Below are 72089 nucleotides of genomic sequence, written 5' to 3' on the forward strand. Positions count from 1 at the left end.
TAGTTAGAATGGAACCAAATTTATTTATAATTACTTTTAATGTGTTCAAGCTATAGAATACAATAGTAACAATACGATAAAATGTATATTAAAAATTGGAAGGTTGAACACGATTTGGAAAATTTTCCACAATGTGATGTCATGTCAACTTATGATCAGAAACTATTCAATGTTTTGACACGTTGGCACTCACAAACAAACAAAATACTCGTGCATTGTATTCTATTATTGTTGTCTGTTTGGGTATAAGTTTTATTCATATTTCTTAAAGCACACCTATTTAAAAGGCATTTGTTTAATTCTACTTGAAAGAATACAGTCCAAAAAATATAAACTTATTGGAAACATTCATAGACCCAACACACTAAAAAACAAAGTGTAACACAATGTCTTCCGGAGAATTCGGTACACCAAAAAGTGCTTCTCCCATGGTTTTCGGGACTCCTGGTTCGTCAAGGAAAAAGGGTTCATCAATTTTGAGTCGACACAAGTTAGCTCATAAAGTTGTCAAGTGTAGGAGATGCCCCATTTTGGAAGATGAGTTGGAGGAGGAGATGCGACTAAGGAGAAAGGCTAACCGACAATGTGTTGAAGCTAGGGACCTTTTGTTTGAATTGAGTGAAATAATATTCAAACTATTGAAGACTTCCAGCTTGGCAAGAGAGCAGACGAGGAATGTTGATGAAGTTGTTGAGAAGATTGCAGACTTACTAAATAACCCATCATCCTTGGTGGAGAGTATTACTCCTGTAGACTGAATTCCTGCTTTGAAATCCTGCCACAAACCCGACAAGCCCTTTTGAGAGTACGGAAAATTTATTAGTAACCTCCTCTCCGTAACAATTCACCTGCAATATTTTGTATTGGTTCTCCTACCATGTGTTGTTATTAAGTTAGAACAATCTGTCAAGTTACATGTAAACTTCTCTTACTATAAGTTGGACCAGTTATTCTAACAAATTGGTTAAGTTTTAATTAATTAGCAGCTTGCTTCATCATGAACGTCACATGACTTGTATGGGTTTCGCAGTTAAAATTATAAGTTATTGAAAGTGAAGATAATTGGTGTATATTTTTAATTGTGCCTTTCATTGCTTGAGTTCTTAATTTGGGTCAAAAAAAAATTTCAACAACAAAAATATAATTTATATTAAAATACTAGTAAAAATAGACACAATCAATATTATTTTTTGTCCATACTATCAACATACCATAAATGTCCCAACTTAGGACAATTCTGGCTAAATAAGGGCTATAAGTTAGTTTTTACGCAACGAAAAGTAACGTAAAACCTACTTTTTGGCTAAATGTAGAACACCTACTTTTTGGTTTCATAAATGAAGTTGGTTATGAATAGTTATATATGTACTGATTCGACTAGTCTAGATTGGAGGAAAGCTTTGAATTGAATGGTAGGAAAAATGTTCAAAATTAAATATGCCAGTGACATAACTAGTTGGGAGATGTGACCACACGCGAACATGTTGCACATTTGTTAAATGTTACAAGACCTATAGTATTTTACAAATAGTCAATTTAGAATATATAAGTAAAATGTTATGTACTAAATTAAAAATAGAATTGTGGGTTTTTTTTTATATGTTTTAAGACCATGAAATAATTATTTATTAACTGATTTTTTTAGTGAAAATATAATGTTTTAGAGGAAATTAATTTGTATTATAAATTATAATATTATTAATAGTATACCTGAAGTTCAAATAGTAATGATATAGTTGAATGATAGAGTAGAGGACCCATTACCTCAATAATTGTGACATTGGGTCAAATTGTGAAAAGATTGACTTGTCCCATCAAATCAATCCAGAAGGGTTCGCATTACTATTTTATAAATACAATATTATAATATGATAAAAATGTGTTGTATTATCTTTTTATTTTTTTAAATAAAACAATATTTCATCATCTGTCATTTACGCGCACCACGAAATCCCACTGCCCAAAAAAATTTATTTATTATTTATAACATCAACGGTCACATTTTCCCAAGAAGAAAACGTGTTTTACCTTGTGGAGGGAATATTTGAGAGGTTTAGAATTTTTTTTGGGAAATTTCAAAGACTATATAAAAAAACAATACCGTCCTCATACTGTCTCAATTTGTTTGAAATTGTTAGCCAAGAAAATTGAAAAATGAGGAGCCCAAATAACCCCTTTACTAATGATGAAATGTCTGTCTTCATAGGTGGAAGGGGTTCAGAGAGTTATTCTGGGTCCGACAATGGCGAGGATGAGTTTGATGATCCAATACTCTCGAATCCTTGTGAAAAATGCGACCCGTCAATTGAGGGGATCAACGAATCCAACAACATTCGGCACAAAATCATCAAATTGGGAAAACAAGTGGTAGAAAAATATAATGCTGCAGCAAACAAGATGACCACCTTATCAGCCGCCATTTAGGAGATGGAGAGGAAGCTCGACGCACTTGCTCGTATTGTAGAGGCTATCAATAATACATTGGAAGGGTGATACCTGTACTCAGGTAGTTCCACTTATGTTCCTTCAATTAGATGTCTTTCTACTTTAGTTTTTAATGTTCAAGCACCTTCGATGTTATGTTTGTAATTTTATTTTTAATTGTTGTATTGTAAACTGCTGTTATGTTTTTTTTAATTTAACGTGTGACATTCAAAATGCATAATGGTTTTTATTGATGTCTGATATTTATGTTATTTTGTTGAACATTTAATTGAAGGGAAATTAATCGATAAATGGGGCAGAATAAGTTTTTCTGTTCTAAACGTAGAAAGGAAATTAATACCCATGTCTGAGGGTAGTGTGTTAATCATTGTCTAGATAGTTGTTTCAAACCTAAAACAAATATTAAACATAACCATAACCGCCTGAAGAATTTGACTATTAAACATAACCAAGACGAAAGTGGGTAGCAAAATGTTACATTTGAAGTGACCTTTCAGAAAAAATAAAATCATTGAATTTTTTAATAGATTTCTTATACTCGAAGTGACAATTCAAGGAGGGTAGTTATATAATTATTTGTCCTTTATAGGGTGGGGTTCGGCGTGGCGTCTTATAGTGTGCATTTTGACCTTTTTTTAATATATTTTTTTGTTGTGGGAGGGTACACGTGAATGAGTTGGGAAGGGAACCTGATGACTTTTATAACTTGATATTATATGTGTTTACTTAGAAATAAACTTGTTTGTAAATATGGACGAATTAAGATATTTTTAAATTCACACACTTTAAATTCACCTCTCTAAGAGCACTCCCAATGAGTGCTCTACTCTATCCTTTAAAATACCTCCTCAAAACACATTTTTTTCTATTTTACCTCTAAGTTTTACATTACACCATACATCAGATTCTCTATTTTTTTCTCTATATTATTTATATATTATTAATTTTAAGATTTGATTAATTTTAATTATTTTCTATCACTTTCAATAATATCTCTATTTCTTACAATAATATTTATATATTTTTTAATACTTGCAATATTTATTTATGCATAATGTCAAATATAATAATATTTTATTTTCAATTAATCCAAATTTATAAAATAACCTAAAATATATTTTTTTACAACATTTAAATATTTTATTTTTTATTGATTTCAAATATTTATCTAATTATTAATAATATTATTATATATCTTCATATTTACATTAATATTTATTTCAAATATTTATATAACTAAAGGAAAGATTTGTTATACAAAAATATATGGTAGAGGGAAAATATATATATTAGAGTATATATATAAAAAAAGAAAAAAAATTACAATTTAAATAAATTAATCATAACTACTTTTTGGCTGTGTTGCTAGTTTCAATTAATAAAAAATAACTAAAGAAAGACATTTAAATAAAAAAAAATGGAAGTAGAGCTTGAAGGAGACAAGGAGAGAGAGAAAGTATGAGAAATTAATAAAAGAATAATTTAGAGTATGAACAGTATGTTATAAATGTAGTGTAGTACTGTAGCAAGGTCAAAACATTTATGTGATGGAGCTCTTGTTTTGACCGGTTCTCTATTGGGACTGCTCTAAATCGGTGTTGTATTATAAAGATGCTTTGGAGGGGTACACTACTTGTCAAAATATAAAATGTGATTATTTACAAGTATGAGTGGTCAAGTTTCAATGTATGCATGCCGTGTAATCAAAATGAGTTCACATGTGTTGGTAATAATTACAATGAGTTGACATGTGTTTTGATTTATTTTAATTTTCTGGAAAAGCATACCTACTCCAAAACTTTTGTAATCTGCAATGTCACATTTCCTTCCCAAATGAGGTCAGGCCTATAAATGGAGTATTCATTAGCCATTTTCAACTCATATTTTTCAAGAGTCTAGAGAAATCTCTCAAACAAACGAAGAAGACAATTGTTTTAATATTCAACCAATGGACCATAATTGCACTGAAAATTGTCCAAACCAGCCACACTACCATGCCCTACCCGCCCCTTCCCATAACTGCCCTCTATGTGGAGTATCCCAGCAAGTGGCCAAGCAATATGAGGAAGTTGTCATGGTCAATGATATAGTATCCGTCTTAGCAAGCACAGTCTCGGGCTGCGATTTAGATATGGAGGCCCAATACAAAGATGTTAAGTTAATTGTGAAGAAGCTAGAGAAAAGGCTCCGTGACATGGAGACAAATATCCACACTTTTGTGGAATTATTGTCACAACTATTTAGGGGATGAACTAGACAATCATTCCTTCATTATGTTTAGTTGTGTTTTATAATATGTTTTAGACTTTTAAATTGTAGATGTTTCAAGCTTTATTTATATTTTCTGAACTTTGTTTTTTTTTTTTTGGGTTATTTTTATGTTTTGTTTAGTGGAATTTGAAGATTGTGGGAAAAATAAAAGTTTTTCTATATGAACTTATTTCTTATATAGTTAAAAAGTTACAGTGTTACAAAAATATTTGAATATATTAAATAACTACCACAATTAATGTTCACTTAACAAATAAGAAAATCGTTCTTTCTAGGAGGGTAGAAAGGTAATAATTTTGTTTATTATATTTTTATAATCCAATGATGTAGATTGTTGGAACAATGCAAGGGTAATTCACAATTATTTTAAAATATAATTGTGAGTTGGAACTTCAAAATTACTTCATGCCTTTTGGGTGATCTCACTAATTATACATGTGTAGAAAAATAGTCCCATTAAAAAAGTGCACATACAGACAATATAGCACTATATCTGGCCAACTTTTGCATGAAAGACATGATATTTTAATATTTTTTCCTACCTATTTATAGAAATTATTCCAGCCGAAATGGTTTAGACCATCATTGCCAAAATAATACTTCATAAGTGCTAGTGGGAAGTGTGTTAGAAGTAGTACCTCTCAAAACTCATAAACTTATTACCTTCATTCAACATGACCTATAAAACAAAATTGAATGAATTTTGTCAAAAAAATCACTTACCATCTCCCTTGTACGTATGCACAAATCATGGGTCCACTGACAAAGCCATGTTTGCTGCCTCCGTCACAGTCAATGATGAAGCATTTCGTGTTCCCGCAACATTTAACACGAAGAAGGAAGCTATGAATGATGTAGCAAGGATTGCATATGGATTCCTCTCTGTTGAGAAAGCCAACTTTCAGCCTTCAGGATTTAATGGAGATACTCACTTTTAAATATATAAAGGGTCAAATATATTTTTTCTTTAAACAATTATTACGTTTTTCATATTATTTACTTCTCAACCCTAATGTTTAAATCCCACTTTATTAAACTAAGGGTCATCATCAAGTTCCCATGGTAGTAGGTCTCCTTACACATCTTTTGAAAAAGACGTGTCGTGGAAAAATATCTTGCAAGAGCGTCTCCAAAAAATGAATTGGAGCTTGCCAAGATATTATACAAAAAAATCTGGCACGGATCATTGTCCTACATTTATCTCACGTGTGGAGGTAGAAGGTAGAATATTTGAAGGAGTGGAAGAGTGCTCCAAAAAACTGGCTGAGAGGAGTGCCGCCAAGGCAGTGTGCAATGCCTTGACTTGATTTTTTACTATTCCATATATAATTAGTTTTTAAGTACACAAAACTTTATTAATGTTATTCGAACAAGTACAATTTTAAGTTGGTGCTACACCACTTTTAATAGTATGGTTATTATTAACTATATTTCAATATGTTTATAATGTTTGTACTATCCAGGTGGGTGACATTCTCTATTGTAACTATTAGATAATTTTTAAAATATTAAATGCTATTTCTAACAGTACTGTAGTAGTTACTATTTACATATTTTGTTTCTTAATGATATTTACTTCTTAACCTCATTTGTTGGTTATCCGTGTGATCCTACTATTTCACCTTTTTAGAATGTATGATAGTTCCATGAAGCAATCATATTAATGGACCTAAAAAAATTAAAATAATATTAAGAATTTTGTATTGAATTTTTTTTTTTTTGTGAAAAATTTCCACGTGTACATTGGACACTTCTTAAAATACCTAAACGATGATTAAACAAAAAAAAAATTGGGTTGTACCAGACACGATATGTGTACTTTTAAGGTGTACCAGTTGTGGGAAAGACACATAAATTGTAACATTCCATAAAAGTATGACTTCTCCCATTTACATTGGTAGTGGCCCATTTATGTCTGTCGCCTACCCTAAAGTTGGGTGACGAGGTGGGGCCAACAACCCAAGACCACTGCGTATGCGTATGGTGGGATCCACTGCCCCAGCACCTTCTCTTCTTCCTCTTCTGACTGCTTCTTGCTCTGCCTCCGGTCTCACTCACAATCACAATCCCAATCCCACTATAGAAAAATAAAATCATGGCCCCACCAAATCGGCTTAGCTCATTCAAGGGGCAACACCTCCTTCCTTCTCATTGGGCCTTGCAATAGGTTACAAATAAGATTGCATAAACTTCTAAATTATAGTTAAACATTTATATAATTGTTAATTTCAACCATAATACCATCATAGGAAAAAAATAATTAGTGATTGAATATATAATTAAGCATAAATATTTAATAACTCTTTGGCAATAAATATATTGTTTAATTTATTGAAAATGTGACTAAAAATTATTTTTTATAAATTAGAATATATCAAAATTTTAGCCGTTATAAAATAATTTTTAATTATTAGTAGTGAACAATAAGGACCACAATAGAAAATAATTATTTTTATTAAAACTAGTTATGAATGTATCTAAAAATAAAATGTTAATTCAGATTGTCATGTCAATGAATGAGGACAAAATCTTTTAGTTTGGTGGTTCTTATATTTGGTGGGTCCACAGAATTCAATGTACAATGGACTGTCATGCCACCTAATTTACTATTGAAACTATTGGCAGAATAGTATGTGAACAGTACTTCCCATGCCGTGGCCTTACAAATTTAGGATCCACTTAATTTAATGTGGCATGGCATAGACACATTTTACTATTGAAAGTATGGGTCAAATAGTATGTGAATAATACTTGGTGACTAATAAAAATCAGACTACACGAAATGAACACCTATATAATGGATGGTTGGTATAATGCATTTATTGGTTAGAGATTTATGCATAAACCACCAAGAAGACAACTTTTCCCCCTGAAATTAATTATGTCGTCTGGAGAATGTGGTACTCCAAACAGTGCATGCCCGATGCATTGCGGGAGCCTGGGATCGTCAAGGATGAAGGCTTCATCAATCTCGACTAAATCCAAACGTGTTTCTATTAAGTGTGTTAATTGTTCTAATTGCACTACTCTTAAGGATAAGTTGTATGAAGATAGGAGGCTGAGGAATAAGGCCTATAGACTTTCTAAGGAAGCAAGAGACCTCCTGCTTGATTTGTCAGATTTGATCTAAAAATTAACAAAGAAAACCAATCTTGCAAATGAGCACATGAAAGGTATTGAAACGGTGGTCGATAATATGAACAATCAATTGAGTATGGCCGCATGTTTGAACTTGGACAATGTTGATTGATCCGACAACTATTACCAGAAAATGAAGCCCACATAAACCCATTTTCACTATGTTAAGTATTTTTAATTTGTATTTGCTGGAGTCTTAACTTAGATAACCTTACTTGGTCTCTTAGGTTATTTAGTGTTTCAATATGTTGTGGTTGAATTAAAAATACCATGTAGTATGGATATTAAATGATTGTGTGTACTTGTACGAAAATGTCATTATGACAAACTTTGTGGTGATGTGGTTAGTTTCTAGATTTTAGTAAATGTTGACTATTTTACATTATAAAATATGTTGAATGGATTTATTGTTTTAACTATTGTAAGTCACAAGAAACCACTATTCGACAACACAAAGTTTACAAATTAAATCAAGTAACAACCAAAATTAGAGGATAAACATACATGGCAAAATAAGGGTCAATTGTTTAATAAAATATTTTCATTAAAAACATATATTTCAGGTGGCCCAAAACATCAACTGGGCCTCGTGAAAAAAGGTGTACACTTTATTCAATATTAAATGTCCCAATAAATATGTCTACCTAATAACCTGCTTGGATAAAAACCTGTATCCCCCAACTTTAAAATTTAACCAACAGCACATTTTGTGTTCACAGTTGAATAGAATATAACAAAATCTTGAGGATATGCCAAGTTCACCTTCAAAAGTTTCAGTGCACGAATCTCCTTGAACAAGGTGAGCATAATCTTTATTTTATTCTCCTCAATCAAACTAAATTTATGTTGACACTATTTTAATTTGACTATGTCTCCTATTTTATGTGGGAACCAAATAGGGGCTATAATTAAAGTAATAGAAACTGACCATATTTTTAAACAGCAATTTCATGACTCAAAGTTTGTACACATGCACATATGTAACTTTCAAGGTTGTCATAAAGAATCACTTAGTTTAGATGTCAAATTTTAATTTAGTTAAAAAAATCATTTTATTATTAATTTAAATTCTTTTTTATTTTCAAAGGAAACTTGTCTTAAGTCTATTAATGCCCACATTCCCTCATCATTAGAAATTCTTCCAATATATTGACTAGCTCATTTTACTGGGCCTATTGTTTAATCTCCTCAATATCAATGGAAGGCCCAAATAAATCTTATGCTTGAAAATGCATTGGCCTTTATTATTTACGTTCACATTTCCTTTAATTTGGGTATGTCTCCCATTTTCTATGGGAACCAAATAAGGAAAAATTATAATAATAGGAATTTTCTTCTATTTTGAAAATCCAGTTTCACATTTGTGCCATGTTTTTACACACCTTTGCAATATCAAGCTTTTCACCAATATCGACTAAGTTTACAGGTCAAATTGTATGTATAATGGGCTATGTAAAACATACAATAACTCTATTCATAATATATTGCCTAAAACTTGGCTTTTCTTTCCTAGATTTAACTTAAATATGGACGAGGTAGGAAGTTTGCAAGAAACATCAAATTGGGAAAATATACTACAATCTTTGGGGATTGAGAAACTCGCAAATGATATTGAGATGGAGGATGTCCAGGGAAAGGTCTTGGAGTCCCTTGAAGAGTGGGAGGATTTTTATTACACATACTCTTTGTGGGTAGGCTTCAGTGTCCGCAAAGCAGATGTACGAAAAAAAATTGGAACATCACCATGAGAAAATGGGTATGTTAAAAAGAAGGTTTCCGCAAACACATGGAAATTGACAAGGCCGGTGGGAGCAAACGAAAAACATCTATTACTAGGACTGGTTTTAAGCTAGTTTTCGAGTCGTAATGATGGGCGATGAGGGTCCGTGGATTTGCAAGGAATTTCAACCTCTGCACAACCATGACAAGGCAGCATTAGATGAGTTGCGATTTCTGAGATCAAACCGTTCCGTGTCAGAAACCCTAGTTGCTCAAGTGAGGTCAATGAACCAAGTTGGGATAAGAACTTCACACATCATCTCCCACTTGGCAATGCAGTCTGGTGGGTACGAAAGGATGCCTTGCCAGCTACGAGACGTTTACAACAAGGTCACCCATGTCAAAAGAAAAGAGAAAAGATGTACAGATTCAGATGGTGCTTTGGGATATTTGGAATGTCTGTCAAAGAGGGATCCAAATTTCTTCATTCAATATCAATGTGACATGGACAACAGATTGGGGAACCTATTCTGGGTGGACAGATATTCTCGACGGGATTTCGTCGCATTCGGTGAGGTTATTGGATTTGACACAACATATATGACAAACAAATATAATAAACCCCTGACAATTATTTTGGACGTCAATCATCATTTCAAGACCTGCATATTTGGAATGGCGCTGCTTAACTCTGAGGATGAGCAAACTTACTTTTGGTTGCTTGACAAATTTATTGAATGCCACAATCATGTAACACCAAAGGTTGTGGTGACAGATGGAGATGGAGCTATCAAAAATGCTGTCTTGAAGTACTTCCCAAATGCAACTCATCGGTTGTGTGCGTGGCACCTGTGTACCAACGCTTTAAAAATTTCAAAAGACCCCCGATTCTTACAAGGATTTCAAGATGTCATGTACAACTATTACACAATAGAGGAATTCATGCAAAAATGGGGGGAATTAATACACAATTTTGACCTCCATTCTAGCCAATTGCACCAACACTTATCACAGTCGTCGTTCATGGGCAGAGACATACCTAAGAGGGAAATTTGTCGCCGGAATGCGGACCAACCAAAGATGTGAGTCCATGAATTCAAGTATTAAAAAATTCCTACATGCAAGTTATAGTCTCCGTGAATTCGTTACCTCGGTTGACGTTACTATGAAAAAGTTGAGGCACGTCGAGAGAGAAGATGATTACAATAGTCGACACAGTAGTCCTCCAATACCAGGTCCCAAAAATGCTCTTAAGACGTACCATGAGCAGTGTGCCAAATTATACACTAGAAATATGTACTATAAAGTGGCTGATCAAATCAAAGCGGAACATGCGTACTTTGTCAACAATTGTGAAGACAACGGTGAATCATTCTCCTACAGTTTTTCAAAGTTCCAACACGAGGATAGAGTGTACAACGTTCATTACCACCCACAAGAGGAGACATTCACCTGTCACTGCTTGCTTTTTGAGACAGACGGCTATCCGTGTAGACATATTTGGGCCGTAATGAAATACCGTCATATGAAGATAGTACCACAGTCTCTCCTGCTGAAACGGTGGAGTAAGAATGCAAAAGCAGACCTCCCCCTCGAACTAAAGCAACACTCCACAGAAAAGCAACAGTTATTTGAAATGGCTAGGCAGGCATCCCTCGCTTTGGATACAAACTTGTTGAGCTATTACGCTTCCAAGTCTGAGCAATCTTACACCAAAGCAAAACAAGAAGTGGCAACACTAACTGCAATGTTCAAGGATGCAGTTCCATTGGAATCAAACACCGGTGACAACGACTCGGGACGATATCAAACCTATCAAGAAAATGAAAACATTACCAGGGACCCAACACCTTGTAGAACTAAAGGATCCGCCTATGCAAGAAACAATAGGGACAATGTTACGATAGATATGTCGGATGGAGCCGTTAAAACTAAAAGGAAGTGTTCGAACTGTTATTCTGCAGACCACAATCGAAGAACATGCCCTCAGCTGGTCGGTCTACCGCTTCCTCACAGTCAACAACCCTCACCAAGTAAGAGAGCTTAGCATTCGGCTAAATTCGACGAATCTAGATGACCATCGAACTTTATGACAGAATGATAGTGCAAATTGACTAAGTGTCTATTTTCGTAGGCTTTCTGTCCTACTTAACAATTAAAGTGTTTTGTAATGGTTTAGGTGGCTGAATTAGTATAACAATTGCATTAATGTAAGTGAATTCAAATTGTAGCTAAATAGTAGATTTGTTTCAATGGTAAAAAATTATTGATTATGGCAGTTCAATCATATTTGTAATGTTTTAGAAAGGTAGATTAATGATAATCAAATGACCAATCCTAAATATACGTTCCTTTTTTAGTGATGCTTCACTCTAATTGATAAAATTAGATAACAAATTGACTGTAATCGTTTCTTTTCTTTCTCTTCATTATATACCATGCGTATCACTATTATTGAAATTTCATTAATTGTACATTAAAGAGTAAATTAGTAAAAATATTCATCTTCACAATTAAAATGAAGGATTGCAAAATATGACATAATTACACTTACTTAATCATATCGTGTAGATTCGAGCCTACTATCTATACTTACGAGATTTTAATAGTAAGTAACTTTGTTAGCTTTTTTAGTTGATTGCTTAAAGTATATATGCTTCTCACCAAATAGGCATAAAATCATTAAAACCATGTTTAAAGCATAATATTAATATGAATTAGGTAATTAATTAGGATAAAAAAAAACAAAAAATTTCATTGTTAATGCAACTCACCAAACTTGTTTATTACTATAACAAATTTACCAATATTATTCTATTAAGTAAACTAATAATATTGTTATCTTTATCGTTAATTAGGATAAAAAAAAGTGTTAATTAGTTTTGATTTTAGCAGTCCTCATTGTTTTACTAACTTTTCACTACAATATTCAATACTATGTCTTTTGATATACTAATTGATCACTACTTTGTGTGCTGGTAACATAACAAAAGGGGAAGATATATTAAATAAAACATCTTCATTACAAAAATTTATCTTACGTGCCCCATTCATAACTTTGGGCCTAATAAAAAAAAATATCAATTTTAAAGTTTATTTCACTGTAATAGATCCTTTTCGTTTGGGTCGTGCTCATGGACTCGGACTGACCCATCTACCTGTGTTAAATAGTATGTGTTGCGAAATCATAAACAATGTGCAAAATAGTAAAAACAATGTACTAAATGTACAGTCAATGTAAAAAAACAACAAATATGTTATGAAGCTACAAATTACCAAAAGATCAAAAGTTCAAGAAGTACAATTACCAGAAAACCACCCCCAATGTGTAACTATTCACATTAAATATTATAAAACCAGTTATCTCCGGTGGCTTGCATAGTTGCATTAACTGTGCGATGGGACAAACTACACTATTTAGCCTCACTTTTTATCAGAAATAGTGTTACAATGTCAGTCCAATAGTAGTACAAATTGGGGCCCCCTTTGACTATTTTCTGACTGAACCGTTACGTGAACGGAATATAATCCAAAACTATATATATATATAATGCAGCGCTTCATGCGCCCAGTTGTTTAAAAATATATATAAATGTATGCCTAAGGATATAAAAGAAATTAAAATAAATTGTTAACAATGTAAAGAAAATAGTATTAATAGTACTATAAAGTCAATAATTTTAATACTCAAAATTATTTAAGTAGCATTATATGATTCCCATTATATTATTATTCTCACGTGACCAGTTAATACTCACAACTACGTCTTTTATCTTTGGAGTTCTGAGATGTATTAATACATCAATTGATTTTGAAAGTAAGGTGAGCAACAATCAATTTGGGTAGTTTTTTAAATTTTCAAAATGGCTGTCAACCAAAGATAAAATTAAAATATTAAAATCAAAGAAATTAAAATATTAAGTTATATAACTTGTTAAGTATTCAAAATAGTGTTCTGAACCATAAAGCATAATACCAAATATTATTCCAAAAACATGATAAGATTACTTGTATTTTTTACTCCTACATGGTAAGCGAATATACACTTAAGATTAAAAAATTATATGCAAATCTTATATTATCCACAGCATAACATATATATATTTCATATACCTTTGCTTTGATAATATCACTTGGGTGCTAGAGGCCGATCGTCTTCTACTTCATCCAATTCTTCGTCAAGGTCCCGTTGCTAGAGGCGCCTCCTCTGTCGAAACATGAACACATGTATCACATATATTTTTTTGTTTCATTCAATACCCAAGTCTCTAAACCATAAATACATATATATATATATATATATATTACCCATGTATTTATATAAATATCGTTTGGTTAATTTTATTTATAGAATTTATTAATTATTTTTATTAAATTTATATTAATTTCTTATAAATTTTAAATAAATATCATATTTTAATTAAATAATTTATTTATTTTTGTTTAAGTTTATATTTGTTGTAGTTTTTAAATTTGAGAGTGACAACAAAAGATTATATATTATATATTTAATGTAACACTAAATATTATACGTGAATTTTAAATTTAAGTTTCTTGCTAGTTTTTTTTAAAAAAAAAATTGTTGCTAATTAATAGCAGATTATATTATATGTTTAATATAATATTATTCTAATAAGTGAGTTTAAGTTTAATTAAATTTTATTTAAGTTATAAAACTTATCATTTTATTATTTTTAAATAATTATTATTGTAAAATATCTCAAAAATATCATATTCTAATTTGTTTAATTATTTATTATTTTTAAATAATTATCATTGTAAAATATCTTAAAAATATCATATTTTAATTTGTCTAATTATTTATTATTTTTAAATCATTATTATTATAAAATATCTTGTTTTAATTTTTTTAATTATTTATTTTGTTTTATTTATGTTTAAGTGTTTACAAACTACTGTTAAGTATAAGAATATTCTGTTAAATATAATAATATTCCGTTAAAATTAACATTAAAATAATAAAAAAGAATAAAAAACCGTTAAAATCAAGAATTTCCGTTATCTACAAACTTATTATATAGAATATATATATATATATATATATATATTTATAAGGTATTTCTTAGGTGAGAGTACCTTTTTTGCCAACACCCTAAGGGCATTTCTTTTGGATATTGATTGGTTGAATGGCAAGGGTGCATGGGGTTAAAATGGAGTTGTTCCAATGTTATTTTATTTAACTTCAAGCCCTAAATTACCTTTGGTACTTTCTTTTTTTCCTAAACCTAGCGAGACCAACCAACCCTCATCATCTAAGAAGCCATGGCTTGCGACAGGCAGTGACTCATCAACTGATGTATTTGATTCATCGTCTGTAATTGTTCATCATCATCTGTGGTTGCTCATACTTTTTGCAATTGTTTCATTGCCTCGCACTCCCTTACACAATATTCAATAACAATAAAAGGAGAAGATGTATAGACAACGATGCCTATATAATGGAATTAAGAAATCCAAGTATACCATTATTGAAGTTCCATGGAATGACACCCACTAGTCTTTAGTTTGAAAAACAAGTACTATCATCATTGTGGCTTTGCTTTAAATTCCTTGCGTTCTTCAAGTACATATTTACTACAATAATAAATTGAGTTTAGAATATGGATAAATTAAGAAAACAATTAAAGTTAATGGGGTAAAGTAGTTAGCAAAGATACATACTTTTCATGAGTTATAGAATTAAATCTTAGGATATGAGTTCTCTATAAATGATAATGCAGTAACCCCAAGGGGTGGCTCAGTTGGTTAGGGCGAACTTGAGGAGGTAATCCCTCACAGGTTCAATTCCCACTGAGTCATTAAACCTCAGGGGGCCACTGGGGCGATCTCCGGTTGAAACGATGGTTAGGGCGGTCCAAGGAGGGTCATCCACTAATGGATGGACCTCTGGGCATGCTGATATGGCTCAAGTGGTAATTACCACTTGGCACCAGGGCTTCCAAGGATTAGTGGGGGTAGGGCCCCTGATACCCTGGGTTAGCAAAAACAAAAACAAAAAAATAAATAAATAAATGATAATGCAGTAGTTTTAAATGGCAGTGGTACCTTACAACCAAATTATAACACTAATGCTTGTTCGGAGTCTTTCGATATTAATAGTATATATAGAAACGTACTCTGCCTTTTATGACAAGGACCTAAGGATTTATTTTCAAAATATCTGAGAATTTAAAGCACAATGTGACTTTTGCAAAATTATTGTTTGAAATGAAAGGCAAATTTTTTTGCTTGCTAAATGACAGATTGAACAATGAAAGGAGCAGAAATATCATGGGAAGAATGCAATGTTTATTTGATTTTATTGATAATCAAAACAGAGGGATGACGAAGGCGTGTGTGCAATTAGTTTTTGTCACAATGAACATTATAAGAAGCATGTGTATAGAAGATCTTGAAGGAGGAAAAAGGTCTTCGCTGAGATAGTATAGACTGCCAAGCTTTTTAGCAATCCCAATCTTCAAAGTTATTGAATGTTCCTGTAGGTAACATGTATTTTCAATGAATGTAATGCTATGGGAAGAATCTCTTAGAAAAGAGCTCACAGATAGCAAATTAAATTGAAATTGTGGGATAAAAAGAACATTGTATAAGGTTAATCTACAATTTAATGTAACAGTGCCTATTTGTTCAATTTGAATAGCTGTTCCATTTTTGTAAAAACACATGTTTGGCACGAATATGATCATGAAAGGAAGAGAAACATTTATTGTCACAGCATACATGGTGTGTTGCTCCACTATCTATAATCCATTGATTAGAAGAGAAAGGTAAGATTTTACCAGTAAAATTTGTTGTGACAGGTGGTTCAGAAGATGAGGATGGAGCATCTTTGTGGAGTTGTTGGCTGTTGCCAATGTGTTGTGATGGAAGATGCAGCCGATTTTGCCGAGTCTTGGAGTGACTGAGAAGTGGCAGCAATTGGTTTGTCGGGGTGTTTCTTCCAAACATGTTGGCCAGGAGTTTCGACAGTGGGCTTCCTAGTACCATATCCGGGAGGGAACCTGTGTAAGAAATATCATTTGTCCTTGAGATGGCCTGGCTTGTGACAGTGGGAGCAAGTGGGTCGGATCATCTTGTTTCTTGAACTTTGGTTGTGGTTAAAAGTTGGTGCTTAATTTGAAGAAGCCATTGGAGTAGTGTTGTAGGAAGGACCAAGTTTTCGTTGCCTTTCTTCTTGAGAAACCATAGAGAAGACTTTCGGCAGGGATGGGAAGGGATCAATGAGCAGTATTTGTGCACGTATAACATGGAAAGACTCATCTAGACCAGTTATAAATTGTAGAACTTGATCTTGATTGTGAAAAGCAAGAGAATCAGCTGAAGCTGCACAGGTAGATGGGGTACGGGGTCGGAGTTCAGCAATTTCATCCCAAATGGCCTTCAGTTTTGTGAAATAGGCACTAACAGAGTCATGGCCTTGGTGAAGGGTGTTGAGAGTTTCATTCATTTCGAATATTCTTCGTCCATTTCCTTGATCAAATCTGTGATTGAGTTCATTCCACATTGCAGTAGCTGAGTCTAGATGCATGATGCTGCTTTTGATTTCTTGAAAAACAGAGTGGAGAATCCAGGACATTACCATCTAGTTGCAGCGGAGCCAAGAATTGAGTAGAGGATCGTCTGGTCCTAGTTGAGGAAGAGCTCCAATGAGGAAGGTTGTTTTGTTCTTGGCTCCAATAGAAATCGTGAAGTCTCGTCTCCATGCCTGAAAGTTGTCGGTCAAGCGAGGAGAAGCTAGGACGAGCCCTAGACGGTCACCATTGCCGAGGAAGTAGGGACTGGTGATATCTTCATGAACAGGGCGTTCAAATGTTTGTAGAGCAGCAAAACGATTTGAAGAGGAGGGGTTTTCACCATTGACAACTGAGTTTCAAGGTGGAGGAGCTTCTGCGTTTGTTGCTGCTATGTTTGGTATTTCAAAAAATGGAGCTTCTGCGTTTGGAGCTGATGTTCTTGTTCGTGGTCTTGCCATGGTTATCAATGGTGAGTGAGGGTGTTCTCTGATACCATGTTACTTTTGCTAAACCAAGAAAAAAAGGTTTTGATCTTTATTGATTGTGTAATTTCGGAATACAGAGAGCAATGACTTTTGAGAAAACATTTATAATGGAGTAGAGTTTTACACAGCTATCATGAGATGTAACAAACAGTCAAAGAAAACAAAATAGAAAAAACAACTAACTAATTGAATATTTAATACACATTCAGTAATATTTCGCATTTAATTCCAAATGACATTCTTTAGCATATGAAAATATTTGAATAAAATATTGAGTAAGTTCTTTACTCTATCTAAGCAGAAGGAAAGGTGCAGTGGAGTGTTGAACGAGGACCAATCACTCATGGCAGTCGATGATGTCGAGGGTGAACCAAAGAAGACGAGGGTGAGGGTGCGGGATGAAGAGAGAATAACAAAAGAAGGTTATGTCATTTAAAAAATAATGCTTGTTAAATGATACATGTTGATTTACAGTAAAATACAGAAAAATTAAATGAACCCAACTTTACTATAACCAAACAAATCACAACTCTAAGATACAAAATCAATGGCTAAAAAAATGCCCTCGTTATGGGAAAAATAAGTGCTCTTGCTTAAGCAGAATATATGGGGAGACTTTTAATAGTTACTACTCATACTCATAGATGGTTACTTTAATATTAATTATTAGATTAAGATCAATGATCACTAATCCATATTTATAATTATTTATTAATATTTCTAAAACTATAGGTTGACTACCTCACAGTCACATATATATTAATTAAAGAATTAGAAAATCTTATTTAATATTCTTTCTCCATTTTTTCCATTCTTGATTCATTCATTTTATTCATTCTATGAGAAAAAAAATCATTTTAGAATTATTGTAAATAATTAATATGACAATTATCTTTTCAACTAATATTTATTGCTTAATTAATCTAAACTTTTTGAAATTATTGATTTTATATATTTTTATCATCATTGTATTCACTAATCATGAAAATCTTGTTTAGTGATTTATGGTAATCATTCATAGGTAATAACTATTAAAAAATATTCCATATATATTTACAGAAAACTTTTTTTACAAAATAAATAAATAAATAAATAAAACTAAACGAAAATTATATAATATATATTTTTAATACAAATAAATTCATATATGCAAGAGGGGCAGACCTCGTTAATATCATTTTTTTTTAATGAAAATGTTATCTATTGATATAAAAAAAATCTCTTATTTATTTTTTCAATAATTTTTAAATGAATAATGGTGTAGTCATAATTAAATATGTTAGTTTAAAATAAATTTTTACAATAATTTATCTTTTTTATTAAAAGATGGTGAAATTTTAATTTATTTATTTCTTTGTCTTTCTATATTCTTTATCATTTTTTATCCAACAAATATATAAAAAGCAAAAAATTACAAACAATTCACGCTTAATTGATATTATATATTTAAAATAATGTACTGTGCATTTTAATACAGTTTATTTCCCACAAAAGCGTATATGACTACAATTCTTCTTTAAAAATAGTTTTTTAGTAAATTAATAATTTTTTTTCTTCAATTTTTATTTTTTGTTTGGACGTTAATATATACATTTTTATTTATTTATATGTTTCTTCAGTTATTTTCGTAGGCTAGATCTCTTTTGTTTTGTTTTACTAATCAAAATAAGGAAATTTTACATTAGCAATGTTTTTTCTAACTTAATTACAAAAATATTTTTGTTTATTTAAATTATACTTTTACATTTATAAATGCAAATTCTTTAGTCACTCTCAAGACTTAGTCCCACAAGTTTCGCCCATTAAATTTTCCAAGTGTCATGATGTAATCTAGTTTGATGTATTTATTTTTTTATATTGTTTTACCTATAGAACCTGTTATATAAACCGATTGTGAATAGTTTTATTAATGTAGCTATTAAAGGTAAGGACAATTGAGTAATTTTGCGTCTAGAAAAGTGTACAATTAAAGAGAATTTGGTCATTTTTGTATTGATTTGGAACTTATTTGCGATATTGGTAAAGTATCATTTTGCCTCGGGTATATAATTTTGAAGTAAGTGGTAAGTAATAATGTTATAGCAAAAGGTAAAAAATCATGAACTATTCTGTTATTATTATTGTTACTATTTTTGTGTGTGTGAATTGTGTTAGGAAAAGATTGAATTATCTTTTAATGATTGGATAAATGAATTAGCATTGATTAGGTAACTTAGTATTGTTTAGTTAATTTTGAATGAATTTTGGCAATTATATGGTATTAGGTACCTTAAGAGTTTCACTTTCCATAAGTATTTTTTTAATTATTTTTTTTAAAAGAATCATAGTAGATTGTAAGTGTACCAGAATATCAATACAAGTAAATGTAATGTAAATAATTATGATGATATAATAATTAGACTATTTGATTAGGCATCATTAGTTGCAACTAATATTTTTTGTGTAAATTAATGATTAAAAAAAATTAATGTCACCTTATTTAGAAGATTTTTTTTTTATGAATTATTTGTATTATACCTTTGTAACTTTACTTGGAATTTAGTGTAAAATACATAGGTTTAAAGTACAGACCACATTGGAGCCTTAGTTTATGAGGAAATTATTATTTCGTCATTGTTTGCATGGAAGATGATGTCAACCAACTGAGATTTAATGATTGTACGAATGTGTCGTATTGGTGGCAGTAGAACGTTGCCAATTATGCTTGTGTAATCTAAGTTGTAATGATCGAAAATGAAGACACCTCTCTGGTTTAGCGCTAATACTCTTTGAACATTTGACCATACTTGCTTGATTCTTGTATCTAATTGTAAATCTTGTGGGGATCCTAGAAGTATGTAGGTTGTCATTGACCTACCTCCCCTGATGTCTATGTCCACTATCTGGTCTTGGTGATGATAATATTTTGACATAGGCGAAGTACGTACGCCGAGAAGGACTAAATATTTGTTGAGGGCGATGTTGTAGACATCTATAATTTGTTGTGGTAAGTCAATAACTTTGATAGTTGGATTTATGGAGTCGAACAAGTACAATTATTCATTGGTACATGTTGTACCCTAAAAATTAGCACGAGTCTAGTCACTCAACTAGGGGTACAACTAGAAGATGAATATACGAAAAAGCAGGCAAGTAGAACCTCTTGTTAATGATGACCTGAGCAGCTCGAGTTGGGACTTGGCATTACGACATTCAGGTGATTATCAGGCCGCCTCTTAGAATAATGGTCCAGTTCGAAACATATAGTGGCCAGATCCCCCTTTGGGCGCTCTGAAGTTAATCTGAGCTAAGGTTCAAATAGTCTTTGATCAGTAGCTCGTGGAAACCTGGTCAGAATGCTTACTGAAGGATCCCGAGAGACTTGGAGGCTCTTTATACGCTCATTAATGCTCAGGTTGTATTGCATATTTATCATTTATTATCCAAGATAGCAAGAGTATATACTATTATGTTAAGCAATCGTATTCCAATGTAAATGGGCATAATATGTGTACCATATTTATTCACACGGTTACCTAAGTCTGTCTAGGAAATTCCACTATAAATATCAAGGATAATGGACAGGGAAGGGGACGACATTTTTGTATTACTGAAACTCTGCAGAAATTGTGAGAGAAAAGCAATAATATTGTCTCGTGGACTAGGTGGAAGTTAACCACTGAACCACATAAAATTGTGTGTGTATGAAAGATTTCTTATAAGTTCATTACAGTTTACAAATAAGCACTAATATCCTTATTAGATTTCTAAATCTACTGTTGGCAAAAAATTGCGTCAACAGATTGGTGCTTTTGTTGAGAGGAAATTAGTACTTTAAAAGTTTCATTTGATGTTCATCATGGTGGTCACTCGATCGATGTATGACAATGAAATGGAACAACCTGGTGGGCACGAGGCACACCATACAACTGTTCCCACTAAAAGGGGCCAAATGTTCAGCAACATAATGGGAAGCCACCGGTGGGCCAAGACGATGCTTGGAGTTCATCATCACTCCCACCAAATCCTAATCTAGGATCTTTAACTGTCGTCGAGATGGACAATGCCCAATTAAGGAGCCATCTCGCTAGGGCGAATAGACAGATCGAGGAGGTTCTGGCTCGGTTACCTCCTCTTGCAACTGAAGCTAATGTCAGAAAGAGGTAAAGTGTGTCTCATAAGTCCCACAGGAATAACCAGTCCAAACCTAGTCGCTCTGTCAGGACTGCCACTTAGAGCTCTATACCTTCAAAGAAAAATCACCAAAGTGCTTAACCCACTAGCCATCATAGGAACCATCATCTGCATGTCAATCGGTCGGTCAGAACTGCAACCCCCAACTCCGTGCCTTCTACACAGATTCCTAGGATTTCCCACAACAACTCGCTAGGGCGAGCTGGGACAAGTTCACGGAGACAAAATTCCCTAGCGAATCCTCCTATACTACGATCAAAACCCCAGGCACAGAGAACTCGGGACATTGGGGTAGAGCCGAGGTGGGTTAATTTAGCTAGTCCTAATGGAACAAGGATAGCCTCACCTATAAGGCATCTGCCATCCCCAGTTAGACATCCTACACCACCACGCCCACAAAGAGACGCTCCACCTCATGGAAATAGTAGGAGAAATCCTCTCTCGTCACTAGACACTTATGTCCCACGGGCACGTGTTGATACTCCAGGACCTCGATCTCAGCCACGGGCTGTAAGTTTTGCAAATGGAAGTTACTAGACGGGGAGCTAGTGTAACACCCCACTTCCTTAGAGTCCTTACTAAGTGAGTTTTAAACGTGCAATTAACTCACTAATTGAGGTTTTAGGTCAAATGTGTAGCTAAGCCGTAACAAAAGTCACATAATTTAAAAATGTAGTCATTCATTGAAAATTATAAAGGATTAAACATTTGGGATCTCAAAGTACTGTTTAGAAATATTTACAACTCAAAAATATAATTAAAGTCGACTAAACGACAAAATTAGGTTTAATACAAACATCTCCCAAAAATATTCCTGGTCGTGGTAGCCAGGCAGGCCAAACATGTTCGCGTCGTTTCACGCTCTCCGTACTCATGGTTGGTCGACTTTCCCCTTGCCCTTACCTGCACCATAGAGCACCCGTGAGCCGAAGCCCAGCAAGAAAACCTCACACAAGCAAATAACATATGCATAACCATCATTCAACACATAACAAACCGTCAACAGGCTAAACATGTAACGGCCATGTCGTCCCAGGCGCTTTACCAGGCCCTGGGTTCATGGTCTACACCGTGAGGATATCCCAGGTATCCAATAGGGTCTCACCCTGGCAACTCGCACTCCGCGTGCTTAACGCTGCTCCCATTCCCTTACCGTACTCGGCCTTCGCCGTTCCCGACCTTCGTCGTTCCCGACCTTCGCCATTCCCAGCCTTCGCCATTCTCGGATCTTGCCGTTCATTCACATATATGCACACATAGCATAATTAAACAAACACTTCAACACGTATAAACATAATCAATGGGGCTACGCCCTGCAACACAACCATATAGGGTCGTGCCCTGCAACACAAGCTATAGGGCCTTGCCCTGCTCTACGGGTACAGCAGTTTTCTTACCTGTGTCCCAAGTTACCAGAGCACCGCGATCACGAGCACAATCCTTTAACCTGAGCCTTAAAGAGAAATCCTAGTCACAACGCAGGAATAAAACCAACTATCAAGTTCTAACTCATTAAATTGTTTCGAGACTTAACTCTAACCTCTGGGACCTTGGTTTCTACCAAACTGGGTAGTAGAAAACTTTCCGAGCTTTAACGTTCAAGTTTCCGAGCTAAAAACCCTCAAAAAGCCAAAATCATGATTTTGGGCCGCGGCTTAGCCTCCCTTAAGCGTCGCGGCACGCCCCATAATAGAGGCAAAACGCCTCACATCAGACACCCTAGGGTCGTGGCGCCTGGGAAATTCCTCGAAGCCCCACTAGCTATGGACCCATGTTTTGGCCAACGACACGGAGTCAAAAATACGACAAAGAACTGAGATGATATTCAAGAATAGAATCAAATGGTAAAGAAATGACACAGATGGTTTATAGTGGTTCGACCCCAATGGATGGTAATGACCTACGTCCACTTAGTGCTATTATTAATATTGAATTCCAATGTCGTGATCAAAGAACTAGGATTCTTGTGTTTCACCAACCTTGGGAGAATTACAATTTTTTGAAGGATAATTGCACTGTATGTTTTTTCTCTCAGTATTCAGAAGAAAGATTCAAAAGTTCAGAAGTCCCCTCCTTGAGCCTTCTCATGCATATTTATAGGCTCTAGGGGGGTTACATAGGCCAATGGGCCTTAATTATCCTTAATATCGGTGTATCAAGGCAATAAAGAGGAAATAATCAGCTTAGTTATTATAAGATTACAATCTTTTAAGGAAATAAACCGAAACATATGACTAGCTTGGTCGCATCTAATCATGGACTTTGATGAAGCAGCAGTGGCTAGTCGATAAGTGAACATCATATCTTCATTTCGACTTTGGCACGTGTCAAACACGTGTGAGAAATTCTTGTCACGTCATTAGCAGCCATTTTGGGGTAAACATTTGCCCCCCAAGTTTATTTTACTACGACCAGCATAAAGTAAACTTAGGAAACCGACTCTTCGCGTACCCCACCAAATCTGTCAGATCCGCCCATGCCTTCTTGAAAAAAGTAACTAATCATGTTCAATTAAGTCTTTTCGGTTTCCCAAAAAATTGTCTAACGGCTATTGCACTTCCCCATGCTTTGAAAAAGTAATTTCATGATTGCCTTTTTTATGGTGTCACAACCACTATAAATAATACCCCAATATCACATTTTTACTTTTTAGTTTTTACTCGCCTTCTCTTCTGCAAGAACTTTGAAGAACTTTGACCATCAGAGCCAAGAAAATCCCAAAATCCATCGCTGATCTAAGGAACTTTCGCTCAGACGTTCAAAACGCTCGTGCTCGTACTCTTCCTTTCATCCAAGTAAGTTTCGCGAACCTTTCAATCGTTTGAGCAACCATGCTAAACCATTTTATATATGTTTCGTATCTGAGCTCTTGAGTGTTCTTGGCTAAGACTGTTTTGGGGTAAATGGGCATATTGATCGATGCCTAATAGGGTAGTGGAATAATGTTTTATAGGAGTTAAGAGTGAGTCTGGTAGTTTAAGATTATAGATTTAGGGCGTAAAACCGAAATAAAAATTTGATTTTTAAGCTAGCTGAAAAACTTGGTTTTTCCCGCCTTTTCAGAGTCGAAAAGTTTTTCCTGAAAAACTTTTCCCTTCTGCTTTTTAATCTGTTTCTCAAACTGCTCATACAAAACTTAGTGTTTTTGCTAGAATGCTGCTGGCCGTATAAAAGCTTAAATTCTATACGTGAGCAACGTTATTCCAACTCTCAACACAAGTTTTTAGGCTTTAAGTTCTCATCTCCCCTTTTTCTGTTCGCAGCTTTTCATGCAAGATCCGAGGGGAGGTGAGAGACCTATCGATGACGACTTGCTAGCCCAATTGCTTGAGGATGAGGAGCAACCGTCGCTGTTGATACCAGAGATCCCTTTTTCTCGTGCCACCCCAAACATTCCATTGTCCTCACTTCAAAATATGGGTCGAGTAAAGTCCAAAGCCCAGAAAAAGAAACCTTTCAATCCTTTAAATCAGTATGCTCCTCAGGCTGAAATTCACCATCCCTTCTGCAGAAAAACTAAATTTCAATCATTGCTTGCAATATATTTTCTTTTTTTCCTTCTTTTACGGAGAGAAGCTAAATTATATCCATTATTTCTCTCTCATGTCTTTCATTTCTGCATTTTTTTCACCTTTACTGACTATGTCTCTTAAATCGTTGATTTGTTATATATAGAAAGAGAGGAGGAAAAGAGGTCATAATCTGGGGTGGGGGTGGGGGTAGGGGTGGGGGATCTATGGAAGGATTGGATGGGTTGATTGAAAGATTATTGGAAGGAAGGAAGAATAGAGGGAAACAGATTCAGCTGATCGAGTCTGAAATCAGACAGCTTTGCATCAAAGCCAAAGTGGTCTTCCTCAGCCAGCCTGTACTTCTCCAATTAGAAGCTCCGATCAAGATTTGCAGTAGGTTCAAAATTTTATTTATTTTTATGTGCCATCTTTATATATATACATATATAAAAGGCCGACCGACATTGATCAGTCCATATATATATACTATATTTTTTAATTAGGATACATACACGGCCAATATCCAGATCTCCTACAGCTATTTAAGTACGGAGGGTTCCCACCAGACTCCAATTACGTGTTCCTAGGAGACTATGTGGATAGAGGGAAATAGAGCATAGAGACAATATGTCTCTTGCAAGCTTACACGGTCAAATTTCTGGACAAGTTGTTCTTGTTGAGAGGGAACCACGAGTGCGTCTCTATCAACAGAATCTACGGATTCTATGACGAGTGCAAGCGTCGGTTCAGCGTCCGCTTATGGAAAATGTACACCGATTGCTTCAACTGCTTACCTGTGGCCGTCATCGTGGATGACAAGATTCTTTGCATGCATGGCGGCCTCTCGCCGGATCTTGATAGTTTGGATCAAATCAGAGCCATTGAGAGGTTGGTAGATGTCCCAGATCAAGGGCTCCTTTGTGACCTTCTTTGGGTTGATCCTGATAGGGATAACAAAGGGTGGGGTGAGAATGATAGGGGTGTGTCCTACACCTTTGGGGCCGACAAAGTGGCCGATTTCTTGAAGAAGCAAGAGCTTGATCTCATTTGTCGGGCTCACCAGGTTAGTTAATTATATATAATTCTTTTTCTTTTCTCTTCTTTTCTTTTCTTTAATAGTATATAGAGTTAAATTCATCCATAATAATAATTATACTGATACCTAAGTTTAATTTAATTAGTATTTTGTAAGGGTGATATATGCAAGCAGGGTTTAAAGCTGGTGATTTTGAATGATGGAAAGCTTTAGCCACCTTGATCGATCGAAGCTTTAGCCACCAGTGGTTGAGAAAAAAATACCCCCGACCCTGGAATCCAAATTCAAGCCCAACTCTGAAATGTCGTTCAACCAGATGTTGAATGGTACGTTGCCCTTCCTAGCCGAGTAACAGTTAGGATGATTGCAAATTACATTAAGAAATACGGACTTCCGGGGGTGACCCTAGTCCAACCCACCAGAAACCAATGGGCGAATTTGCCTGGAGGCGCTGACATCAAGGCAGGAGAGATCCTGCCTCTCCATCCTTTCTTCCAAGGAGTGGCCAACTATTTCGGGGTCGCCCCTTTCCAAATAACCCCTAATGGGTATCGAATGCTTTCTGCACTCTATATCCTTTATAGCCATAAGAAATGGCATGTCCCCACACCACATGAGGTCAACTATCTGTTCGACCAAAAATCCAACCCCAATCAAGAAAACACGGGGTTCTTCCATTTTTCCCACCAGGAAACGACCCACACTTTCCTGAGTGATGCAACCTTCATTTCCAATGTGGGGAAGTATCACGTAGAGTACTTTCTGACCACTGACATGGTCGCCAATAACCTGGCCTTCACTCAAGGAGGTAATTATCTTTGCACTCCTTGTCGTATATTTGTCTTTAATTTTTTCTGCATTTCCCTTAGAGATTTAGTGCATTTCAGGCCCATGGCTGTAACCAGCTCCCACTCCAAACATGGAAATCCAAGTAGCACTCTTGGCCAGCATGACTAACGTAGAGAAGAGCGTTAAATAACTGGTCATGGAAGCTAACCTGAGGCTGCTCGGGCTTCTAGCACCTCACCAGGATGTGAGGGAGTAAACAGCGGGGAGTGCCACTGGCGAGGAAATTCCCGAGCCGCACCCAGATGTGTCACAACCTCAAAGGAGGAGGACGACTGGAGCGACAATCAGGGAACCCTCTCAACGAATCTTTGAATAAGAACGGTACTGATCTCTCGCTCTTAGATAGCTTGCCAATTCCCTGTCACTTATTTGACAGGGATGGCAACTTTAAGTACACTCCCAATTTAGATTCAGACTTCTTCATGCCAGAGAGTGAGTGTAACACTAGTAGAGTATATAATGTAGCGACCAGTAATGATAGCTCGGGTATTTTACTTACAATTTTCTTTGTTTCTTTTTCTGACATAGCACACTAAGTTATTTGCACTATCTCAATGTTCGTGTACTTTCTTCCTTGCAGACATGGCATCCGAAAACATATTCGATATGTATAGTGCACCGGAAGCTCCTGAAGCTCCTGCAAGCAAGAAGAAAGCGAGCAGGCGGCATCACGGGGAGTGCAGCAAAGCGCCTCCAGCCAAGAAAACCCGTACTGCAGACCCTCCGACAAACGGAACTTCAACAAATGCAACACCACCTTCTTCTCCCCTCGAGCAGCAAACTCCGCCTGCTCCAGTCGGATCAACCCCTTCCCCACCGGCTCCATTTGACCAGACACAGTAAGCTGCCCCTGCTTCCACAAGGGGTGACATATCAAGCCAAGCCCTAACATCGGCCAAGGACAGGATGGCAAAAATCCTAAGGCACGAGCGATGTCGAGAAGTGATGGCTGGGACAGAGTCGATGGACGTCGACCAGATCTTAACCTACACACTAAACGAGCTTGCAAGTGTAATTTGTCTGTTTCTATGGAGACTCAATCCTTTTATATATTACAGTCAATTTAATTTTCGTGCTGATCACAGGCAATGCTGACTGTTATTGCTGGCTGGCTCCACTCGGTAGTTATCACCAAGCATTCCAAGGCGTCCGAACAACGACATGTTGAGGAGCTCAAGAATGTCGAAGCAAAACATGCCGAGCAGCTTGAGGTGGCTCAGAAGACAAATGCAGCATTGCTCGAGGAGAAAAACAAGCTGGCTGAGGAGTTAAGGGAGAAGCAGACTGTTCTGGACAAGGCCATCGAGTCAAGGGACCAGTATAAGGAGTCTAACCACATCAAATACCATGAGACTAAAAAGCTTGAGGAGGACCTGATTGCGAGCAAACAAGAGGCTGCAACGCTAGAAGGCCGGATCGAGGAACTTGAAGAAGCCAACGCCAGTAATCTGGAGAGATACAAGAACGCCACGATTAAGTGTTTCTATGACTTCTGGAAACACAATCAGGAGGCCAACTTCAGCTGTCTTCCCGAGCGCATGAGGCATGTTGAGATAGCCCAATGCGTTGCTCGCTTGGCGGAAGAAGAGAGAGCAAAGATACTTGCCTCGCTAGAAATCTCCTTGGCCACTGGTGTTGAAGGGGTGGACAATGAAACTGCAACTATCGTCGACCAGGACACCCCTCAAGACCCTCTTGCCTTGTAGTCTGTTATTTTTCTTTTATTTTTTTATCTTTTAAATACACGACCTACGGGTCGTGATGTAAAGACAATTGCTTATTTACTTTTTTATTGCTGCATGGGCAGCTTTTACTTTTAATTGAACAATTACATTCGAGCAGTAACTTCTCGCAGTGTAAAAGGTTTCCTTTATATATTATAATACTTGCATTTTATTATAACATATGTTTGCATGACCAAACTTAGCATAGTACTTTGGTTTGATTTAACAAAATACAAAATTTTGAAAAATACTCTAAGTACCTTAGCATTCTTTCACTTATTTTGCTCGTGTGTTTACATACCTTTCGATATGCTTTGCTTACTAAATACCTTATATGCCCCCCAAGTGATTGAGGAGCTTTAGGTCCTTGATCACTTGCCTAGACCAAAACTTGTTCGAACATTACTGCTCGTAGCTAAGAATTTTAAATTATAATACAGCAAAACAACACACGTAATGAGCAAATACTTGTAATAAATACAATAATTGGCAAGAATGACTGGCTGCGCATAGTCCCTTATATTTCTTGTAATAGATGGAAAAAACATGTCTGTATGAGTGATCAATAAGATCTTACACTTATAAGCGATCGGTCACGTAAAATGACCAACCCTTTTTCATAACTTTCAAAAAGTAAAATTAATACAAGCCAATTCTTTAAGAAGAATTGTTTATTGGTAGAACTTGTGCAGGTGTTCTCCGTTCCAATAGCGAGGAATGAGACCTCCATTTAAGCGAGCAAGTTTGTAGGTGCCTGGATGGAGGACTTCTTCAATCTGATATGGTCCTTCCCAATTAGGTCCGAGTACTCCAGCAGCCTGGTCGCGAGTATTAAGGAAAACCCTTTGAAGTACTAGATCTCTGACATTGAATTTCCTTTCACGCACTTTAGAATTGAAATACCAGGTGAATTTTTGCTGGTAAGTTGCTACTCGAAGTTGGGCTTGCTCATGCTTTTCATCGATCAAATCCAGTGACTCCATCAATAGCTGGTTATTAGAACTTTGATCGTACGTTATTTTGCGATGCGGCGACGGATCTAACTCAACAGGCAACATAGCCTCATATCCATAAGCCAAGGAAAATGGACTATTGCCAGTTGTTGTTCGGTGGGAAGTTCTGTACGACCAAAGGACTTCAGGCAATTGCTCCGGCCATGCCCCCTTGGCTTCTTCAAGTATTTTCTTCAGAGTATTCTTTAGCGTTTTATTGACTGCTTCGACTTGTCCATTTCCTTGAGGATGAGCGACTGAAGAAAAGCTCTTGATAATTCCACGTCATTCATAAAAATCCATGAACATATCACTATCAAACTGTGTGCCATTGTCTGGGACAATTTTTCTTGGCAATCCACAGCGACACACAATGTTCTTAATCACAAAATCCATCACTTTCTTGGTCGTTATGATTGCGAGTGGCTCAGCTTCAGCCAATTTAGTGAAGTAATCAACAGCAACCACAGCGTACCTGACACCACCCTTTCCTGTAGGCAGAGATCTGATTAAATCTATACCCCAGACTGCAAACGGCCACAAACTTTGCATTTGCTTTAGTTCATTAGGGGCTGCTCGTGGAATTTTGGAGAACCTCTGGCACTTGTCGCACCTCCACACAAATTCCATCGAGTCTTCAGTCATTGTTGGGTAGAAGTATCCGTGCTTTAGGATCTTTTTCGATAAGCTCTGCCCCCCATCATGGTGCCCACAAAAGCCTTCATGGACTTCTTTCATCAATTCTTTGGCCTCCTCTTTTGAAATACATCGGAGGAGTGGCATTGAGTATCTCCTTCGGCTCAAAACTCCATCGACCAGGATATACCTAGCAGCCTGTCGTTGAAGGGTCCTGGCTTTGTTTCTGTCTGTTGGTAACACGCCTTGCGTCAGATACTCTATGTAAGGTGCCATCCATGTATCCGCCACCTGAATCACCAAAGTGGTCTCTTTTACTTGGATGCTTGCCACAGACAGTCGTTCAACTGGCACTATGTTCAGAGTGTCAGCATCCTTCTCACTTGCTAATTTGGCCAAAGCATCAGTGTTTGAATTATGGTCGCGAGGGACTTGCTAAAGGGTGTATTGTCAAACTGTGCTAATAGATCCTTCATTTTGTTTAAGTAAGCGACCATCTTTAAGCCACGGGCCTCGTACTCTCCCATAACCTGATTTACCACCAGCTGAGAGTCACTGTAGATGTCAAGTGCCTTTATGTTCATGTCCCTGGCCAATTGTAACCCAGTGAGCAATGCTTCATACTCAGCCTCGTTGTTAGAAGCAGTGAAGTCAAACCTGATTGCGCAGTGAAATCGATGCCCCTCAGGCATTATCAGAATCACACCTGCTCTTGTGTGATGTTCATTAGAGGAGCCGTCCGTGAACAACTTCCATGAGGGAGTCTGGTTTTAAGACTCAGGCTCTTCAGATGCTTCTGGCTGCTCGCTATCTGGAAGTCCAGTGAACTCTGCGATGAAGTAAGCCAAGGCTTGCCCTTTTATCGCTACTCATGGCAAGTAGGAGATATCGAACTGCCCAAGTTTGACCGCCCATTTCAATAATCTTCTTGTGACTTCTGGCTATTGTAGAACTTGCCGTAGAGGCTGCGTGAGCCTGAAAGTAAGGCCGCAGCTTCCTGGAGCCGGAAGGTAAGCAATAGGCTAACTTTTCAATAGGTGGATATCGCAGCTCCGCTCCAATTAGCCTCTTGCTTACATAATAAACAGCCTTCTGCACACCTTCTTCTTCTCTCACTAAGACAGCACTAGCAGCGTATTCTGTGATCGCCAAGTAGATGAACAAAGTTTCTCTATCAACCGGCTTTGATAGGACTGGTGGTTGCGACATGTGCATCTTCAATGCTTGAAAAGCCTGTTCACACTCCTCTGTCCATTCAAATATTTTGTTGCTTCTAAGTAGATTAAAGAATGGGACACATTTGTCCGTTGATTTGGAAATAAATCTACTCAGAGCAGCAATTCTTCCGGTCAAGCTTTGAACATCCTTGATTTTTGCTAGCGATTTCATATCGACCAGGGCTTTGATCTTTTCGGGATTAGCCTCAATTTCTCGGGAGTTTACTATAAATCCCAAGAATTTCCCTGATCCTACTCCGAAGGAGCAATTGGGGGGATTCAGCTTCACCTGTTATTTGTTCAAGATGTTGAAGCATTCTTGCAAATCCCCTATATGACCTTCTGCTTTCTTCGACTTAACCAGCATGTCATCGACATATACCTCCATGTTTGTCCCAATTAGCTCTTTAAACATGTGGTTGACCAGTCGTTGGTAAGTCGCACTAGCGTTTTTTAAACCGAAGGGCATTACTTTGTATTAGTAAAGCCCTGTGTCAGTCTGAAAGCTAGTTTGATCGTCATCAGGAGGATGCATACTAATCTGATTATACCCAGAATATGCATCCATGAATGAGAGAATCTCATGCCCTACAGTGGCATCGACCAGTTGGTCGATCCTAGGGAGTGGAAAAAAATCTTTTGGGCAGGCTTTATTAAGGTCTGTGAAATCCACGCATGTTCGCCATTTACCATTCGGCTTGGGAACTAGTACAGGATTAGAGACCCACGATGGATAAAACGCTACCCTGATGAATCCATTCTCCCTCATCTTCTCAACTTCCTCCTTTAGAGCCTTTGATCTATCTTTGTCGAGGAGCCTCCTTTTCTGTTGCACTGGTGGAAATTTTTTGTCTATGTTCAGGACATGGCTAATGACTGCAGGGTCTATTCCGACCATGTCTTTGTGCGACCAGGCAAAGACTTCCTGGTTTTCCTTTAAAAATTCCACCAATGCTTGTTTTGTTGTTGTCTCTAAGTTTTTACCGACTTTCACAGGGTCTATTTCGACCATGTCTTTGTGCGACCAGGCAAAGCTTCCTGGTTTTCCTTTAAAAATTCCACCAGTGCTTGTTTTTTTGTTGTCTCTAAGTTTTTACCAACTTTCACAACCCTGGTCGGATTTTCTTCATTGAGTTGGACCTCTTCAAGGTCCTCGATGGGTCCTGTCTCTTCATCATAACCCCCAAAGCGAGGATCTAAGTCTCTGTCCTTACTTTGGGCAATGCCCTATTTGGTGATATTATCACCTGATTGGGCTTGTAAATCAACTGCCATTTGCAACTCTTTTCCAGGAACTTCCCTCGATATACCTTTCTTCGCCTTAGTTATCGAGGCATTGTAGCACTCCCTTGCTTCCCGCTGATTTCCCAACACGCATCCTATCCCTACGTCGGTTGGGAATTTCATGGCCAAGTACCATATCGAGGTAACAGCTCGTAGGTTGACAAGGATTGGCCTTCCAATTACAACATTATATGCTGAAGGACAATCAACTACTATGAAAGTAGTGAGTAATGTCCTGTTTGCAGGTGCAGTACCTGCTGTAACTAGAAGCCTAATCGACCCAGTTGGGGCGAGCCCTTCGCCAGGAAAACCATAGATGGTTTGGTTGCATGGCTCCAAGTCCTTGAGGGACAACTTCATTCTTTCCAGTGAAGACTTGTATAGGACGTTGACTGAGCTTCCTGTGTCAACCAACACCCTTTTAACCATCATGTTGGCAATTTGAATGTCAATGACCAGCAGATCGGAGTGTGGGAATCGTACGTGTTGGGCATCATCTTCGGAGAAGGTTATTAATTCATCCTCTGTTCGAGCCTTCATTGGTGCTCGATGCTCCACACTCATCATCTCGATGTCCTGGTCATGGTGTAGGGTTCGAGCATATCGTTCCCTTGCCTTCCCACTATCCTTACAAGGTGTGGGCCAACACAGATGGTAAGTAACGTGACTGCCACAGGAGCTGGATGTAAAGGTGGCGAGCATTGGCGTGCAGGCGCCTGCTCATTGCCACCTTGAGCCTCTCGCTGAGACCCTCCTGCGGCTCGCACGTATCTCCTTAGATGTCTCGAGAACTCAATTTCATCCTTCAAATGGTTGCACTCATTGGTATCTTGTCCATAGTCATTGTGAAAATGACAGAACTTTGTGGTCAACACACCCCAACAACAGAATTGAGTCCCATAATCATCCTAATACACTTTTAGCAGCACATAATCTCAGAGAAACCAACCAAAATTCAACTATAACTCAAATTCCATCATCTAAGTTCTAACTCCCCAAATTCCAACAAAACCAGATAAATATTAAACAGCAAACTAGTTTTGATTCTTACCTTGCTGATGATTTCGATGATTTCGACTTGGCCAACTTCAAATCTCCTCCTAACTCTAATCCCTCAACCCACAAGCTTGCAAGTCACCAAATCTTCAACTTTCCTCAATATTCAACACTTCACAAAAAGCTAAGAGAGAGAGCGAGAGAGAAAGTTACACGTGGGAGAGCAAGAGAGTTCTTTCTGATTTATTCTAACCCTTCCTAAAAACACCATTGCCTAACATAAGCCTATCCTTTAACCAAAATGACAAAAATAGCCCTTTCTCTTATCCTTAATCCTTAAGTAACCCAAGGGCATTTCATTCATTTGCCATACCCCGTTAAGTCCCCGAGTAGTCTTATAAATCCATATTATTCCCGACATATCCCAACCATTACTAAATTACTACCCACTACTCAATAATTCCTGAACACATTATAATATTCCAAAAATACCCCTAAGCTCCTCCCGAGCCGGGTATTTGACCCCGTTGTGACTTTCTAACTAAATTGCTCCCTAGGACCGTCTCGGATCGTGCGTCTCAAATATATCACCACTCACACGTGGTAAAGATCACAATAATCACAAATATTAGACTTATGCCCTTAACAGGCTAAAATTACAAACATACCCCTAATAACCAGACAGGGCGCACATGCATATTTAATTCACCTAAACATGCATTTCTAATCACATACTCATCAAATTCACATATTTAATATAATAACCAATTATTGCCCACCATGCACGCTAATCAAGGCCCTAAGCCCTATTAGCGAATTCGGGATGCTACAGTTAGGATGGAGGCAGGTCTGAGAGCGACTTGGGGAATCACCTTATCTCAGCACAAAGTCCTCGGTATGTTCCATAGCCTGACCTAGGTGATCATCTGAATTCACAAAGGAGGCTGGAATTAAGCCTAGACTTCCCTTCCACACAACCTAGGCTCCATAACAAATCTCTGAAAAAATTTATATACTCAGCAACATCCAAAATCTTACTTAGAATCCATTTTCATGCCAACCTCTAATCCTAGCAGAATTCAACATAAAGATCAAGTCCAAGAGCTTACCTCTGAATTTTACTCGACCCTGAGCTGTTCCCAACAAAAACCAGCCTCCAATTCTTCAAAGAACTATGCCTAAAATCCTCCAATTGATTAAGGCCTTCAAACACCTAGGGAGAGAAAGAAAGAACCGAAGGAGACAGAGAGAGACTTATGTTTTCTTCCAAGTCTCTCTAGAGTCTCTATAGTCAAAGGGGTCCAAAATACCCCTTATGTCTTTCCAAATCCTCAAATGCTACCAAGGGAAATTTCCTCAATTGCCGAGTCCCGCTAATTCCTCGAGTATTCCTATAAATCCTCGTTTCATCTCAACATATCCAAATAATTGCTAAATTACTACCCGTTACTCGATAAATCCCTGTTGAACTGTGAAATTGGCCAACGGTCGTTTGTACAGTATACGACACCTTTTGAATGAAATAAATAGAAAAAACAACAGAGTATGATTATCTTAAGTAAACACATAGAAATTTTATAGTGGTTTAGTTCTGTTCTGATGAACAGTAAAAACCTAATCCATTTAGCTTTAAGTATTGAATAACTCGACAATTACACTGTTGAACCAAAGTATTCACTCGTTCTAACTTGCCAAGAATTTCTCCCCAAATGTTCTTTAGATCTCCAAAATTCCAGAAAAAGTGATCTAGAAAAGAGAGTTGGAAAGGTCCCCTTTATGAAGCCTTGGGTCCTTTATTTATAGTAGCCAGGGCCTGTTACATGATCAATAGTATTGGAGATCTTGGTTTGGTACACGATTAACATGTAGTGGAGATACGTGACCACCTCCCCATGATCATGAGATCATGGGTCTTCTCGTTGTTTCTCTAGATCGTGGTGGATAATGCACGATGGAGACCTCTGGGAAGATGTTAAGTCTCTGTTAGTATGTGAGACTTAGGTGCTAGGCCTGACGACCTGAGCTTGGGTGCTAGGCCTGTGACCTTCTGGGTGCCAGACCTGTTGATCCTTTGGGTGCTAGGCCTGTGACCTTCTGGGTGCTAGGCGTGATGATCTCAGTTTGAAGGAGAGTGAGTATTTCTCAGTAAAGTGTACTTAGGGGTTTGAGTCGACCACCCTATGAAGAATTGGGTGGGCCGACCACCCTAGGGGTTGGGGTCAGGCTGACCACTCCTAGGGATCCTTGGGCATACTGGGGCCGACCACCCCTGGGGTAGGGGTCAGGCCAACCACTCTCTTGGACACATTGGGGCCGACCACCCCTGGGGTAAAGCTCAGGCCGACCACCCCTACGGCTCTTGGGCCTACTTAGACTAACCACCCCTTGGGGTAGGGGTCATGTTGACCACCCCTAGGGGGTTTAGGCTTGGTAGACTTCCCCATAGGTCTGGGACCTATCTTTTTTGCCCGTTGTTCTTTTCTCAATACTTTGTCGTTTTTTCCCTGATTTGTGATGTCACGTGTCGCATTCTCATTTTCCACGTCATCCTCGTATTTTTGAGGGATAACATTTGCCCCCAAGTTTATTGTAATGTTTTCACTTGATCCTGGCTCGAGAAACATACTGTAACAGTACTTAAATAGTCAAGTCCCTCGGGACATTACATAGTACTTTTTTAACTATTGATAATTTACCCAGCACTAATTTTTCAGGGATAATTAGTAATTCCTAAAAATAATTAGGATTTTCAAGGAAAATTAATTTCCTAAAAATCTAATATATTTTTCAATGAAATTTGAAAGCCTAAAAATATAACATATTTTTCAAGGAGTTTTAAAGTCATAAATAAATAATATATTTTTCAAGGATATTAATTCCTAAAAATAAAAAATATTTTTCAAGGAATTTTAATTCCTAAAAATATAAGATAGTTTTTCAATGAATTTGATTTCCTAAAAATATAAATATTATTCAAGGAATTTAAATTTTAACCATATCAGATATTTTTCAAGGAAATTTTAATTCCTAAAAATATCTTCTCTGCCTAAGAGGTTATAAGTAGGTCTTCTCCTTTCATTCTTGCTCTATGTGCCACTTCCAAACAAGATCCAAGTCTGGTTTCTCCATTTCCTCATCAAACTCAGATCTTTGGTAAGTACTTTCTTCTAATCCTCACATCATTTAATTTAAATGTGCTTAGATTTATAAGAAACACTTTGAATTTTTGAGGAATTTTTGCCTGAATCTTCTCATTTTGGTGTATCTTGATAAAAAATAATTAACTTGCTTGAATAAAGATTTCTTGGAAAAATGGCGATTTCCAGGGTTATAAACCCTAGGATGGGCAATTTCCAGGGATGTAAGATCCTGGGCCGGCCACCTCATTAGTTTGGAGATTTCTGAGACTCCAAACCCTAGCACCTGCGACTTCCAGGGATAGGATCAGGGTTAGGGCCGAGTACCTTCGAGGCTTCTCCTTGTGTGATTTCCAGGTCTAGGAACTGGGTTTGAGCGAAGCACCTTCAGGGCTTCCCTTGTGCGATTTCCAGGTCTAGGAACCAGGCTAGGCCAACCACCCCTAGAGCTTCATGGGCTGAGTACTCCCTTTCCCTTCCCTTAGGCAATTTCCAGGCCTAGAGTTAGGGTTAAGCCGACCACCCCTAGAGCTTCATGGGTCGAGTACCTTCTTTCTCTTGCCTTAAGGCGATTTTCAGGGATCTAGGGTGGTCGGCTCAAGCATAGGCTGACCACCTGGGACCCTAAAAATAAAGGGTGGTGGCACTTTTCTGAGGCTTGCATCCCTGGGGTGGTCGGCCTAAGGTGGTAGGCCGACCACCTATGCCCCATTTTTCATGCTTCGTAATTTGATGGATTCATGGTGGTCGACCCAGGCTTAGGCTCACTAGGACGAACCCTTATATAGAATTTTACTCTTGATTTCTTCATTTTTACTCGATTTATGGATATGCCCCCAGCTATTGGCTTCATTATGCTCATTTACTAACTTTAATCTTCATTTTTTTTTCTGTTGCAGATGTCCAGCTCCTCTTCATCAGACAAGTCAGTAAGTGAGCGTACTCCCCATGAGTTCTTGGAAAGGGTGAAAAGGATTCTCCCTCGTTCTACTTTATATTTGTTTAACAAGGAAGATTTCTTTAGAAGGTACTGTCCAATGGCGAGAGTAAAACAGATGACTCGGCAACCCTCTGAAGGTGATCCTCATATTGCAAGGCACATCACTCAGGGCTCCTCGTCTGGCTCTTTTTAGGTTTCTTCTCAGCACAGTACGCCCCACGAATCCCAAGGCACATCTCAGCGGAGTCATTCTTCTTAGCGGGATAGGTTAGGTCAGCAAGACCCACTGTAATGCCCTTTGCACCAAGATACTAGTCGGGTTCCCCATCAATCTTCTTCTCAGTAAGAACATACTGAGGGTTCTCATTGCTATGCTACTCACTCTTAGGAGCGTTCTATTCATAGGTTTTGGCCTAAGGTGGTTCACCCTCCTTCCAAGAGCAAGACAGTCTCTCCAACTGCGCAGCAAAAGAAGAGACGACAAAAGGAATTCAATTCATCAGATTATGGGGCCACCTTCGCTAGTGAAATCATATGGAAACTGGTTGAGAAGCCTCGCCATGCTGATTATGAGGTTGTTCAGTTCAAGGGGGCGACCTTTGACATGACTGAATAAAAGATAAAGAACTTAAGGAAGACCTTTGACCTCTCCGGTGTGTCTATTACTATCCTTGGTCCAGATGACAGAGCCGAGGACCTCCCTCTGGCCATGTGTGCTTGGACACGCTCTGCCATTAAGTTTGGCGCCATACTTCCTCTTCATCCATACTTCTATAGTGTTGCAGACTATTTTGGTATTAGTCCTTCTCAACTAGCTCCAAATGCGATCTTTGCCTTATCTGCATTGTACATTATCTATCACCGCAGAAAATGGGCTGCTCCAGTGCCTCACGAGATCCACTACTTGTTTGACCTGAAGACAAACCCTTCTCAGCGCAACTCGGGGTATTTCCACTTCCACCACTATATGAGCGAGGGTACCAACACCTTCTTGGAAGAGATCTCTGAAAATAGCAAGGCATTTAGATACGTCGGCACCTATTTCTTTACTAAGGACGCAGAGGCCAACTACTCTAAGTTTAAGCAGGTTGGGCCATTTTATAGACCGCTCCCGACCCAAGCTAAGACAGTTAGGGCCAAGGAACTGATTTCCATGACCCTTGAGGAGAAGAATGTCAAGACCCTCGTTACTCCAGAGAACCTTAGGAAGGTGGGGCTGTTTCCTCCTACTATAGCCGATGTTCCAGATGACGATGGTCCTGAGCCTGTGACCGCCATAGACTCCACGGGACCCATTCATGTCGAGGAGGTACCCTCTTCGCCGGTCCCGGTCGGACATGAGGGTGATGAGGTGGGTGCATATGTTGCATGCTCTTCGATTGCTTTGGACGACTTTGATGAGACTACGTTCGAACTCGAATCTCATTAAGAAGGTTCGACACTTTATCACCTTTATTTTATGATTCACATGTGCTTATTATCCTTCTAACATTTGATCTTCTTTTAGAGGCTCAGACATGTTTGGTTTTGTTCATACCCAGCAGAGGTCGACTCCCACCGAGGCCAGCCCTTCTATTCGAGTGGCAAAAAGGGCTAGGGTTGAGGCTGAGTCGGTCATGGAAGTTCTTCCTGAGGTGTCTCCTCTGACTCCTTTGGTGTCTAGTCGAACTCTTTTGGCGTCTAGTCTTGTTGCAGAGGTAGAGCCATCTTTGTCTACACCAATTCCTCCCATTTTCATTGATGCAGGTGCTTCCTGTTCTGCGCCTGCTCCTTTATCCGAGCCACATCAATTTGCTATATGGAACATAAGTACCCTCATGGACTGAGCGTCTCATTAGGAGCAGACGACAAAACTTTTAATGGGATTAAGAATGAGAACTTGAACACCATTCTAACGAAGTCACTCCTAGACATTCAGAGTGTGAGTCCTTTACATTTCTCTTCTTGCCTTGTTAGCGTGTGTTCTGATGTTTATCTAACACTTGTATGTTTTTTGCAGGCACTGATGCTAGTTTCTCATGTCCGTGATAGGTCTGTGGAGTATAGCTCTACGCTCTCCAACCTTCGTTCTGAGCTTGAAGCTGTCTGCCAAGAGGTGTTGGACCTTAGGCGTGTTCTTGGCTCTAATGATGATGACATTGCCTCAATGGATAAAGAGATCAACACCCTCCGTAGTACCGTGGAGCTCAAACAGAAGGAAGTGACCGAGTTGACTCTCCGATAACCCAGATGGAGGGGAAACTTGTCGATCATCTCCAACAGTCTGAAGCCGAGAAAGAGAAGCTGATTGTTGACATGGACCAATTGCAAAAGGATTCTCTTTTTGAGAAGGAGCAAGAGGTCAAAGCTGCCCAGGACAAGGCTCGAGAGGAGTATTCAGACACAGATTTCTCTTGCTTTTAGTTGATCTGGAAGTCCAACAAAAATCTGAACTTGGATTTCCTTCCCGAGAAGACGCGAGCAAAGGAGCTTAGGAAGTGTCTGGCTCATGAGGCTGCTGAGGCTTAGGGTGGTCTTTCAGATGATACTCCTTGCCCTAGTTAGTCTTCTTTTGGTCTTTTACTCTGTCTTTCCTTCTATGCCATTGGCGGGGCACCTTGTAATTGACAATTTTTCATATGACATTTTATGCCTTTATGCTTTTTTGGTATGAGTACTCAGTGTATTGATTGAAAATTTTAATTTCCAATGCTTACTAAGTATATCAATTCACAACCCTAATTGGTTTAGGTATCAGTATACTTTGAACACATGTATTTTGTGTGCCATACTAACCTTACTCTTTTATGTTTTTCATGCTAACAACCATGGTAATGTGAGTAGTACGATACTTCACCAAGTACCATGAACAAAATGGTCAAGTTGACCACCCCATGGGTGATAGGCCAACCACCCATAAAGGACATAGCTAGGAATCACCCTTCCCATGCCTATTTTGTGTTTGTTTTTTTTTTTTTTTGCGCTTTCAGAACATATGTAGAATAAATGTGCTAGAAAAACATGAGCTTGCTTAGTACTTAAGGTCACGCCCTCATTGCTTGTGTATACCCCGATCGGTATGTACTATATCCCCCCCCCCCCCCCCCCCCCCAAAGTGATCATAGGTTTAAAAGCCTTGGTCACTTGCTACTTGAACATTCCTTGCTTCGAGCATTTAGACATATAGTACTATCCTTTTCACCCAATGATGCAAGTAGCAAATGCTTGTCCCTCATTGGTAGCCAGGTGATGGTTTCATACTTAGTAGTAATGATACCTATACACTGATGCATATTGTGTAGCAAGTATCGATTATAATCTACGTAATCTCTCGTGTACTCGTTATAATGATTGTTGACAGAAGTGTCTAACTTGGACAAACCGGGTCTAGATGGCCTAATCGAGCCTGTAACGAGTCTTAGATCAAATTATTGATAAATCCCTCAAGGACCAGATTTGATTATGATCCAATGATGGCGACTGGTCTTCGAACCAGTGTCTTGTTTTTTCATCGTATAGGTCGATAATTTCCTCATGAACCAGGATCGAACGTGATCAAATAATGGTGACTAGTCATTGGACTAGTCTCTTTTGTTGATCGTATGGGTCGATAGGTTCCTCAAGAACCAGGATCGAACGTGATCAATAAATTTAGCGACAAGGTCCTAGGACCTATCTCTCATTTAGATCGTATGGGTCGATAGGCTCCTCAAGAACCAAGATCGAACATGATCCATAATTTGGCGACAAGGTCCTAGGACCTGTCTCTCGTTTGGATCATATAGGTTGATAGGCTCCTCAAGAACAAAGACTAAACATGATCCATACTTTGGCAACAAGGTCCTAGGACCTATCTCTCATTTGGATCGTATGGGTCGATAGGCTCCTCAAGAACCAGGATCGAACATGATCTATATTGAGGACATGACTTATCACGGATGGAGAAATTCCAACCATGTCCTTATGTGACCAGGCAAAGACGTCCTGGTTTTTCTTCAAAAATTCCACCAACCGTGCTTTAATTTCCACCTTTTACTCCTTCCTGACTTTGATTACTCTAGTCAGGTCCTCCTCATCTAGTAGGACTTCATCAAGATCTTCGACTGGTCCCACCCCCATGATGTCATCCCCAAAGCGAAGATCAATGTTGTTTCTCTCGCTTTGGGAAAGTTGCTATAACAATAAATCTTCGTTAAAAGGAGCCCCTGACTCTAGTAGGGTGTTTCTTTCAATGTCAACTTCCATGTTGACAACTTCATTGGTTCCTTCATTCTCTTCGCAGCAGGTTACTATCATGTTGTTTACGCATGGTCCTTTCTTTGCCTTGACCACTGGCGCAATATAGCATTCTTGTGCCTCCCTTTGGTTACCCTGTACGCATCCTTGCCCTGCGTTGGTGGGGAACTTCAAAGATAGATGCCACATAGATACTACTGCATGTAATGCCTTCACAAGGGGTCTCCCGAGCACTACACTATAAGCTGAGGAGCAATCTACCACTAGGATCTCTGTCATCACAGTCTCGTGCCTGGGGGCATCCTCCACCGTGAGCGGTAGTCTGATTGTTCCAACTGGTGCTAGGCATTCTCCTGTGAACCCATTTATCACTTGGGAACATGGTGTCAGGTCCTTGACCGTGAGCTTCATCTTCTCGAGGGATGATTTGTAGATGATATCTACTAAGCTTCCCATATCCACCAATCATCTCTTCACTCGAGCATTGGCGATTTGAATGTTAAGGACCAGGGGGTCATTGTGGGGGTTCTTCATGTGCCTGGCATCATCCTCTGTAAAAGTGAGAGTTTCACTTTCATACTTTGGATTTGTTGGAGACCACTCCTTGACTGCCATACACTGGGAAGACTCCCCTACCTCATGTCTGAGGGTTCTTGCATATCGCTCACGGGCATTGTTACTATTGCCTACTATGTGGGGCCCTCCACATATGGTATCAAGTGTGAAGTCTACAGCTGCCGGCTCCAGTGGTGGACTCCTTTGCCTTCAGAATTCTGGATTCCTGCTTGGGATTTCAGTCTTGCCTCGGTACCTCAAGAGTTTTCCTGATCGTAGATGAAACTCTATCTAATCCTTCAATTGTTTGCGCTCGTTTGTGTCGTGACCATAATCATTATGGAAACAACAAAACCTATTCTTGTCCTTCTTTCCTTATGAATGCAAGGGTGGTGGCTTTCGGTATGGTACCTCCTGGTATGTTGCCAAGTAAATCTCAGCCCTTGATGTGGTCAGGATGGTATAATTGGCGAGCCTGGGCTGGTAGGTTGGATGCTTAGCTTGTTTGTTGGCGGGTGCTAACTTAGCTTTCTTTTCTCCACCCTGCTCGGCCCCTGAGGTATTCCTCTTCTTACCGTTGCCCTTACTGCCACCCGAGGGTTTGCGCAACTTTTATCCGCCTTGACAGTGTTCGGATGGTTTATGCCTTTTTCTTCCTTCATGATAACACCATCTAGCTTCATGTATTTGTCGGCTCAATTTAGGAACTCTTGCAAGGTGTTCATAAGGTTCTTATGTATACTATCCCACAAGGGACTATGATAAATTATTCCTACCGAGATGGCAACGAACTTCCCTTCATTTCCTACCGTGGACGTTCGATTTGCCTCTCTTATGAATCTTTGGATGTAGTCCTTCAGGGATTCATCTTTCCCTTATTTGATGTTAGCTAACTCATTGGCATAAACTGGTTGAATCCGCCCGGCACTAAACACCTTGCAGAATTCCTTCCTAAACAACTCCCAGGAAGTGATGGATCTAGGTTTGAATTTCCAATACCATTCCTGAATTGAGTAAGAAAGAGTGGTAGGGAATACCCTGCACATATAATCATGCTCCACACCGAGTAACTCCATCTGATCCTCCAACTTCCCAATGCGCCTTGCTCCTGTCAGTGCAACCCTGTCCCCGAGCCTCTCCTCCTACATGACTTTGAGACTTTTAGCGGCCATTTCCATTCCTGTCACGCCTCTCAGATGTTTGACCCTCATCTCCTGCGTTGTTTCGTCGGTCCCCCTGAGAGGGGGCCTTCGGGTTGATAATACTCCTACTCCGAGATGAAGTGTTATTCTTCTTAGTCATGTAGGAGGCAGTCTTAGACTGTGCCTCTTCATCCTGTCTTTGGAAAAGTGGTTCTGAGAGTGTCCTTGGGATCCTACTCCTCCCCTGGGACTCTCTGTTACTATTGTGTCTCATTCCTGCTACTTTGGCTCGAGCCTCCCTCACCGCCTGAGCAGCAGCTTCAACGTTAGCTCGGGCTAACTGAGTAGCCGCCTCCAAGGCCACAGTAGCCTCTTGGTGTCTTTGGTTGGCTTCCTGCTCCCTTTGGATCATTCTCTGGACCTGCTCATTTATCTCTCATCGTTGTCGTTCCATAGTCACCCTCTGAAGGGAAATTTCTGCAGCAAAGGCCTCCTACCTCACCAAAAATTGCGGTATCTCCTCCTGGTGAGCGTCCTATGGATCCTCCGCATCAGGTTGATCTCCAACCTCCACCTAAGGTTCGTTAACAGGATCTAGGGGATCCTGGGTGGTGGAATCCCTGGGAGCAGTCTTCTTTGTTTGACTGGGTATTGGAGGCATCGTAAACTGATGAAAGTGTGCTTCTTGATTTCCTACTCTCAATAAAAGCACCAAAATGTTGACCTGTGAAATTGGCCAATGGTCGTATGTATAGTATACAACACCTTTTGAATGAAATAGATAGAATAAACGACAGAGTATTCACTCGTTCTAACTTGCCTAGAATTTCTCCCCAAATGTTCTTTAGATCTCCAAAATTCCAGAAAAAGTGATCGAGAAGAGAGAGTCTAAAAAGTCCCATTTATGAAGCCTTGGGTCCTTTATTTATAGTACCCAGGGGCTGTTACATGATCAATAGTACTGGAGATTGTGGTTTGGTACATGATTAAAATGTAAAGTGTCTGTCATTTTACAACTTGCTTAGAGAAAACAAGAAGTTCGAATGGACCGAAGAATGCAAACAGGCATTTCCAGACCTGAAAGAGCATCTAGCTGAACCCCCATACTATCAAAACCAATGGTAGTGGAATGTCTGTTTCTATATCTGGCGGTGACGGAAAATGTGGTCAGTGTTGTGTTAGTTCGAGAAGAAAATTGGGCGCATAAACCCATGTATTATGTAAGTAAAAGACTTGTCGGAACCGAGTCCCGATATCCATTGATAGAAAAGCTCGCATTCTATCTTATTTTGGCTTCAAGGATTTGAAGCATCCAACAACAAAGATGAATATGAGGCCTTATTGGTAGGACTAAGGATGGTGAAAGATCTAAAGGCAAAAGCCATCTATTGTTATAGTGACTCTCAGCTCGTAGTTAATAAGATATTGGGAGAATACCAAGCTCACAGTATCAAGATTGCGGCCTACTTAGCCAAGGTTAAGGGCGAGTTGTTTGAATTCGATTTTAGCTCCGTTGAACAAGTACCCTGCGAGCAGAACTCCAATGCTAATGCTCTGGCCTGACTTGCAACAACCAAAGAGGCACATACATTGAACGTAGATCTGGTGGAATTCTTGGAAAGCTCGAGTATAATAGCATAAACAATTGAGGTTGGGAGGATTGACATAAAAACAACCTGGATGACCCCCATAGTGGAATATCTCACAACCGAAAAGTTGCCTAATGATCAAAAGGGCGCAAGAAATTTGTTGTATCAAGCTCTGCAATATGTTATGTTTGAAGGGATTCTATATTCACGAGGGCATTCACTACCCCTCTTACGGTGTGTCTTGCCCGAGGAAGTGTAGACTATCCTGCAAGAAATACACGAAGGCTTCTATGGACACCATGCTGGGGGGAAAAACCTATATTTGAAGCTACTGAGGCAGGGTTATTTTTGGCCCACGTGGACAAAAGACTCGATCTTGTACGTGCAGAAATGTGATAAATGCCAACGCTTCGCCATAGTAGCCCGAGGTGCTCTTGTCGAACTAACCATGATCTCATTCCCTTGGACGTTTGTAGTATGGGGAATTGACTTAATTGGTTCTTTGCCAACAGGAAAAGTTGGAGTTCGTTATGCTGTTGTCGCCATCGATGACTTCACAAAGTGGGTGGAGGTTAGAGGTCGAACCTCTAACAACCATAACCTTGAAGTGAGTCTTGGATTTTGTTGTAAAAAATAACATATGTCGATTTGGGCTCTCGAAACAAATTGTGTCTGACAATGGAATTCAGTTCGATCTCTTAACAAACTTTTGTGAAAAATATGGCATAACCAAGTGTTTTTCATTGGTAGCGTACCAACAGGTCAATGGCCAGGTCGAGGTCGTGAACAAGACCCTGAAGGCAATCTTGAAGAAATGATTAGATGAAGCCAGGGGATTATTGAATGAGCAGCTCCCGCTGATACTCTAGGCCTACCGGACCTTACATCAAACCTCCATGGGTTATACCCCTTTTTCTCTGACCTTTGGAAGTGAGGCTACTCTCCCAATTGAGGCGCTGGTGACAACCCACACACAAAAGACCTTTGATCAGGATCATACCACGAGCTACTAAGTGCATCCCTTGATTTAATCAAAGAAAAAAGAGAGGCATCACAATTACAACTCGCCCATTATCAACAAAAAATCACTCGTTATTTCAATTCGAAGGTGAAAGGATGCAGACTCAGATTAGGCGATCTGGTTCTCTGGGAGATCTTTTTAGCAAGTAAAGATCCCAAGGACTGAGTGTTAGGGCTGAACTGGGAAGGACCATAACAGATCATGGAGATCCTGCACGAAGGGACTTTAAAGCTATCCCAACTAAGTGGAGAAATAGTTCCATGGACCTGTAATGCCCTACACCTCAAAAAGTATTATCAATAATTTTGTCGTTTTTGAAATTACTGTTTATGTAAGTCTTATTTATGAAATCCATTTCATTATAATAACAGTTGTATTATTACGTAATCAACTTTATCGTTTTATTATCGCGGGCACACTTTGTAAAAGCAACCGAGAACATTTATAAGTTCTGGTTGCTTGGGGGGCACATAACCGAAGAGAGCTGTTGAAAGAGTTCAACCTATTCAGATGAAATCTGAAACATAGTGCTTTGAAAAATTAATTATTCACTGTCTTTTTAATGCTCGAATTTTCTAAATTTTGAACATGAACTAAGTTTGAGAAATTTCTAAAAATATAAAACCCCTGGACATAACTAGGTTTGAGGCCTGATTCCTAACAGCTACAAAGCTATTAAGCATATTAAAACCTCTGGATATAACTAGGTCTGAGGTCTAATTCCTAATAGGTATAAAGCTATGAAGTCTATTAAAACACCTAGATACAACCAGGTCTGAGGCCAGATTCCTAAGTGGTATGACGCAATTTAGGCGGGCAAAATCTTGGATGCAACTAAGATGTCAACTAAAATTAGTTAGTCAAGCCATCAAAAATCTATCCCGATCTAAAGACAACCCCTAAGATTTTGAATGTACAAGAATCTAAGAATTCACAAACATGAGAAAATAATAGACTAAAGGGAACACAAATAGATCACATGTTAAATATGTAATAAAAAATATATAGTTATCCCAAGGAGAGAAAACCTCGACCTGAGCCCGAAGACGATTGTTTTGGTCCTTAGGGACTTAGTTACAAAAGTGGTAAGTAAAAAAAAAAAAAAACACTAAGGTCCATCGACTCGCTTGGTGGAGGTAACCTCCTCACCATCCCCTTGGCAGCATCAGAAGCATCGGCGACCTCCGAGGGTTCCTGTGAGAACCTAATCTTGAACATGGCAAGATAAGGTTCCCAGAATCCTGGCTACATGATGGTGAAGTTCTCATCCTGGATGAAAGCCCAGCAATAGTAAAAAATCTCCTCCATCTGGTTCGAAGACTCCGCAATCTCTGACCTCGCCCTCTCTGCCTCCAAGGTGAGGCTCCCACCATTCAGATCCCAGTTAAGCCACTCGATTTGGGAAGGATCCCCGAAGCATTTTGGGGAACTGTATACGAGATGGCGAGCCATATGGTGGGCCATGCCTAAAGAGCCAACACCGAGGACCTGAGAGCTATGGAGGAGCGTACCCCTGATGACGTCCTCATGTCTGCTATGACGATGAACCTCACTTCTGTCCTGGCTCAACTCCATGGAATTGTTCGGGTTAAAGCTAGAGATGAGGAGCTCTGAGTCTCCCTGAGCGCCACCCAAGAGATCGAGCAGTCCCCAAAATTTGCCCTGGTTTTCCCCAAGGAGAGTGAGCGAGATGAAAAGGAAGTCGAGTGGATGGGTAAGAACCAGGTTGTGGAGGTGAGTAGTTTCCTGGATCATCTGCAGGTCGAGAATGAAGGGCTTAGAAAGAAACTTGACAAGGTCGAGGCCAAAGCCAAGGAGGAAATGAGCCATACTGTGGCAAAACGTTGACGGACAGTCATCACAATCCTTGAAACCCGAATGGACGCTAACACTCGAGTAGTAGGCAAGCACAATTTTACATGGCAGAAACCTAAAAGGCCCATGTCAGAAAGTGATGACATCAGGCATGAGCAGGAGCTTGGGGGGAAAATGTTGTACCCTAAAACTCAGCATGAGTCTTGTTACTCAGCTAGGGGTACAACTGGCAGATGAATGTATGAAAAAGTAGCCAAGTAGAACCTCTCATTAATGATGATGTGAGTAGCTCGAGCAGGGGCTGTGCATTACGACATTCAGGTGATTAGCAAGTTGCCTCTTAAAATAACGATCAAGTTCGAGACATTTAGTGGCCAGATCCCCCTTTGGGCGCTCTGAAGTTAATCCAAGCTAAGGTTTAGATAGTTTTTGATCACTAGCTCAATGAAGATAGTCAGCTCGTGGAAACCTTGTCAGAATGCATACTAAAGGATCCTGAAAGACCTGGAGGCTCTTTATATGCTCATTAATGCTTAGGCTGTATTGCATATTTATCATGTATTATCATAGACAGCAGGAGTATATTCTATTCTATTATGCAATCGTATCCCAATGTAAATTAGAATAATTTGTATTAAATATATACCATATATATACACGATTACCCAAACCTGTCCAAGAAATTCCACCATAAATATCAGGGATAATGGACAAGGAAGGGGATGGCTTTTTTTTATTACTGAAACTCTGTAGAAATTGTGAGAGAAAAGCAATAATATTGTCTCATGGACTAGGTGGATTTTAACCACTGAACCACATTAAATAATGTGTGTACGAAAGGGTTCTTCTAAGTTCATTACAGTTTACAAATAAGCATTAATATCCTTATTAGATTTCTAAATCTATCGTTGGTGAAAAATCGCGACAACAATACAATATACCGCATCTACAACATTCATGGTTACCCTATTCCCAATGTTTTACATGATACAATTAAAAGCAGTTTAGCTTTTTTTTTTTTAAGGGGGCGGGGGGGGGGGGGGGGGGGGGGCTATAAAATGAATTTTTGTACTTATTTTAACTTGGATCAATTTATGATTCATTAGAACTATCAGGTAAAGAATAAAGTTAGTAGGACCTATAAATCAATTCAAATGATCTCATAAGGAGGGGAACCACATATTGCAGTCTAACCAAAAAAAGTTGTGAGATTCAATTAACCAATATGATCTAGCACACCAAATTTGTTCAGAAAAGGCCTTATTTTTCTTAGCCCTGATGAGGAAGGCTACTTATTTTGCTTTTATTATGAACAACTTTGGGATATATATGGGCTACCAAAATAAGGCCTACTTTGAAATTAAAAGTAGAGTGATTAATCAATTCCATTTGTGAAAAGTTTTTCTTTCATAATTTTTTGATGACACTAAATCAAATTTTGACTTGGAAAAATAAAAGGAAATTTGAGATTTTGCAAATGGGAAATAAAATGAAATATAAGATTCCACAAATAAGAAATGAGGTGAGACGAAAGTGTACAATACTAACGAGGTTGAATGTAGTAGGTCTGTGTAGTTATTTTGAAATGACCTTTTGTATTTGGAGTGGTCACTTAACTTCCTTCAGAAATGAGCCCAATTGATTCAATTTCGATGGATGGTGTTGGGCCATCAACATAACCATATGCAGTTCAATCTACCCAAATGGAGAGGATTTTGTTTTCTTATTGCTTTGCAATTATTTTTGGAAGAAGTATGTTGTCTGCAACTTGTTCTTGAGAAATTGGGTGCTTTAAATAAGTTGGACTAGCAAAACCTCAACTACCACATAGCAATAAAAAAAAATTGGCTCAATTTTTGTTTTAGTGTCATGCCTCATTCATGAGTAATGTAGGAAAGATCCAACATACTAAGTTAAGTTATGCCCCAATAGAAATAGAAATCTATTTGTACACTTAAAAGTTGATTCTTAGCTGATATTAAAAGTCCGTACATGTATTTGGAATTAAGTTTGTCTTGCATCCTCCAAAGTTTAATCACATGGATGGTGTATGTCTTATGTCATCCTCCCTAGACTCTAGATGCATAATTTGATAAACTTCAATACCAATTTAATTCAAATTCATTTTCACTATCATATTTTATCAAAACAACTATTTTTTATCTTGTTTTATAACCATGTATGTTAGGGTTAAATTTAGGGTTGATTCAATAAAGGATATGTCCAGTTTATGATATTAATATGATTACATTTTGTTATTAAATAAGAAATTCATTTTGTATAAAGTGTTAATTGAAGCATGTAATCGAAATCATAACCAACACAAAATTAATTGACTTTTAGAATTTTAACTGATTTGAAGAGTTTCACAAGAGGATGTTGTCTCTAATACATGTTTAAAATACAACTTGATAAAAGACATAAACTAAACTTTTTTTCCCTTTTAAAAACCAAACATAAGATGTAAGGAGTTCACTTGATTAAACATCACTGGACAGTACACAAAAGGAGTCTTCTCCGAAGATGGCTGACTTGGTCTTAGAAGGGTGATGTGGTGGAGATGGAGAAAGAACTTCGCTATGAGTCTCCTTTGATTTTTCATTAGAACAATGGTAATGTTAGGAAAATATGTATTTTGCCTCAATGGAAATAATAATAAATTACAACTCTATGCAATATATTACAAATAAATAATGATTGAATAAAAAGAGTTATAACTCTATAACTGAAAATTACAAATAAACAAAGAAAATGAAGAAGATGATGAAGAAGAAGAGAATAGTAAAATACAACTCTAAGCAAAATGTTACTAATAAAGTAAAGTGTTTGAAATAAAAGAAAAGAAAAGATTACAACTCTTGAACAAGAAATACAAGTAAAAAGACAAGAACAATATAAAGATGAAAAGCAATAGAATGAAAGAAAGGAACAAGAAACAAAAGATAAACAACTCTCACTCACACTACCAAAGTGAAGAGTGTTGGGGATCACCAACTTGAACAAGGTTTGAAACCTTTGTCCAAAAGCTTATTTCCCCCTAACTCAAGCACTAAGGGATCTCTCACAGATTATAGGAAATGCTTTCTAAAATTATCAAGCCTCAAGGTGTTTCTAGCCAAGTGCTCTAATGGATAGAAATGTTGTGTCTTAAAAGTGAGCTATAGGCTCCTATTTATAGAGTTTAGAGACACCCTTTGAATTTCAAATTCCACCAACCCCCATGGCTGTTACCAATGTTTAATTGGATTAATATGAAATTAAAAATGAGATTTGGGAGTTATTTGGGTTTTTTGAGCCGTTCAACAAAGATTGAAAAAACTGAAAAATGGTCAGTTTTTAGCGTGTGGCCGTGGCCAGAGACATTAGTGGTCGCGGCCACTAGCCTCTGTCCCACAGACCGTGGCCACCAACATTCAGTGGCTGCGGCCACTGACCATTTTTAGCACTAAAAATGTGTTGTTTTTCCAAATGGTTCCAAACCCTCCCAAATGATTTTGTAACTCCCAAAACACATTATTGAGGTTAAAATCATATCTCTAACAACCATGTCACATATGGCTTTATGAAATTAATCTTAATATTGTGTAACCACAAATTTACACAATAAAGGGTAATATTTGGAAGTTACAAATTTGTAACACCAAAGATGTTACATTATTTGGATATATCTCATATATCTAAAAATTATAACTCTCTATTATATGTTACAATATGTGACACTCTTTGTCACATTTTTTTTTTTTTTATCAAGAAGAAATAAAACTTCATTGAACAAACAAGCATATACAAACAAGGCAAACTGCCCAATCAAAAGCCAACCAAGATCCCACCCTCACACTACATACATTGAAGCTTTCTTAAGAAAAGCTTGAGATGAGGGAAAACTTTCCTGCTATGGACAATATACAATCTGTATTTAACTAAAGTAATAACCTCTTTTCCTATACAATGAGCTGTCAAGGAAAACCCATAAAAAATGCATCTATTCCTATTCCTCCAAATATGATAAACCACTGCTGCAAGAACCATATTCAGAATTATACTAAAGCTGTCATTTTGCCCAGCACTTAGTCTAACAGTCCAATCCGAAAACTTGGTGGCCCAAGCTGGAAACCCAAGCCAGGAAAAAATACATGAAAGAACTCTCTTGGATAAACAGCACTCAAAAAACAAATGCTGATGGCTCTCTAACTGATCTTCACACACTGGACAGAGAGAGTTTGACAGCTGAATGTTAGCTTTAGCCAAGTTATCTCTGGTTAAAAGGAAAGAATTAACCACCATCCATAACAGGAACCGATGCTTAGGGAGGATTGATCGACTCCAGATTGCATTTTTATAGGCCACAAGTTGCTGATTTATAGAGCTGTTATACAACTTGGATGGCTTGAATTTCCCAGATGAACCAGCAACTATCACCTCTCCTTCACTGAATTTGTTCCTTAAATGGCAGAGTTTTCGCCAATACCAGATGGTGTCTTGCTTCAAATTATAGTTCCAAAAGTTAACCCCCTTCAGGTAGACATGTTGAATCCATTTGACCCAAAGAGAGTCCTGTTTAGTAGTGACTGCCCACATATATTTAGCAAGCAGAGCTCTATTCCAGCTAGCACCATCTCTGAGACCGAGCCCTCCAAAAGCCTTAGGAAGGCAAACCTGCTGCCATGAAGCTAAGTGAATTTTACTACGAGTCCCCGAGGCCCCCCAAAGGAACTGTCTACAAAGCTTCTCTACCTCCTTGATGATGCTTTGAGGTAAAATAAACACATTCATCCAATAGTTTCTCAAGCCAAAAAGGACAGTGTGAATGAGCAACAATCGGCCAGCATAGGAGAGATGCTTACTAGACCAGGAGAACAGCTTAGTTCTCATTTTGTGGACTATGATCTCACAGTCCACATGCTTCCATTTGGTTGGCCTTAAAGGGACCCCAAGATAATGAAGGGGAAAGTTCCCTTCGGACAGGTGAATGACCTGAAAAATCTCTCTTTTCTCCTTTGCACTAACTCCTCCAAAATAAATCTGAGATTTCGTGGCATTTATTGACAACCCAGAAGCCTCACTAAACTGCCCAAGAGCATTCTTAAGAACACTAATAGCCCCAAGAGATCCTTTGCAAAATAGAATTATGTCGTCTACATAACACAAGTTAACAAGCTTTAGGCTCTTACACATAGGATGAAACCGGAAGGAAGGAGACCTTGAAGCCAATTGTAAACTTCTAGTCATATATTCCATAATGAGCACAAAGAGAAGAGGGGACATAGGATCCCCTTGTCACATTTATTTAATCTAAAACATTATATTATAATATAATATAATATTACATTATATTATAAAATAATATAACATTCTCCCACTAGATTAAATAGTTATCTATTGTAACACTTATTTAATCAATCATTATATTTTAAAATATAACATATCCCCCACTTGATTAAATAAGAACTCTGTCTTATAGGAGTCATTGCATTAGTGCATAAAGCAAAGTGTTTTTCAACTTGAACTTTACTATAGTGTAATTATCACAAAATTTTTCGAAAATTTGGTTGCACTAGGCATTGAACCATCATTTCATGATAACAAATCGGTGATAACATACACACCTTTGCGATGTTCACTTGAGACCTCTATGTCTCGCTTTGCACCGTTAATGGCCATGTGCACTTTCCATTCATGGACGTTCTTGAGAATACTCCCAATTCTCATGAGAAGCGGCACCACCCCTAGGTCCATATAGGTAGAATTCTTATAGTATTTTGTTACAAAAAATACTTGTCTTTACAAGAATGAATTCTATTAAAAAACCTTTCGGCTTTAACCCTCCACTTGGTAACACACAATTACTCAATATCTCAAATGAGACTTGTTTTGAGTACAACTAATATTCACTTGATTGACTTATTATTACCTATTGAACCTAACACTGGTTGAATAACTAGTGTTAAGATAGGTTACCATCAATCGTGAATCTCTTTAGGGAGTTTAAGTCCCATCCCTCGAGATGATGCAGGCACTAAATCCCTCGTTAATGGCTTAATGAAAGGATCCGCCAGATTTTCACTTGTTCTCACATAGGATATTGAGATGACTCCTCTTTGAATCAATTCTCTTACATATCCATGTCTTAGACTAATGTGTCTAGACTTCCCATTATACACTCCGCTGTATGCTCTAGCCAATGTTGCTTGGCTATCACAATGTATCGATATAGTAGATACATTCTCTTTGATTAGGGGAATATCTATCAATAGATCCCTTAACCATTCGGCCTCTTTTCCGGTAGCAGCTAAAGCTATGAATTCTGCTTCCATAGTGGAATGAGATATATAGGTTTGTTTCTTGGAACCCCAAGAAATTGCACCTCCACCAGGTGTAAATACACAACCAGTTGTGGACAAGCTATCCCCAAGATTGGATATCCAACTTGCATCTGTATATCCTTCTAATATCGAAGGAAATTTGGAGTAGTGAAGGCTTAGTCCTTTGGTTTTCTTGAGATAACCTAGGACTCTTCCAATTGCCTTCCAGTGATCCACACTTGGATTACTTGTAAACCTACTAAGTTTACTTACCGCAAATGCTATATCAGGTCTAGTACACTAGGCAGCGTACATTAGACTCCCTATAGCACTAGCGTACTCCAATTGAGCCACCGCACTTCCTTCATTCTTCTCTAGTTTTACACTATGATCGAATGGAGTATTGGCATCTTTAACCTTGAGATGGTTAAATTTGTTCAATACTTTCTCAACATAGTGGGCTTTCCCTAACGCAAAACCCCACTATGTTTCTTTACTTTGATACCGAGTATTGTATCAACTTCTCCAAGATCTTTCATCTTGAATGTTGATGATAGAAACCTCTTCGTTTCTTCTATCCCTTTCATGCTATTACTTAGAATAAGCATGTCATCCACATATAAGCAAACAATGATCACATATCCCTTACAATTTTTGGAATACAAACACTTGTCTCCATTGTTATGTCTAAACCCATTAGACATGATGGCTTGATCAAATTTCTCATGCCATTGCTTAGGATCTTGTTTCAATCCATATAAGGATTTTACAAGTCTACAAACTTTATGTTCATATTTTGGTAGGAAAAACCCTTCGGGTTGTTCCATATAGACCTCCTCATTGAGGTCACCATTAAGGAATGTCGTTTTGACATCATTTGATGAACATACAAGTTGTGTATAGAAGCTAAAGCGAAGAAAATTCTTATAGAAGTTTTTCTTGCAACAGGTGCATAGGTATCGAAATAATCGATACCCTCTTTTTGCCTAAACCCTTTAGCTACTAATCTAGCTCTAAAGGTTTGGATAGTGCCGTCAGTGTGGTATTTTCTCCTAAATACCCACTTACACCCAATTGACTTAGACCCCGGTGGGAGGTCTACCAATTCCCAAGTGTTATTGGAAAGAATAGAATCCATCTCATCGTTGATGGCTTCTTTCCAAAATGCACTATCTCTCAATTGCATAGCTTCTCTATAAGTCTTAGGATCATCCTCAACGAGAAGTACAATAGGAATTTTCCTAATGACTTCATCTCTATTTCCTTCTACCATGTAGAATGAAATTCGTTGAGAATCTATCTCATCCAGTACTAGACTTTTATTATTTTTAAGCCTTTGACTTCTTCTAGGTTCAAAGGGTTGCTTTACATCCTTTTAAGAATTCTCCTCTTGAGAATCAACTTTGGATGTAGAAGCTTGAGAATTGTTCTCATATAACAAATTCTCCTTTAGAGATGTTGAAGCTTGAGAATTGTTGTCACATAACATATTCTCAAAAAATTCAACTTCTCGAGATTCAATCACAACATTAGACTCTAAGTCTAATAGCCTATAAGCTTTACTATTGTTGGCATAGCCAACAAAAGTACACTTTATGGCTCTTGAGCCTAACTTTGATCTATTAGGTTCGTTTTTCTTGCAATATGCAAGACACCCCCACACTTTGAAGTACCCTATGTTGGTTTTTCTTCATTTCCATAACTCATATGGACATATCTCATTTTTCTTCACCGGTATTCGATTAAGAATGTGACAAGCGGTTAAAAGTGCTTCACCCCATAAGTTGAAGTTCAACATAGAAAACACCAACATAGAATTTATCATCTCTAGATAAGTCCTATTTTTCCTTTCGGCAAAACCATTGTGTTGTGGTGTATAAGGTGCAGTGCACTCATGAATTATACCATTTTCTTCACAAAATGTATTGAATTCATTAGAGAAGTACTCTCCTCCTCTATCACTTCTTAGCACCTTAATCTTTTTATTTAGTTGATTTTCAACTTCTAATTTATACAATTTAAAAGCATCAAAAGTTTCATCTTTATGCTTTAAAAGAAACACATATGTATATCTACTAAAATCATAAAGTAAGAAAATACCTTTTACCACCTCTAGTTAAAACACCATTTAATTCACAAAGATCACTATGGATTAAATCTAGTAAATTAGATGATCTTTCTACACTAGGAAATGGTTTCTTAATCATTTTTGCCTTAACACATGTTTCACATTTACCATTGTTTTTAATATTGCATGCAATCATACCACATTTTACTACTTTTTTCATGGTTGAAAAATCTATATGCGATAGTCTAAGATGCCACAAAAATAAAGAATCATACTCAACAATATAGGCGGAATTAGCATTTTTATTGATAACATTGAAAGTTACATCATTGGTGCACAATTTAACCATTCCCTCACAAGAGTGCCCTTTTCCCAAGAATACATTTGATTTGGTAAGTATAAGTTTACCAGACTCAAAAACGGCTTTAATGCCGGGCTTTCCAAGTAAATCACCACTTACCAAGTTTCTACTCATTTCGGGAAAATAAAGTACATTCACTAATGTAATTTTCTTGCCGGAGGTGAAGTAGACTTCAATAGTACCTTTGCCAAGTACCTTGAATTTGCCCTCATTGCCCATTTGTATCTCATGGTTGCCCTTTGACTCTTCAAAGGTCTTGAACAATGATTTGTCATAGGTGACATGGACGGTAGCACATGTATCATACCACCACCCTTTCACCTTGCCTTGGGCCGCATTCACCTCACTAAGGGTAGCAACTATATTTTCCTCTTGAGTTGCGTTCACCTTAGGTCCTTGTTGGTCTTTTCTATGCCTACACTCTCTAGCATAATGACCCTTTTTCCCACACACAAAGCAAGGGCCTTTCTCGCCCTTAAACTTGTTTGGGTTGGATTTTGGACCCAAAGGTTTCTCATTACCCTTTTTCCCTTTGTTTTTGGGATGTTTTGGTTGTGACACCGCATTTGCTTTGGAAGTCTCTCCATTAGACCCCTCCACAAGTTTATCTCTACATATCGATTCCTCTTCGATTCGAATATGTTTTTGGATTTCCTGCAAAGAATAATCCTCATTTTTATGAAGGATTCTTTTCCTATAGCTCTTCCAAGTTGGTGGTAATTTAGCCACTATAGCACCAACTTGAAAGGCCTCGGGAAGCTCGATCTTTAAAACTTTCAGTTTGTTAACAATTATTTGCAATTCATGAATTTTAGGAAGAATAGGTTTATCACCAAAAAATTTGAAATCGAAGTATTGAGATATCAAAAATTTTTTGGTACCTTCCTCTTTCGCCTTAAACTTTTTCTCAAGTGCATCCCATATCTCCTTGGCCGATTTGGTCTTGATGTAGAGGTCATAGAGCCTATTGGAAAGGGCGTTGAGGATATGATCCCTACAAAGGAGATTGTCCTCCTCCCTCTTCCTTCTCTTCTCCACCTCCTCGGGAGTTTCTTTGTCGGATGGCTCGGCTAGAGGTGCCAAGGATAACTCAAGGATGTAGGCTATCTTGAGTGTTGTCAAAAGGAATTTCACCTTGTCTTGCCACCTAGTGAAATTGGATCCATCAAACTTATCCAACCTCACTAGGTCTTGGTTCATGATCTTGATAGTCTCACCTTCCATTGAAACAAACAAGGAATAAGCTTTTGAATGTTAGGAAAATATGTATTTTTCCTCAATGGAAATAATAATAAATTACAACTCTATGCAATATATTACAAATAAATAATGATTAATTAAAAGGAGTTACAACTCTATAACTGAAAATTACAAATAAACAAAGAAAATGAAGAAGATGATGAAGAAGAAGAGAATAGTAAAATACAACTCTAAGCAAAATGTTACAAACAAAGTAAAGTGTTTGAAACAAAAGAAAAGAAAAGATTACAACTCTTGAACAAGAAATACAAGTAAATTGAGAAGAACAATATAAATATGAAAAGCAATAGAATGAAAGAAAGGAACAAGAAACAAAAGATAAACAACTCTCACTCACACTACCAAAGTGAAGAGTGTTGGGGATCACCAACTTGAACAAGGTTTGAAACCTTTGTCCAAAAGCTTATTTCCCCCTAACTCAAGCACTAAGGGATCTCTCACAGATTATAGGAAATGCTTTATGGAATTATCAAGCCTCAAGGTATTTCTAGCCAAGTGCTCTAATGGATAGAAATATTGTGTCTTACAAGTGAGCTATATGATCCTATTTATAGAGTTTGGAGACACCCTTTGAATTTCAAATTCCACCAACCCCCATGGCTGTTACCAATGTTTAATTGGATTAATATGGAATTAAAAATGAGATTTGGGAGTTATTTGGGTTTTTTGAGCCGTTCAACAAAGATTGAAAAAACTGAAAAATGGTCAGTTTTTAGCGTGTGGCCGCGGCCACTAGCCTCTGTCCCACAGGCCGCAGCCACCAACATTCAGTGGCCGCGGCCACCGACCATTTTCAGCACTAAAAATGTGCTATTTTTCCAAACAGTTCCAAACCCTCCCAAATGATTTTGTAACTCCCAAAACACATTATTGGGGTTAAAATCATATCTCTAACAGCCATATCACATATGGCTTAATGAAATTCATCTCAATATTGTGTAACCACAAATTTACACAATAAAGGGTAATATTTGGAAGTTACAAATTTGTAACACCAAATATGTTACATTATTTGGATATATCTCATATTTCTAAAAATTGTAACTCTCTATTATATGTTACAATATGTGACACTTTTTGTCACATTTATTTAATCTAAAATATTATATTATAATATAATATAATATTACAAAATATTATAAAATAATATAACAGGTAACACCCATTGTTCTTAATTTCCTCCATATCACTACGCATATTAAACAACATGCTGAAAGTCAAATTTTGGAAAGTGGTTCAGCTCATAATCATCTCTGGATTTGAAACCTTCGAGTTGGAAGACGATATGGTCAACGGCGAGGCATTTTGTTTGGTTCTCAGAGCATTAAGTCCTTAAAACACAGCAAATTCATTTCTTCTTAGTTGTCTTTTATTACACTGAAAATAATAAAATAAAAAATGTTGTGAATAATTGAAGGGACTTGAATAGCATTGTCAAAAGGACATTTAAGCACCAAATTACTACTTATTACACCTATAACTACATTTTTTGGTTTTTATTTAAAAATAATAAACTTTTGACCTCGCTTTGGCTGTGGTTGTGTTATAGAGTGACCTTCCGATGGGTGGGTTTTCTGTAGTGGAGGAACCACTTCTTTTCCTGGCCTTCGATAGGGTTTCTTCTTTTCCATCGTTTCACAGACCACCACTCTAGGTAGATACGACTCACCTTCCTCCTCCAGTTTTTCACCAGCATTTCTTCGTTGGCGGGTAGCCAAGCTCTTGAATCTCATATTTTTGTTTTGTTGGGATAACTCTTTCTGAAGATGGAGAATAGGAAATGGGTTGACTTTAGAAATGGCTAGCTGAACTAAACATAATGAATGGTCTGAGGTGTTTACAAATCGAATAGTTGCTCTTAGTTGTTAGACCCTAGGGAATGATTGCCAATTTGTGGAGCTGTACAATCACATACCTCCTTATACTGTAACAGACAACATTGCCCTAACATAAGAAATGTATAGCTTACAGCACAAGTTTTTTGCATTAAATAATTTTTGAAAATTTATTTATTGAGAATGTTAAAGTCACATGGCAGACTGCCGATGCTTTTATTTTTGGAGTTTTGAGTCTTACTCGAGTTCGGGCTCTAATGGGCCTAATATGTTATACATATATATATATTTTGGGTAATGGACATGATATGGTAAACCAAAAAAATATTTTTGTATTTCAAAAATATCAATTCAAACAACATTTAAAATAAATTAGTATAAGTATTAATCTCCAAGTTAATTAAATTAAATATTTTGATTATGATTTAAATTATTATGATGTATAATTTTAATTTCTAAATGGAGGCAAGAAGAATTATTATAATTTATTACCAAGTGTAATTTTTTCTATATATAGTAAAATATCTGGAAAATTATACCCGATTAATTAATCGACTCACTTAAATTATATTGTTGTCCAGTCTCGAGTCGGGGACTATGTTGTAAATTAGTAATTTGCTAAATTTATAAGATGATTTTTTTTTGTTTTGAAAAACACATAGGGCCCATTGAATATATAAATAAATATTCTCCTCAAATGTTGAAAATATAAATTACTAAATGAGTCCCCCACAAAAATATTACTAAATGATTGATAAAATAAAATAAAATAACATATATTATACTGTTTCAGTCAAGATTTTACGCCCTAAATCTACAATCTCGACTACCAAACTGACTCCTAACTCCTATAAAACATTATTTCACTACCCTATCAAACATCGATCAATATGCCATTTACCCCAAAACAGTTTCAGTCAAGAACATTCAAGAGCTCAGACACGAAATAAATAAAAAAAATGGTTTTGCATGGCATCTCAAATGATTGAAACGTTCGGGAAACTTACTTGGATGAAACAGTATGAACACAAACGTTTTGAACGTCTGAGCGAAAGTTCCTTAGATCAGCAATGAAAGCTTCTGGGTTGTTTGGCTCGGTTCTTCAGAGTTCTTGAAGAAAAGAAGATAAGTGAAAATTAAAAAGTAAAAATTGAACTTGGGGGGATTATTTATATTGATCACGGCACTGTAAAAGAGGTAATCGTGGAATTACTTTATTCAAATCATGGGGAAACGCAATAGCCGGCAGACAAATTTTTTAGAAATCGAAAAGACTTGATTGGACATGATTAGTGACCTTTTTCGAGAAGGCATGGGCGGCTCTGACAAATTTGGTGGGGGTATGCGAAGGGTCAGTTTCCTAAGTTTACTTTATGCTGGTCGCAGTAAAATAAACTTGGGGGGCAAATGTTTACCCAAAAAATGGCTGCTGATGATGTGGCAAGAATTTCTCACACGTAGTTGACACATGGCAGAGTCGAAATGAAGAGTTGGTGTTCGCTTATCGACCAGCTCCCTGTTGCTTCGTAAAACCTCACGATTAGGTGCGACCAGACTGGTCGTATGCTTCGGTTTATTTCCTTAAAAGATTGTAATTTTATAATAACTATGTTGATTATTTCCTCTTTATTGCCTTGATACGCGGATATTAAGGATAATTAAGGCCCATTAGCCCATGTAACCCCCTTGAGCCTATAAATATGCATGAGAGAGCTCAAGGAAGGGACTTTTGACTTTTGAACCATTTTTGGGAATACTGAGAGAAAGAGCATATAGTGCAATTATCCTCCAAATAGTTGTAATTCTCCTAAGGCTTGTGAAACTCAAGAACCCTAGTTCTTTGATCACGGCATTAGGATTCAATATCAATAATAGTACTAAGTGGATGTAGGTCATTACAATTCATTGGGGCCGAACCACTATAAATTATCCATGTCATTTCTTTACCATTTGATTCCATTCTTGACTATCATCTCATTTCTTGTCGTATTTCTGACTCCGTGTCGTTGGCCAAATCGAGGGTCAACATTCTGGTACTTTCATTAAGAGTTTTGATCATAAAGCTGTAAGAAAATCAAATGGCAAAGACATCTAAGAAAGATGGATTGGCCGCTAGCGTTGCATCATCTCAAGCTCCTCCTTCTAATGTGGCGGAGAACGAACCACATTTAGAGTTTGAAGAGGAGGAGTTGGATACGGAAACATTGAGGGCAACACTGGGGGTGTTGCAAGATGAGTTGGCCAATCTGAGGGCCAATTAGGAGAACGCAGCGGAGACAATGGCGCTGCAGCAAAGAGAAATTGAACGTCAGCGCCAAGAGCTGAGTGGGCGGCAGGCGGACATGGACCTTCAACAGAGGGATGCCATGGACACTCTCGAAGTAGCCATTCAATTGGCTCGAGGACAGGCTATGCCAGCCTCTCAACCGGATTAGTCACCGAGTGCGCCACAACAGCGAGCTCCCAATCCAAGTCATCCACTCCAGCCAGCGAGCCCCCAAAGGTCGGAGCAGCCACATGTGGCTCAGGATGATGTCCCAATTCGGGATCTTGAGCAACAGCCTCCATCTTAAGCTAGTCGAGGCAATCCCCAGTGCCAGAGGCAGAATAGGTTCGGGCAACCGCCCCGCAGCCCCAGACGCCCAGGGGACGAAGAGCCGAATCTGCCGAGCAGGGGGTAGCGTGCTTCTGCTAACAGAAGGAACAACGAGTCAGGCTTTGTGATCATAGGCCCCCCACAGCATAATAATGCACGGGGACCCAACGACCAGCCCAGGCCTCCTCCTGACACTTGGGAGATGCCAGCTCGAGGAGGAAATAGCGTGAATAGCCGGTCACGCTGTAGTCGACCACAATTTAGAGACGGCCACGGCTATAATGAAGTCGATTCTGGCAGAGGGGATACTGGTCGGAGGAATGAGGAGAGAGGTGGAGGAAGGAGCCCCCCACCTAGAGAAGATAGGCCAACAAGCCATAACGCTGGGGGAAACCAAACAAAACAACGTCTTTGATCGGCTAGGAGTTAGCGAGCAGAGGTGCAGGGATGAAGATTTGAGGGACGTGCTCAACGACCATCGTGAGAGACACGATGAGTACGCTCCTCCGGCAACGGCCGCCCCAGCGATCCCAGAAGCAGTTCAGGCTCAGATTGATGCTCTGAACCAGGCAATACAACAACTCGTCGGGGGTCGAACATCCCTCATAGAGTACGATCAAAGGAGGGGCATTCTGTTTGTGCAAAGGATTGTTGTGGCAGAGACCCCTAGCAAATTCAAAATGCCTGTACTACTGAACTTTGATGGGTACGAAGACCCAGTATCTCATGTAAAAAAAATTGAGATACAAATGGATATACAAAAAGTGTCAGAAGATGCCCGCTGCAGGATCTTCCCCACAACAATATCTGACACCGCCCAAGAGTGGTTCTTTAAGTTCCCTCCTGCTAGTATAGTATCCTGGGAGATGTTCATGAAGGAATTCTACGGAAAATTCTATGTGGGTCGCGTACACCCCATAGAGGCCAACCAACTGGTCGAGATACGTCAGAAGGAGGGAGAGCCCTTGAAGGAGTATGTCCAGCACTTTATTCGAGCAGCGACTGGAGCCAAGATAGTGGGCGACGAAGGCACGATGATGGCCCTAACTGTTGGGGTTAGACGCCATTCTCCCCTATAGAGTAGCCTAATAAAGAATGGGGTAAAAAGTACCCAAGAGTTTTTGGATTGAGCATATCGATATATCAAGCTCGAGGACGCGATTGCCAACGAGGGGAAATTTCCCACGAAGGACAAGGGCCAAAGGAAGAACCCTCCATGGCCGCCAATGGGTCGGAGAAACCCAATGGCAATGATAAGGGCAACGGGAATGGAAATGGCAGAAATGGTGGAAAACGGGCGAACAATGAGCTGTCAGACTCTGAAAATAAACACCCCAAAGGCAACAGATACGAGCCGAGATTCACCAACTACACGGCCCTTGTCGAAAGTCGAGCAGAGGTCTACCAGGCGACCAACTCTAGTGTTCCTTATAAATGACCCGCACCTATAAGGAAGGATATCTCCAAGAGAGCACCACAAAATTATGTCATTTTCACAACGACTTCGGGCACGACACCAATGAATGCCACCAGTTGAAGGACGAAATTGAGTTCCTTATCAGGCAGGGACATTTAAGGAGATATGTACGAGCCGCAGGAGGGTCTCAACGAGAGGCTCAAGGTGGCAACGAGCAAGCACCTGCATGCCAACGCTCGCTACCTTTATAGCCAGCTTCTGTGGCAGGAACTTTACTCACCATCTGTGGTGGCCCACACCTTGCAGGGGATAGTGGGAAGGCAAGGGAATGATACGCTCGAACCCTACACCACGACCAGGACATCGAGATGATGAGTGTGGAGGATCGAGCTTCAAAGAAGGCTCGAACAGAGGAGGAATTAATAACCTTCTTTGAGGACGATGCCCAGCACGTACGATTCCCACACTCCGATCCGCTGGTCGTTAACATTCAAATTTCCAACATGATGGTTGAGAGGGTATTGGTTGACACAGGAAGCTTAGTCAACATCCTATACAAGTCCTCACTAGAAAGAATGAAATTGTCTATCAAAGACTTGGAGCCATGCAACCAAACCATCTATGGTTTTTCTGGCAAAGGGCTCGCCCCAACTGCATCGATTAGGCTTCTAGTTACAGCAGGTACTGCACCTGCTAACTGGACATTACTCACTACTTTCATAGTAGTTGATTGTCCTTCGGCATATAATGTTGTAATTGAGAGGCCAATTTTGGTCGACCTACGAGCAGGGATAGGATGCGTGTTGGGAAATCAGCGAGAAGCGAGGGAGTGCTACAATGCCTTGATAACTAAGGAAAAGAAAGGTATATTGAGGGAAGTTTTCGGAAAAGAGTTGCAAATAGGGCATTGTCCAAAGTAAGGATAGAGATTTAGATCCTCGCTTTGGGGATTTTGATGAAGAGACAGGACCCATTGAGGACCCTCGAAGAGGTCAAACTCGATGAAGAAAATCCGACCAGTGTTGTGAAAGTTGGTACAAACTTAGAGACAACAACAAAACAAGCACTGGTGAAATTTTTGAAGGAAAACCAGGAAGTCTTTGCCTGGTCGTAAAAGAAATGGTCGGAATAGACCCTGCAGTCATTAGCCATTTCCTGAACATAGACAAAAGTTTTCCTCCAATGTAGCAGAAAAGGAGGCTGCTCGACAACGATAGATCAAAGGCTCTAAAGGAGGAAGTCGAGAAGCTGAAGGAGAATGGATTCATCAGGGTAGCATTTTATCCATCATGGGTCTCTAATCCCGTACTTGTTCCCAAGCCGAGTGGCAAGTGGCGAACGTGCGTGGATTTCACAAACCTTAATAAAGCCTGCCCTAAAGATTGTTTCCCACTCCCTAGAATTGACCAACTAGTCGATGCCACTGCAGGGCATGAGATTCTCTCATTCATGGATGCATACTCTGGATATAATCAGATCAGTATGCATCCTCCTGATGAGGATCACACTAGCTTTCGGATTGACACAGGGCTTTACTGTTACAAAGTAATGCCCTTCAGTTTGAAAAATGGTGGTGCAACTTACAAGCAACTGGTTAACCACATGTTTAAGGAGTTGATCGGCACAAACATGGAGGTATATGTTGATGACATGTTGGTGAAGTCGAAGAAGGAAGAAGGGCATATAGGGGACTTGCAAGAATGCTTTAGCGTCTTGAACAAGTATTAGATGAAGTTGAACCCCCTCAAGTACTCCTTCGGTGTAGGATCAGGGAAGTTCTTGGGATTCATAGTAAACTCGAGAGGAAGTGAGGCCAACCCTGAGAAGATCAAAGCCCTGGTAGATATGAAATCACCAGCAAAGATCAAGGATGTTCAAAGCTTGACCGGAAGAATTTCTGCTCTCAATAGATTTATTTCCAAATCGACAGACAAATACGTCCCATTTTTTAATCTACTCAGAGGCAACAAGAAATTCGAATGGACAGAGGAGTGTGAGCAGGATTTTCAAGCATTGAAGACTCACATGTCGCAACCACTGATCTTATCAAAGCTGGTTGATAAAGAAACTTTGTTCATCTACCTGGTGATCACAGAATATGCTTCCAGTGCTGTCTTAGTAAGAGAAGAAGAAGGCGTACAGAAGGCTGTTTATTATGTAAGCAAGTGGCTAATTGGAGCGAAGCTGCAGTATCCACCTATTGAGAAATTGGCCTATTGCTTAATCTTAGGCTCTAGGAAGCTGCAGCCATACTTTCAAGCTCACCCAATCACGATTTTGACCGACCAACCTCTACGGCAAGTTCTGCAGAAGCCAGAAGCCACAGGCATATTATTGAAATGGGCGGTCGAACTTGGGCAATTCGATATCTCTTACTTGTTGCGAGCAACGATAAAAGGACAGGCCCTGGCGGACTTCATCGCAGAACTCACTGGGCATCCAAGTAGTGAGCAGTCAACAGCGCCTAAAGAGCCTGAGCCTCAAAACCAAACTCCCTCACTGAAGTTGTTCACAGACGGCTCCTCTAATGAACATCACACAGGAGCAGGTGTGATTTTGATAATGCCTGAAGGGCATCGATTTCACTGTGCAATCAGGTTTGACTTCACTGCTTCTAACAACAAGGTCGAGTATGAAGCACTGCTCGCTGGGTTACGATTGGCCAGGGACATGAACATAAAGGCACTTGACATCTATAGTGACTCTCAGCTGGTAGTAATTCAGGTCATGGAGAAAACCAGGCCCGAGGTTTAAAAATGGTTGCTTACTTAAATAAAACGAAAGATCTATTGGTGTAGTTTGACAAATACACCCTCCAGCAAGTACCTCGAGACCAGAATTCAAACGTTGACGCCTTGGCCAAATTGGCAAGCGCAAAGGATGCTGACACTCTGAACATAGTGCCAGTTGAGCGACTATCCGTGCCAAGCATCCAAGTAGAGGAGACCTCTTTGGTGATACAGGCGGCCGATACATGGATGACACCTTACATAGAGTACCTTACGCAGGGCGTCTTATCGACAGACATAAACAAATCTAGAACCCTGTCGCGGCAGGCTGCTAGGTATATCCTGGTTGATGGAATCATGTACTGAAGAGGATACTCAATGCCACTCCTCAGATGTATTTCAAAGGAGAAGGCCAAAGAATTGATGAAAGAGGTCCATGAAGGCTTTTGTGAGGACCATGCTGGGGGGCAAAGCTTATAAAAAAAGATCCTAAGGCAAGGATAATTTTGGCCAACAATGAATGAAGACTCGACGGAATTCATGCAAAGGTGCGAAAAGTGCCAGAGGTTCTCCAAAATTCCACGAGCAGCCCCTAATGAGCTAAAACAGATGCAAAAGTCCATGGTCGTTCACAGTCTGGGGTATAGATTTAATCGGATCTCTACCCACAGGCAAGGGCGACGTCAAGTATGCTGTGGTTTCTGTTGATTACTACACTAAATGGGTCGAAGCTGAGCCACTCGCAACCATAATGACCAAGAAAGTGCTGAATTTTGTGGTAAAAAATATCGTATGTCGCTATGGATTGCCAAGGAAGATTGTCTCAGACAACGACACCTAGTTTGATAGTGATCTGTTCACAGATTTTTGCGAACGACATGGAATTATCAAGAGCTTTTCTTCAGTTGCTCATCCTCAAGAAAATGGACAAGTCGAAGCAGTTAATAAAATGCTAAAGGATACTCTGAAGAAAAGACTTGAAGAAGCTAAGGGGGCATGGCCAGAGCAATTTCCTGAGGTACTTTGGTCGTACAGAACTTCCCATCGAACAGCAACTGGCCATACTCCATTTTCCTTGGCATATGGATATGAGGCTATGTTGTCTGTTGAGTTAGATCCGCCGTCGCATTGCAGAATCACGTACGATCAAGGCTTTAATAGCCAACTATTGATGGAATCTCTTGATTTGGTCGATGAAAGGCGAGAGCAAGCCTAACTCCGAGTAGCTGCTTACCAGCAAAAGGTCGCCCGGTATTTCAATTCTAAAATACGTGAAAGGAAATTCAATGTCGTAGATCTAATACTTCGAAGAATTTTCCTTAACACCCACGACCAGGTTGCTGGAGTACTCAGACCTAATTGGGAAGGACCATACCAGATTGAAGAAGTCCTCCATCTAGGCACCTATAAACTTACTCACTTAAATGGAGATCTCATTCCTCGCTATTGGAATGGAGAATACCCGCACAAGTACTATCAATAAAAAGTTCTTCTTAAAGAATTGGCTTGTATTAATTTTACTTTTTACAAGTTATGAAAAAGGGTTGGTCATTTTACGTGACTGATCACTTATAAGTGTACGATCTTGTTGATCACTCGTACAGACATGTTTTGTCCATTTATTACGAGAAATATAAGGGACTGTGTGCAGCCAGTCATTCTTGCCAATTATTGTATTTATTACAAGTATTTTCTCATTACGTGTGTTGTTTTGCTGTATTATCATTTTAAATTCTTTGCTCCGAGCAGTAATGTTCGAACAGGTTTTGGTCAAAGCAAGTGACCAAGGACCTAAATCTCCTCAATCACTTGGGGGGCATATAAGGCATCTAGTTCATATCGAGAGGTATGTAAACACATGAGCAAAATAAGTGAAAGCATGCTAGGGTACTTAGAGTATTTTTCAAATTTTATTTATTTTGTTAAATCAATCCAAAGTACTATGCTAAGTTCGGTCATGCGAACGGGTATTATAATAACATAAAAATCTTATAATATCAAAATAAATCCTTTTACACCGCGAGCAGTGACTGCTCGGATGTAACTGTTTAATAAAAAGGGAAAAGCTTCCCGTGCAGCAATAATAATTAAAACATTAATTGTTTTTACATCATGACCCGTAGGTCATATAATTCAAAAATAAAAAATAAAAAAATGATAGATTATGAAGTAGCTGGGGGATCCTGTGGTGATTTTTGTTGCTGCTGGTCAATAATAACTCCAGCCTCTTCTCGGGCACCCTCGATGCTGGTTGCTAAAGAGATCTCTGGAGACCTTGGAGTTGTTTCTTCTTCCAGGTGAGCAACACATCGAGCTAGCTCTGCCTCCTTGATATGGTCTGGAAGATAGGAGAAGTTAGCGCTGGGGTTGCTTTTCCAGAACAAGTAAGAGCATTCAAACGCCGCCCCTTCGTAGTCTTCAAGGTTGCAGGCATTTTGTTCCTCCAGTGCAGCAACTTCTTTGCAGCTTATCTCAAGCTCAGCTTGAAGCTTGTGGGTTTCCCGGTAATTTATGAGCAAATTCTCCTTGTACTGCTCCTTAGAAGCAGTGATCTTGGCAATGCTCGCCTCCTTCTTCAACTCCTCTTCGAGAGAAGCGAGTTTGGCCTCGGTCACTTGCAGTGCCTCGATGTGCTTCGCCTTTGCATCCTTAAGAGCCTCAGTATGCTTCACCTCAACTTCCTTCAGCTGCTCTGCATGAGTAGCTTTAGTCGCCTTGAGTTGCTCAGCGTATTGAGCCTCAGCAGCACTAAGCTGATCGTTGAGTTTCTTCTCGAATTGAGCTGTCAGCGTCCTCGAGCTTCGCCAGCCAGAAGTCATGGTAAGAACTTCCTGCGATCAGAAAGAGATAAAGCTGTTAGTAGGGACAAATTGGTGAGGAAATTTGTAAAATACAATAAAACGAGAAACTTACAGCAAGCACTTCGTTCAGTGAGCGGTTGAAGACTTAATCAACCACCATGGAGCCAGTCTCCTAAATCGCCTCCTAGCAGCGATGGTACTTTGTTATTCTGGACAACCTATGTTTTGCTGAATTGAGCACCATGCCTGTGAGGTCGTCTCCCAAGGCTTCTTCTCGGCGACTAGCCGGTTGCTGGACAGTGGAAGCTGGAGGCGTAAGGTTGGCTGGAGCTGGTGGAGGAGTCTATCCAACTAGAGATGGGGGATCTAGATTTACGGGAAATGGTGGAGCTTCCTCTCTGGCAGGAGCTGGTGGAGGAGTTGTCTCCTTTGTGGGAGTAGGCGTAGGAGGGTCTTCTGTTCGAGACCTCTTCGCGGAGGGATTGTTGTAGCCTTCCCCAGACTGGCGCTTGTGGGATTTATCTTGTTCGCTGATTTGGCGTACAAGTCAAAAGCTCGTTCGGCAGGCATGTCTGTAAGGAAGAAACAAGCGAACAATCAGGCAATATAATAAAAGGAACTTGGTAAGTTTAGGAAACAAGGGCAAAGAAATTAAAAGTATAATACCCGAGCTATAATTACTGGTTACTACACTATTTACTTTACTAGTGCTACACTCACTCTCTGGCCTGGAGAAGTCTGAATTTAAAGCAGGTGTGTATTTAAAGTTTCCATCCCCGTCAAAAAGGTGACAAGGAATAGGCAGACTATCTAAAAGTGAAAAATCAGTACTGTTCTCGTTCGATGACTCAAGAATAGGCTCAAAGGCCTTCTTCTTGCCCTTACTTGGAGGGGTCGGTGCAGCAGCAGGTCGTGGGGTGCCAGTTGGTTCATTAATAGTCACCCTTATTACCCTCCTCGTTGGAGGTTGTGACACATCTTGTTTTTGTTTGGGAACTTCAGTGCCGGTGGCACTCCCCGCGGTAGATTCCCTCATATCCTGGTGAGGTGCCAGAAGGCCGACCAGCCTCAGATTGGCCTCTGTGACCAGCTGTTTGACACTTTTCTCTACGTCAGTCATGCTGGCCAAGAGGGCTGATTGGACTTCCATGTCTGGAGTGGGAGCCGGTCGCAGCCATGGACCTGAAATGCACTAAATCTCTAAGGGGAATGCAAGAAGAATCAAAGGAAAATAAATGACCAGGGGTGCCAAGATATTACCTCCTTGGGTGAAGGCCAGGTTGTTAGAGACCATATCGGTAGTCAGAAAGTACTCTAGATGGCACTTCCTCGCATTAGATATAAAAGTGATATCACTAAGGAAAGTACGGGTTATTTCCTGGTGGCACAAATGGAAGAACCCCGTGTTTTCTTGGTTGGGGTTTGATTTTAGGTCGAATAGGTAGTTGACCTCGTGTGGCATGGGGACCAGCCACTTCTTATGACTATAAAGGATCTAGAGTGCAGAGAGCATTCTATACCCATTTGGGGTTATTTGGAAAGGAGCGACCCCAAAATAATTGGCCACTGCTTGAAAGAAAGGATGGAGAGGCAGGATCGCTCCTGCCTCGATGTGATACCTCAACCAGGCACTGAAGGCCCCTCTAGGCAGATTCACCCATTGGTCTCTGTTTGGTTGGACTAGGGTCACCCCAGGAAGCCCGTACTTCTTGATGTAATTGGCAATCATCCTAATCGTTACTCGACTAGGAGGGGCAACATACCATTCGACATTTGGTGGAATGAGGTTTCAGAGTTGGGCTTGAGTTTGGATTCCTGGCTCGGGAGTACTCTCAGCTCTACCGCTGGTCGAGGGAAATTCAATATGGGAACAGGCTGGTTTTCAGAAGGTTTTGATGGTTTCTTTATCTGGGTAGGGGATTTTACTCTGCCCATGTCTTAAGGGTTTGAGTGAGGTATGTTAGGTGGAATTCGAGAAAAAGGGATGTCTGGAATAAGTAATGACGGTTATTCTTTGTCCACAAGCAGTTGATCGAGCAGGCCGTCGTCAATTGGTGTCTCACCTCCCCACGGATCTTGCGTGAAAATCTGCGAACAGAGAAGGGGAGATGAGAACTTAAAGCCTAAAAACTTGTGTTGAGAGTTGGAATAACATTGCTCACGTATAAAACTTAAGCTTTATTACGGCCAACAGCATTCTAGCAAAAACACTAAGTTTCATACGAGCAGTTTGAGAAATGGATTAAAAAGTGGAAGTAAAAAGTTTTTCAAATAAAACTTTTTCAACTCTGGAG

The 72089-nt window shown here is 38.8% G+C and overlaps 1 protein-coding gene and 1 pseudogene across 1 annotated transcript; both read left to right on the forward strand.

The window, feature by feature from the left end:
• Positions 1 to 9723: 9723 nt before the first annotated feature.
• On the forward strand, positions 9724 to 10659 carry LOC133806308 (protein FAR1-RELATED SEQUENCE 5-like). Its single transcript, XM_062244429.1, has one exon. The coding sequence runs from the start codon at positions 9724 to 9726 to the stop codon at positions 10657 to 10659; it is 936 nt and encodes a 311-aa protein (XP_062100413.1).
• Positions 10660 to 25493: 14834 nt separating this feature from the next.
• On the forward strand, positions 25494 to 28006 carry LOC133806310 (uncharacterized; annotated as a pseudogene).
• The last annotated feature ends 44083 nt before the right edge of the window (positions 28007 to 72089 follow it).

The sequence above is a fragment of the Humulus lupulus genome, chromosome X (genome assembly GCF_963169125.1).
Source record: "Humulus lupulus chromosome X, drHumLupu1.1, whole genome shotgun sequence".
Lineage (NCBI taxonomy): Eukaryota > Viridiplantae > Streptophyta > Magnoliopsida > Rosales > Cannabaceae > Humulus > Humulus lupulus.

Bases quoted from the DNA above. Each gene is read 5' to 3' on its own strand.
- LOC133806308 (XM_062244429.1), top strand. From the start codon at position 9,724: ATGGGCGATGAGGGTCCGTGGATTTGCAAGGAATTTCAACCTCTGCAC.